The sequence below is a fragment of the Cibotium barometz genome, chromosome 27, assembly GCF_041138505.1.
Source record: "Cibotium barometz isolate CiBa-2024 chromosome 27, ASM4113850v1, whole genome shotgun sequence".
Classification (NCBI taxonomy): domain Eukaryota; kingdom Viridiplantae; phylum Streptophyta; class Polypodiopsida; order Cyatheales; family Cibotiaceae; genus Cibotium; species Cibotium barometz.
In genome coordinates, this window is record NC_141072.1 from 40,594,838 (window position 1) to 40,666,926 (window position 72,089).

At 43.4% G+C, this 72,089-nt stretch overlaps 1 protein-coding gene across 1 annotated transcript; it reads left to right on the forward strand.

The window, feature by feature from the left end:
• Window positions 1–4,005: 4,005 nt before the first annotated feature.
• Window positions 4,006–43,479, forward strand: VPS11 (vacuolar protein sorting 11). Its single transcript, XM_086821540.1, has 5 exons — window positions 4,006–4,401; window positions 39,249–39,416; window positions 39,520–39,846; window positions 39,939–41,774; window positions 42,938–43,479. Exons 1-5 carry the CDS (start codon window positions 4,177–4,179, stop codon window positions 43,271–43,273), a joined length of 2,892 nt encoding a protein of 963 aa, XP_086677666.1. The 5' UTR covers window positions 4,006–4,176; the 3' UTR covers window positions 43,274–43,479.
• The last annotated feature ends 28,610 nt before the right edge of the window (window positions 43,480–72,089 follow it).

Consider the following 72,089-nt stretch of genomic DNA (forward strand, 5'->3'; position numbering starts at 1 on the left):
TCATTGAGTTCCAAAAAAGAGGATTGCCTCATTCACACACGTTATTGATCTTGGATAGTGCCCATAAACCTAAGACTGTCCAAGACTATGACAGATTAGTATGTGCCGAATTGCCTGACAAGCAAATGTTTCCTGCTCTGCATGATGTCGTGTTGCATTGCAATATCCATGGGCCCTGTGGGCCATTCAATCCAAGTGCAATTTGTATGGATAAAGGGAAATGCACAAGGAACTATCCACGAGCTTTTGCACAAGAGACTACTGTGGATGAGAGTGGTTACCCCGTGTATATGCGTCGAAATGATGGAAGAACTGTGGCATTGAAAAAGTGTAATGTTGATAATAGATGGGTTGTGCCATATAACCCTTATCTTTCAGTCACATATAATGCTCATGTAAATGTGGAAATATGCTCAACAATAGCAGCAGTGAAATATCTTTACAAGTACATATACAAGGGGCATGACAGAGCAACAATAAGATTTAGCACTGTACAAGGTGGGGATGTTAATGCTGCTTGCGTAGTGATGAGATTCAGAGGTATTTGGATGCACGTTACGTCTCTGCATCAGAGGCATGTTGGAGACTCTTTGAGTATGATTTACACAATGAGAAGCCTGATGTGCAACGGTTGCAGGTACACTTAGATGGGGGTCATAATGTTATCTTCAGAGATGATGATAATATTGCAGATGTTTTTCAGAGGGAAAATGTAGGCAAGACTACTATGACTGAATGGTTTACCTGTAATCAACAACATCCTGAAGCAAACAATACATTGTATAGTGATTTCCCTCAACAATGGGTTTGGAACTCCAGGTTGAAGAAATGGACCAAAAGAAAGATTGGAAACACTATAGGGCACATGTACTTTGTAGCTCCTTTGGCAGGTGAGGCATACTATGTTCGCCTACTTCTTACAAATATGTAAAGGATCTAAGTCATTTGAAGATTTGCGTTCGCTCAATGGTCACATCTATCCTTCTTTCAAGGCAGCTTGCATTGCCAGAGGGATACTGGAAGATGATTCTGAATGGGTTGCATGTATGGAGGAAGCATCATCTATGCAAAATGCCTTGCAATTGAGATGTCTTTTTGGTACTATATTGCTATTTTGTGAGCCTTCCTGTCCAGGAATATTGTGGAAGAGATTTTGAGAAGAAATGATAGAAGATTTTCTATACCAGTTATCGAGAAGCAGGGATCAGTTTATTGGTATTGAACAATTAGCTGAAACTCATGCACTACTACATTTAGAAGAAATTCTTCGTGCTCAGAGACGGACATTGGCAGATTTTGAAGGAATGCCTGAACTAAACAGAACTGATTTGGAAGTCTTGGGTGAAAATACATTGCTTTTGGAAGAGAGATCTTTTGATACTGTGGAACAATATAACCTGTCAAGTGCTATGGAGTCAACATTAACAGATAGCCAGCGTGTTGCTTTCGATGCTGTAATGCATGCAATTGCGACAGATGCAGGTGACATTTTTTTACTGGATGGTCCGGGGGGATCGGGCAAGACCTATTTGTATAATTGCTTGCTTGCGCGAGTACGTGGACAAGGGTATGTTGCTTTGGCCACTGCATCGTCAGGTATTGCTTCTCTACTCTTGGCGAATGGACGTACTGCACATTCTAGATTCAAGATACCTCTGGAGCTAAACAATTCTTCAACTTGCAAAATCCCTGTACATGGACAACTTGCTGAGGTTTTGAGAGTTTGTAAGCTCATTATTTGGGATGAGGCTCCAATGATTCATTGTTATGCTTTTGAAGCATTGGATAGGAGCTTACAAGATGTATTATTCTCAGATAAGCCATTTGGTGGAAAGGTTGTATTAATGGGAGGAGATTTTAGACAAATCTTGCCTGTTATTATGAAGGGAAGATGTGAGGATATTGTTAATGCAGCATTGTGTCGTTCCTTTCTATGGAACTCTATCAAAGTTCTAAAGTTGCGTATTCAATCAAGCAATACTAATGGATGCAATGAGTTTAAACAGTGGGTCATGAATATTGGGAATGGAGTGGATTGTAGCGATGATAATACGATGGTGACACTACCAAGTAATATGGTCTTGCAAAGATCGAGTCTTAAAGACTTGGTACATTGGGTATACTCTGAATTGGCTATCACTACGACATATGCTTCATACTTTAGTGAGCGTGCTATTCTTGCTCCGATAAACAGTCAAGTGGATATTGTGAATAAGACAGCTTTGGATGCAATGCCTGGTGAGCCTAAGCAATATTTCAGTGTAGATTCAATTCTTGAAAATGATGAAAATTCATTCCTGTATTCCACAGAATTTTTGAACACAATCGACCTTCGGGGCGGATATCCACCTCACTGCTTGGTTTTAAAGTTAGAAGCTCCTGTTATTTTGCTTCGTAACTTGGATCCAAGACGTGGACTCTGTAATGGTACACGGATGATATGTAAGGCCTTTCACTCTAAAGTCTTGGAGACTGAAATCATCACTGGTACTAAAGTTGGTGAAAGAGTATTTCTTCCACGGATTACCTTTAGATGCAGCAAGGCCCAACTACCATTCACCATGAGGAGGAGACAGTTTCCCGTCCGGCTGGCATTTGGCATGTCAATAAACAAATCACAAGGCCAAACCCTAAATGTCTTGGGGTTGTATTTGGTGACTCCAGTGTTTACTCATGGACAACTGTATGTCGCGTTGTCACGAGCACAGTCTCCTCATGCTGTGAAGGTGTTACTTGAGGATAACGCTAATGTGGAGTGTTCATTTGATGATCTTCAAAGTTATACACCTACAACAAACAATATTGTTTATAAGGAGATCTTGATGACTTCAGAGTGACAAGTCAGGTTTCTTATTTAAGTTCTGTAATTTGATTAATTTTGTTGTGATTTCTTTTTTTATACATATTTGTCCATGGTAAAAGTACCTATTTTTGTTGTTTACAGACATGTCTAAGATTACCTTTACATTGGACATGCCTTTGTCGAGGATAGTACGTGAGTTTTTCTCTATATTTGCTTAACTTTTCTTGATTACAAAGTATGGAACATGACATTCTATACTAATGTCTATCTGTATACAGAGCCACCGCTATGGTCAGCTCCTATTACTGTCACGTAGCAGGGATTATGATGCTTATAGGGATGGGTAAGTATAAGTGTAATTGTTAGGCATTGTATGAATATTTTTTGAACCTATATATAAATAATTGTATAACCTATTTGTTATGCTTTGATTTTAGGATATTACATGACATTGATACGTTTATGGTAAGAGTTGTCGACGAAGGTATCGAGATGTACGGGATTGGTGTTCCTGATGAGGAGTGGGGTGTCTATTTGTTTTGGAGAGAGATGGACAGATGCTTTGCATCATTTGAGGGGTATTCAATACCCGATGAGTGGTTGTTTCTTACATCCATCATGGCCATTGGTATTCGTTATGCGTTTTATACTAGAGCTCCTCATGTACCATCCACTCAATGTTCTATTGTACGAGGTAATTTTGATTATGTTTTTCTATTATAAGATTTTTTTGAGATTTTATTTATCGATGTGTCGTTATGTGCAGATTTGATTTATCATTGTTTCGTTTGTGCAGGTCCTTTGCATTCATCGATAGTAGAGCATGTGCGGGATGGATCACCGCTTTACAATAGAGAGCGTATTGTGATGAGGAGACAATTGAATGATCCTTCTCACAAGAGAAGAATTCAATTTGTTGATTCTGACATTACTGACTGAGAATACGTATTTTGTGGTGCATTTTGAGAATATGTAATATTGGTCCTTTTTTGCATCTTCGTATGCTACATTACTATGATATTTTTGTTTTCGCCATAAATCTACGAGACATGGATGTTATTTTGAGATATGTATATATAAAGTCACTTGAAATAATGTATTGTGTTTACTTAAAACATGACCTAAATTGGAGAAACTGAGTTTATTTTTTCTAGAACTCTAGCTGTCGGCCGCAGCAACGCGCGGGTCCACTACTAGTAATTATTCAATATCTAACTATTTAGATATTGGGACTCCTGCCTGAGAGGCCGGACGGACGTCGCCGTGTGTAGGCAAGGCATCCCTGAGCACGCAGATGCGCTCTTCAACACAAATAACGACGACGACGACGACCACCACCACCACCACCACCACCGTCATCAGCATTCGTAATCATGTATCAGTGGCGGAAGTTCCAGTTTTTCGAAGAGAAGGCCACCGGAGGAACTTCTGCTGCGGAGGAGCTTCAAGGGGACATCGCCTGCAGCACCAGCGGGCGAGGCCAGATGCTTGTGGGCCAAGCAGAGGGCGGGCTTGTGCACGTGCTGGATCGCAGCCTCAAACTCAGCTACAGCTTCCAGGCTCACTCCAGCAATGTCCGCCACATCCAACAGCTTAAGGTATCATGCCCTTACCCTTATCTGCACCTAAATACGCTTGATCCAGTTAGCTATATTGCCAAATCTAGGTGTAAAAGAGAAGATGGCATACACATCAATGATTCTATTAGAACACATGGCCTTCATCATACACATGAATGATACGTATGAATGATCCAATCTCAAGCATGAACCTGTGAATGCTCACAGGCATAAGGTGGTAAATAATGACTGCAGTAGATTGGTTTACGGGTAGCCATTATAATGACCAAGTCACTCAGGGTGAAAGTTGGGACAGCAGATTTGGAGTAAAATCAGCATGGACAGGATTTGGGCAGGTTTTGCAAGGGTTTAGCAGTCCTAGGCAGGCCTAGAGCAACCCTAGCCTGGTGCCCAGGCCCCAAGATCTGCCTGGGAGCTGGGCCTGTGAAAAGGCCAGATTTGAGGATTTTCCCCCTTTGGAGGGTCCCTCAGGCTGACAGGTCAACCTGCTGTATGGGGGAAATCAGCCCCAGAAAAGACTGCAAACGCTCCAGATTGCGGAGGCAAGTTATAGCCAGTTGCAGTCTTGGAGGAGAAGACAGTAAATCTGCTCTGTTTCTGGCGTGTGAGAGCACAAAGAGAAAAGCGTTTCTAGTAGATTTCAGTCATTCAACATTTTCATGTCGGTGAAGGAAATACTCTGCAAGGGAAGTGGTGTTTTGGCTGCTTGTGTTGTGCGATTGCCTTTTTATCTGTTTATTCTGTTATGACTTTCCTTAGATCACAATGCTTCCTTTAGAGCATGCAACAATGATATCAGAGCAAGGTTCAGAAAGCATTTGTTCAGCCCTAAAACTTTTCTTTTGGTAGAGGGATATTTTAAGTTTATGGTTGTTGTGTTTGAGTCGACATGGCCGCTGCCAATTTTGAAGGCCAAACTGTTCATCACAACAAGGAGTAGCAGATTTCAGAAGGGGATTTGGCAGACCAGATGATGCTTCCGATGATGTCAGCTAATAGAGCTTGGCTTGGATGAAGAAAGACAGGCCCACATCACAAGATCACATGCCAGTGCCAATGAGCTGGCATAACAGAAGGGTCAGATGGTATGACAGAACACCATGTTGGAATGCCAGTTAACGGAGAGACCCCCCTGAAAAGATTCACGTGGACTCATTTTGGGAGTTTGTCACTTGGGCAACCATACTGTGGGTGAAGGCACTTTTTGAGCACATTTGTGGCCTGTTTGCAACACTTTTCACTGCCCAAACTGCTGTTGATTTTTCTTGTTCAAAGCCTAATGTTCCATAATTTGCTCTTTTGTTCTTGTACTACGCTTCCTTGTAGGGCTTTGCCTGTGGGCACTGAAATCTCCCATGATAGGTATGCACGCAAAATGAGTGTCCGGTGAACCTTGCAGAAGCGGTTTACTTATTAATATGTTAACTTGTTCCATGGTTTTCCATCACATGAGTCTTATGTTTGGCATGGGTGCATCACGCATGTGCATACATAATGCATGGTTTATCAAATATTGACTTGGACAGGCAGGCCCATGGAGCAGGCCTCCTCGTGGAGTTTGGCTACATAGGCCATGGTAAGATCATTCTTGGGCTTACATTCCATAACAGCCTTCATGAGCTAGGTTGCATCTATTTGAATTCGGAATTCAAATTAATGTTTTATTCGAGTGAATTGAATTAATTTTTAAAAATTCGAGCGAATACTTCGGGCACACTTTGACATTTTAGGAAAATTCGTTTTTGACGAAATATGAATTCTATGGTATGATATAAATTTATTGTGTGGAAGATATTTTTTGGTTTTAAAAAAAAAATAAAAAAATAATTATTTTATCGTACGAAAGATTTATTTGATTTTTTTTTCTCGAGCAGTGATACCTCTTTGGTATCACCTTCTGTGATTGCATCTCCTTGTGAGGGCAAAAGGACGAAAGGACCAGATGTATGAGAGATCAGAGAAAATCAACACAGCATGAAATGGATGAATGAGTGTATGTATGATGGTGGATGTAATCCTATACAAGAGGCCCTCAGATGTGAGGAGACTTTGAGTAGTAGATCGGTGAAGAAGCAAAGACAAGGTCGGAGCTGAAACACAGTTAGTGACGAAGGCTCGCGTCGGTTGATGCGGAGGCACTCCAAGGTGGTAGATGTCTGTAGTGGGCAGCGGAAGGTGTAGTGATGCAGGCTCTGGTGACAAGGGTACTACGGTACCTGAGGGGTGCAGACTTCGGTGACGAGGGTGTTGCAGGTACCTGGAGGGGTGCAAGGCTGGAGCTCTCTGAAGGTGAGGTGATGGAGACAAACACAAACCTGCAGATGAGTGGCTTGCAAGAGAACAAAGATCTGAGGAGTAGAGAGGGCCGGGCAGATGGTGTGCTTCCATCACGAGGTAGGTGGTGAAGAGTAGAGAGGGCTGCTGTCCCAAGTTGATGGAGAATGATGAGCAGAGAGGGCTGTTGTCCCAAGTCGATGGAGAATGATGAGCAGAGAATGGGCTGCTGTCCCGAGGTGTGCTGCAGGAGAAAAATGCAGATGTGATGGATGCAGAGAGGGCTGCTGTCCCGAGGTGTGCTACAAGAGAAAACGCAGATGTGATGAAGATCTAGGCTGTTGCAGAGGTAGGCCGCCAGTATGATGTGGTATTATTTCCAGATTTATGAGATGTTGTTTATATTTGTGGTTGTGCTGCTGGTCGGCCCAGAGAGGGCTGTTGGCCAGCAGCAGAAGACAAAAAATCCAATAAAAAACCCCTATTAGGGCTGGTTGTAACTTGTCATACACCCCCTCTCAGGCCAAAAGGGGAGTGTGAAAGAAGATGAGTGCATCACAAAGGATGCTTGGGTCCCACAAGAGCACACTGGCAGAAGGCATGTATCCCCCTCTGGAAGCAAAGTCTAATAAGCTCGGAGAAGAAGGTCAAGATGCCAAAGGTGTAGAGGGTGTAGATAGACCGGTCATCTCCCAATGTAAGACCTCGAACGGGGCTCTCCAATGAGTAAGAAGTCCTATCCTCGGTGTGGTCCAAATCTAGATCTGAGTGAGGAGAATCAACATCTAGAGACAAAGGCTGGTGATGGTGACAAGGGTGCTGCGGTTCGTGAGGGGTGTAGACTCTGGTGACGAGGGTGCTGCAGCACGTGGAGGGGTGCAGGGCTGGATGTTGAAGGGACGTGTCGATGTGAGGCGATGGCTCTCCGAAGGTGAGGTGGTGTAAACAAATGCAAACCTGCAGATGAGTGACCTGCAGGAGAAACTCAGATCTGAGGAGTATAGAGGGCTGTTGTCCCGGGCAGATGGTGTGTTGCCGTCACGAGGTAGGTGGTGAAGAGCAGAGAGGGCTGCTGGCCCAAGGCGCTGGAGAATGATGAGCAGAGAGGGCTGTTGTCCCGATCGATGGAGAACGATGAGCAGAGAGGGTTGCTTTCCCAAGTCGATGGAGAATGATGAGCAGAGAGGGCTGCTGTCTCAAGTCAATAGAGAATGATGAGCAGAGAATGGGCTGCTGTCCCGAGGTGTGCTGCAGGAGAGAAACGCAGATGTGATGGATGCAGTGAAGGCTGCTGTCTCGAGGTGTGCTGTAGGAGAAAAATGCAGATGTGATGAAGATCCAGGTTGCTGTAGAGGTAGGCCGGCAGCAGCAGATAATGCTCTCTCTTTCGAAGGTCTATGGCAAAATAACCTTCTCTTGCAAGGCTACAACATACTATTCTTTCTTTAAAAGAAAAGCTATGAAGTTTTGGTCTCTTCCTCCGAAAGACCGCAGCAATCTAACCTTCTCTTCTAAGAGATTAGATAAGAATGAAGGGATATATACATCTTAAGCTTTGGGATTACCTTGAGGCTACTTGTTGCCTTCTTACAGTTTTCCCTGTGTAGAGACCTTGACAGAATCAGCAAATTGTTTTGGCCATAACTCTTTGATAAAAACTCAGAATATGGTCGTATAACCAGTCAAAAGAACCGAAAGGTATCTGTTCTACAAGCTATCGCGGGTAGAATAGGCAAAAACGTCTGTTTATAGCCGCAAACGCGCCATCTTTAGAAATGCTTTGCTTTTTCACATTTTTAGTATGCATGGACTCTAATATGTTAAAGTACTCTAAATACGACCTCCTATCACCTAAATTCGAATTTCTATTTTTGGAGATACTTATCTCTTAATAGAATTATTCTTGTCTTCTTATTTCTTTTAGGATTTAATTTTTGGAGCTAATATTTTTATTCTAACACTTTCCTAATGTTTCTAGTCTTATTGTCTCACTCTTCTCTAAGTGCACTCTCTTTCCTTTTTGAAATCTATATTAAAAGAGACACATACATGGCTTGGGAGGAACCTTACAATCTTCCCCACTTAAAAGATTCGAGATGTCCTCATCTCTCGAGCTGGGGTAGTATCTAAGTAAATCCTCCAGTCTCATTCAAAGTGGTGTTCCCACTAGGTAGAAATCTTCTTTTATCTAAACATTGTTCCTAAAGAGTCTCTTATTTCATGTGGTTGGCCTGTTTTGTTGTGCCCCCAAAAGGTCTTTATTATTCTAAAGTTAATTGGCCTTATTATCCTAAGTTCATGCATTCATATACCTCTCATACGATATGAACCTAATAAAAAAAAAATAAAAAATCATAATTCTTCCTTACGAATTCCTTATTCTATACTCCTATGTAATATGGTACTTAACAAATTGTCATGGAAAAACGTAAGGGAATCAATCCTTTACGCAATCTAACCTATGATAGCAATTTCATAATCTTATTATTGTCTTGTAGAATACCTCTATTTATCATGCACATTACTTCACAATGCACATGGATCTTGCACCAATCCTCTTTTATTTACTCATAGAAATACTTGTTGAATTTGATTATCTTTAACCTTGCTATCCCTATTTCTTGACCTAATTTTGCTCTAGCTCATGATTCCTTGTAGCCAAGGGTGGGCTTGACGTTCCTCTTGAATTAGGGGACCTCTTCTTGATTAACATAGAAGGACTCATGTCCTTCTCGACACTTTCTATATAAAAAAACTTTATCATAGTCTCTGGCTATAATTATGGCTTCTGAAATAGAGGATGGTTTTGCATCCTTGACGAGGTTATTCAATGGTAGATTAAGCTTCCAAATGAATCGATGGAGAAGAGTTACCTCATCCATCTCTAGAGCAAATCGGAGAAGTTTAATAAAAGTTTGGTGGTATTCTTTTAGGGTCTTCCTTTCTTGGGTTAGCTCCGAAAATTCATTCATTTTATCCTCTCGAAATCTTGGAGGACAAAATCTTTCACGAAGGTGTACTTTCATGGCATCCCATAACTGATTCTGGTTCTAGTGGTTAAATTGACAACAGTACTTCCAACTAATTCGGCATTTCTTATGATTTTTAGACGAGCAAGGATGAACTTACTTCTTTCATTGTATCTATGAAAAGTTCAAAACTATCAAATACTTATCATAGCACTACATCTAAAGGCACTCAGGATTAATACATCTGAGATCTTTATTTTTTGAGAATTACACATCTGGTGCCTTGGGATTGACACATCCAAAGATTATCAGGATTAACACGTCTGAGATGATTAGTTTTCTAAAAATTACACATCTAGTATCCTGGGATTAACACATCTAAAGCATGATCCTCTGGGAATTACACATCCGAAGTTAGATCCATGTTTGTCTGAGATGGGTTCAAGATCTTGGATGATAGTGTAAAGCATCCAATGATAGTCCTAGTGTAAAGCATCCAATGGATGGCATTCACACATCAACTATTCAAATCTTAATGGAGTTATAATCTTAATAATTTAGAATATGCAAATTAATGAGATATATCTTGAAAATTTCTCTAAACAAAGTTTCGGTCTATCCTTCTATTCAGTCTCTCACTAGTTTCTTAATTTGATCACCCTATGTTTTTCCTCAAAAGATTTCATCCCCAATCTTATTTCTCAAATTTATTGTACAAATATCTTGCGTGTGCACCCCCAAGATACAAGCACAATTTCATAGGATGATTGTCTCAACATGTGAGGATATTCAAATCACTTCTATGGCCAGTAGACATGATAGATTCGTCCTCATATGATAAACAATCACTTGTTTTAGTCCCTTAACAGTTAACCTTTGAAAAACAAATCCTAGGAACTAAGATCGGCTCTGATATCACTTGTAAGGTTCTCCCCTTCCAAAATAGGGGAAACACTTAAGATAGTCCACTAAGTCTTATCTTGGAGAAAATTTCCTACTCATCAACACCTTGACCATGCAGAGATTCAAGGATACGATTCATAGGTAAGACCTAGTCCTATCCCACAGGAAGAGTGTGGTCTTCTAAAAATCAAATCACCCATAGGGTAATTGATTATAATTTGGGCAACTACTAGTCTTGATTCCTAGAGACAACGCTTTTTTTCTCATCCATGCAAGGCACAGCCGCTGGCCTAGTCTTCTAGAATAGAATTGCCCGAGAACCTATTTATCTAGCGTAGGGCTTTCACTTAATCTGTTGGAAAGCCACCCGACTAATCGGGTCCACCCGTCCGTAGGATGGTGCCGTCGGGGCATTCCATCCTCCCACTTTTCATTCTACTCACGCGTCAATTTGTTTTCTAATTAATCCTATCACACTGTTTGACATAAATAAACATGTTCCTTAATTAAGGCCCTTTTCACAAGGTTTGTTAAAACAGTCTTTTTCCACAGTACAATAATGCCAAAGACGAGATTTATAAAAAAAGTTTATACATGAATCAATTTCATACAAGCCAAACCGGCTCTCTTATTCTTTTCCTTTATACTGCCGATGATCTAGAATTTGGTCTTCCAGCCTCTACATGCTGGGCAAAACCCTACGGGACCATACACCTCATCGTCGGCCTGCTGGCGAGAACTCAAGCTGGCCTGTCGTCCTCTCAGGCTCCGTCGCTCGATCCTCCTGTCCCTCAGAGGGATGTCTACACACCAGGGTGGGCTAATTCACCGCACTAGCCTAGGCCCTGTAGGCATATGCTCACTTATGGTAGTGCTATGTGTGAACAGGGCTTAACCAAGGGCACTTTTTTCCATGTGGTTTTTTCCCTTGGACATCAAGTGTGAAAGGACACTCTAACATATAATATTTTGTACTTCTATATTATATGGATGTGGCACACATGCAAGGGTTGACTTGCATTTTGGGGATACCACACTTTTGGCTCTCCCTCTCTCTCTCTCTCTCTCTCTCTCTCTCATTTTTGTGTGTGAGCTATTCTACCCTGCACCTAACCCTAATGTGCAGGTTTGTGTGTGTGAGTCCAACACCCAACAATTGGTATCAGAGCTGGGACCTGGGAGCTAGCCCTGAAAATCTCCTGCTGGAAGAAAGCCTGCGAATTTTCGTCGACTGCGAATTTCCGTCGCCGGACTGTCTGCTTCCGTCTGTCGGTTCCGTCGTCGTTGCTCCACCGTCCGGCCACCAGAAGCCGGCGGCACTAGTAGGGAGCCCACGGGCGGCACATCCCTCTCCAGCCGGCGGCGATAGTGTGCCTAGGCCCGCCTCCGCCCTGCAGTGTGTCCCCTCCGGCGCTGCTCTGTTCCGACCGCCAGAGCCGCCGTCGCTGTTCCGGCTACCCAGACACGCCTCCGTCAGCGCTCTGTATCGGCCGCCCCGAGCCGTTTTGTTCTGGCTACCCTCACTGTTCCGTTACGGCGGCTGCCCAGACTCGCCGGTGTCACAGGTCCGTTCAGGCCGCCCCACCGTCGCTTCTCTGTTTAGGACGCCGTAGCTGCTCCGTTTAGGACGCCGTAGCTGCTCCGCACGTGCCCAGCTTGCCGACTCCAGCCCGTTTCGGCCCACCTGCGACCTCTACTCGCGCTGCGCCTGCGCCCCTCAGTGCTCGCCCTGCGCCTTCCGCCTCCGTTCACTTCTCCTCGTCAACTATTCAGCTGTCAACGGTGCATCTCCGGCAGCTTCGTCTAACGCCCACATTCACCTTCTGCACACTTCCGCCTGGCTGCTGCCCGTCGACAAAAGCGCCTACCTGCTGCTGCTTGAACGCCTCTACACGACCAGTACCTCCGTGGCCAGCAACGCCCGACTAGTGTCTCTCGTGGCCAGCAACGCCCCCAGCTGACCGTACTACAGGTAGAAATATGCAAAATTTACGCAAAATTCTGCAGTGCAGGTTAGATACAAATTTGCAGACACTACAGTGCATGTAGTGAAGGGTTCAGGCGATTTGGGGGATTTCTCAATTGCAGGACAAATTGAAAAAATTGGGCATGTTGCTTTGCTTGCAATTTGGGGGTTTTCAAAATCGAGGTCAAAATCAGCAAATTGAACCTCTTTCAGTTGCAGAAATTTGGGGCTTTTGTGAAAATTGGCCAATTAGATGCACATTGAAGCAATTGGAGTGCATAAAAATTGGGGATTTTCAGATTGGAGCATGTAATTGGGCATTATAGCTGGGATTTGTCGCGTATGTATACACATTGTGTGTAATTGGACAATTTGGTGCAGGTTTACACTTGCTTTGGTTTGCAGGCATACATTTGCACAGGACATTTGGTTGCCTGGTAGTGCACATTGGTGCTTGGTTTGCTTGCAGTTATATTTTGTTGACATGGCACAGAATGCTACAGATGTATTTGGTGTGCTCACCCAGGAGGACAAGCTGGATGGATCTAACTACTCCCTCTGGAGTTTCATGATCCGTAATTTGCTGGTAGCCAAAGGGCTTTGGGGCATCGTGTGTGGTGATGACACACGCCCACTTACCATACAGCCAGCCACGCCTCAAAGGAGAGGTGCTCAAAGAGCTCCTGATGTAGAACCTGCTCCCACACAAGAGCAGAAGAGATGGGACTCTAGAGATGCACAGGCCATGTCATTGATAGCCCTTTCAGTGAAAAGGACTATTATTCCGCACATTCGTTCTTGCAAGACATCGAAGCTTGCATGGGACACATTGGAAGCAATGTATCAGGTACGCAACGAGGCAAGAGTTACCTACTTGAAGAGGCAATTGGATCTTCTTTGTATGGATGAGGGTGACTCCATGGCAGATCCATCTCACCAAAGTGAAAGATTTGCAGGAACAATTGCTCAACATTGATGAGGTTATCTAGACAGACAGATGGTCACCAACACTCTTCATTCTTTACTGCATTCCTACTTGGGCTTTCACACCTCTCTCAACCTCTCAATGAGAGGAGGTGGTGATCCCGTCACTTTTGAAGAGCTCGTGGGTTTACTCTTGCAGGAAGAGCAAACAAGAGCAAACTTATCGAGCAACCGTGGTGGAGACAAGGCATTTACAGCCGAGCATAAGGGTAAAGCAAAGAGCTTTAAGCATGGGGGACAATAGTCTAGCAAGGCTAGTCATGGACAGCCCTCTTCTGGTGGTGAAAAGTCCGACAAAGGGGATGCAAACAAGCCCAAAAAGAAGGGCAAATGTCACTACTGCCATAAGCCTGGACACTACATCAGTGAATGTAGGAAGCGGATTGCAAAAGAGAAAAGGAAAGAAGCAGGCGATGACAAAGCACAGCAATCAGCTAATGTAATCCAGGAAGAGTACACTTTTTTGGTCACATGCACTAGTGGCACACCAAGTGCTTCAGACACTGATATGTCTTGCATTGCATCTGCCAGACATAATGCATCATGGTATTTTGATAGTGGTGCTTCGAGCCACATCACTTCATGCAAAGATGTATTTCAGCACTTGGTTTATGCTTCAAATGGCCGCACTGTATCATGTGCAGATCATACCACATATCCAGTAAAGGGAATTGGCAATGTCATACTTATTGCAGCCAATGGTGCCAATATTTGTATGAAAAATGTATTGTATGTTCCAGGGATAAAGAAAAATCTGCTCTCCGTCTCAGCGATAAACGACCAAGGTTTAAAGGTTGAATTTGAAGACGGAAAGTGTTTGGTAAAAGACCCATCAAAGGGTTATGAAATAGTCACTTCTGGAACACGATACAAAGGCTTGTATAAGCTGGACAGCTATGACAAGCGTACTTATGATGCAAATACAGTGGCTGCCCACACTCCTGCTATGCATGATGCAGAGCTATGGCATGCTCGTTTTGGGCATGTAAATTTTCAGAGTTTGATGCTTTTGCAGAAGCATCATATGGTTGATAATATGCCGCCTCTTGAGTCTCCACCAAGACATGTATGTGAGGGTTGTATTTTGGGAAAGATGCAACGAAAACCATTCCCCAAAGATGGAGCTGTTAGAGCTGAAAGTAAATTACAGCTCATACACAGTGATGTATGTGGTCCAATGCAGACACCATCCATAGGGGGGCATCTTTACTTCGTCACATTCATTGATGACTACTCCAGGTTTGCTTGGGCTTACCCCTTGAAAGCGAAAGCAGATGTGTTTACATGCTTTCGACACTTTGTAGCTATGGCTGAAAATATGTGTGGATGTAAAATCTAAACACTCCGCTCAGATAGAGGTGGAGAATACATGTCAAATGCATTCATGGATTATATGCTTCAAAAGGGCATCAAACACCAATGTACTGTGCCTTATACACCGCAGCAGAATGGTGTAGCTGAAAGGAAAAATAGATCTCTCATGGAGATGGCAAGATGCATGGTGAAAGCACAAAAGTTGCCTCACAAATTTTGGATGGAAGCTATAATGTGTGCAACTCATGTGTTGAACAGGTGTCCAACAGGTGTCCAACAAAAGCTTTGAGAACCATAACATCATTTGAGGCTTGGTATAGCCGAAAGCCAACAGTGGATTATATGCGTACATTTGGGTGTTTGGCATATGCACATGTGCCAGTACAACTCCGAACAAAGCTAGATGACAAAGCAATTAAATGCATTTTTGTGGGCTACAGCAATGAAAGCAAAGGATACCGTCTTTATAATCCAACTACATGAAGGATTTTTGTCAGTAGAGATGTGGTATTTGCTGAAAATTCAGAACAGCCCTGTACAGCTTGTATAAAAGCAATGATACAGCCATACAGGACATGTTTGATGGACTTTTACCCATTGCAATTAGGGGAGATTCAGATCAGCCCCAGCGCCTACACAAGAAAATCCTCATGTAGAACATGTGGAACAGCCAGCCATTCAGCCTCCTTCTGTGGAAGAAGTGGAAGATCTTGTCAGGGAAGAGCAAACAGCCATAGACACGGCCAAGTCAGTGCCAAGATGGTTGCTGAAAACTTTGCAAGAAAGCAAACTTGCAGCTCCACTCACAGGTAGAACAAGGGCTAGTTCCAGCCATGCTTTGAATATACATCGTGGAGAGTCTGCATTAGCAATGGGTGGTCTCTTTGATTCAGAAGAGCCTTCTTCTTATGAAGAAGCACATGAGAATGAGCATTGGTTGCAAGCTATGCAAGCTGAAATTTCTTCTATCATGAAGAACAATACATGGGATCTTGTGGAATTGCCTAAAGGCAAGCATGTTATTGGAACAAAGTGGGTGTACAAAGTCAAAAGAAAGTCTGATGGTACTATTGAGAGGTACAAGCAAGACTTGTGGCTAAAGGCTACTCCCAGAAAAAGGGAATAGATTATGAAGAGACTTTTGCTCCTACTTCCAGAATGACCACAATAAGATCAGTGATTGCATTGGCTGCACATAAAGGATGGATAGTGCATCAATTGGACATCAAAACTGCATTCTTAAATGGGGATTTACAGGAGGAAGTATATGTGAATCAGCCCATTGGTTTTGTAGTTCCTGGTGAGGAACATAAAGTATGTAGGTTACACAAAGCATTGTATGGGTTAAAGCAAGCTCCAAGAGCTTGGTATGATAAGATACATGCTCATCTAACCAGCCAAGGTTATGAGAATAGTCCAGCTGAAAGCACATTGTATGTGAAGAAAACCGATGCCGATATTCTCATAGTCATCTTGTATGTAGATGACATGCTCATTACAAGTACTAGCAAAGCACAAATTTCAGATTTCAAAGCTGATTTGAAAGCTGAATTTGATATGTCAGATTTGGGGCCTTTACACTACTATCTCGGCATACAGTTTATGCATACAGATGATGGCATTGTTATGCAGCAAACTAAGTATATAAAAAGTTTGCTAAAAAGGTTTCACATGGATGAATGTAAGCCCATTTCTACTCCGGTAGAACCAGGTGTACGGCTTACTATACATGATATTGGAGAACCTTTTGAGGCCGGCATTTACAGCCAGGCAGTGGGATGCCTCATTTACTTGTGTAACACAAGGCCAGACATATCTTTTGGGGTGTCTTTGTTGAGCAAATTCATGCACAGCCCAGGCACAAAGCATTGGCAAGCAGTCAAACGTATTTTTCGTTATCTTAAGGGTACCCTGGATCTTGGTTTGTTCTATCCCAGGGGGGACAGCTTGCAGCTTTATGCATTCAGTGATTCAGATTGGGCTGGTGATTATGATACCAGGCAATCCACCAGTGGGAATTGTTTTTTTCTTGGCAGTTCATGCATATCTTGGTTCAGTAAAAAGCAACCCACTGTTGCTACATCTACTTGTGAGGCTGAGTACAGGGCAGTTTTCACAGCTACAGTAGATTGTGTATGGTTGAGGAGACTATTGGTGGCTGATCTTCGTGAGTGTCAGCAGACACCCACCACCATTCTCACTGATAGCCAGAGTGCTATGGCCGTGGCACGAAATCCAGTATTTCATGCACGTACCAAGCACATTGAGATTCATTATCACACTGTCAGAGAGAGACTACATGCAGGGGAGATCAGTTTATCTTATTGCCCTACACAGGATAATGTTGCAGATCTATTCACAAAGGCTTTATCTCGAGAAAAGTTTGAAGCTTTCCGCAAAGCTTTGGGCTTACTCTCATACAGAGAGTGATCTGCTACCTTGTACAGGTTGACACTTCCACTACAGGGGGGATTTGTAGGCATATGCTCACTTATGGTAATGCTATGTGTGAACAGGGCTTAACCAAGGGCACCTTTTCCCATGTGGTTTTTTCCCTTGGACATCAAGTGTGAAAGGACACTCTAACATATAATATTTTGTACTTCTATATTATATGGATGTGGCACACATGCAAGGGTTGACTTGCATTTTGTGGATACCACACTTTTGGCTCTCCCTCCCTCTCTCTCTCTCATTTCTGTGTGTGAGCTATTCTACCCTGCACCTAATCCTAATGTGCAGGTTTGTGTGTGTGAGTGTGTGAGTCCAACACCCAACAGGCCCTCAGAACTAGGCAGCATCACAATTGCTCGCCTCAATCGGCGAACCTCATTCTCCCAATGGTATGAGGGATACCATGGGTGGACTCCGGGTCTTACTAACGACTCCGCCGTCCGGCTACACAAGCACAAGAACGGGGCAGCGTCAAGGCAGGGAGAAGTTGTACCTGTACCTTAATTTAACCAAGATAACAATCCATTATCTCAACTAAACCATATGACTAGAATCCATGTTACCTTCTTAAGAAAACAATCCTTTTCACAAAGATTTTAGCATTTCAACTTGAGATTGCGATAAGACATTCTTTATTAAGGCATATGTTGTTGTTTAAAAGAATACAAACTTTAACTAGTAAATCAATCAAATAGATCACTATTAACAATTAATAGAGAAGCCGGGGCCATACCTCAACCCCTAAGAATGATATATAATTGAAAAACAAAATATATATATACCTTTTAGAAATTTGTCATTTATCGTTGTCTTTGCTCGTTAATAAGAGTTTCAGAACTTGATATATGACAATAGAGAGTCTTCTAATACCTTCTCTTATGATTGAAATGTCAGAATACGCAGCGGAGATGATGACCAGATCTGGGAACACAAGAGCAAAAAACATGCAGAAAAATACAGCACAAGAGAGAGAGAGATATAGGCTTGTAACTTTGCTCTGATATACACAAAGATCTCGAGTATGATACAAGTGTGGTATGGGGGCTGGGGGCCTATTTATATGCCCCCACATCAGCAGTCGGCCTGCTGTAGACAGCCGACTGGCCCTGAGAACTCCACGACCAGCACACAACTCCAGTCGGCCAGATCATCAGCAGTCGGCCACCTCCCAGATGTAGTCGTGGACCAGTTCAGCAGTCGGCTAGCACATGGGCTGCCTCCCAAGCCACAGAAAAATGGGAAAAAATATGGGAAAAATACGGGGAGTGAGGAAAAATGATAAAACACCTGATAAGGGCGGACACACCCACAACAAAGGCCCTGGTGTATAAATCTAGACAGGAGATGACTTCTAACACCCCCTCTCAGCTCCTGGCTGTGAAACCAGCCACTGGGAGCTGGGGTGCCGCCTGAGCAAATCCTGAGAGAGCGACTTCGTGAAGAGGTCCACCGTACTGTCCTCCGTCGAACAGAACTCTAGCAAGATGTCATCAGCAACGATCTGTTCACGAACAAAGTGCCTCTGGATGACCATGGGTTCCTCCAGTGGAAGCCCAAACCTGCAATGCAACCTCTGCATCCTCACCACTTGTGAGCCTCGCTCACGGCTGTCATGGTTGGGTGGCAAATATGTATGCACCCAGATATGTTTCTTTCGCTTTGCCTTCTAGGGTTAGAGTTTGTTGCCTTGTCTTGCTTTTCATGGCTTGTATTGTAACTTTCACATCTTACATGCAATGGCATGGTATTTCCCATCAGTGTACTACCCCCTATACTCCTCAGCAAAATGGAGTTGCAGAGAGACGTAATCGTACACTTATGGAGATGGCACGTTGCATGCTCAAGAGCAAGGATCTGCCTAGTAAGTTTTGGCTTGAAGCGGTTATGTGTGCAAATTAAGTGCTTAACCGTTGCCCCATCAAAGCCTTGAAATCTATGACTACCTATGAGTCCAAGAAGCCAGTGGTGACTCATATGAGAGTCTTTGGGTGTTTGGCATCTGTGCATGTGCCCAAACAACAAAACATAAACTTGATGCAAAGGCAGTCAAATGCATTTTTGTTGGCTATAGCAGTGAGAGCAAGGGATACCGACTCTATGTGCCTCATACGGGCAAGATCATTGTATCTAGGGATGTTATTTTTGATGAGTATGCATCTCAGCCCCTTCTTTCATGCACAGAACAGCCATCAATTGGGCCCGAGGATGTGTTTGATACATTGTTGCCTTTATTCAATTCAAATGTGTGGATAATGTGGAGCCCATACAGGCTCATTTACAACCACCTATACTTGTTGAAAATCAGCAGCCAAATTTGCCCCAAATTGATCTTGAAATGCCTCAAATTGATTAGGATATGTTGGGAGATGTATTGGCAGAGGAAGATGGAGATACTAGGAAGTCAAAGACTATTCCTAGATGGCTGGTTGAGACTTTGCGTGATAGCAAACAGTCTTCTTTTATGCCAGGTCGTACATGTGCTGCCTCTCGCCATGCACATTTAGTACATGCAGCTTTTGTTGCCACCACGTGTAATGAGGAGCCTCTTTCTCATGTTGATGCATTGGAGGATGACAATTGGGTTGGTGGAGCCATGTACTCAAAGTTAGACTCCATTGATAGGAATGGTACATGGGAGTTATGTGACTTGCCTCGTGGCAAGCGTGCCATTGGCACAAAATGGGTCTTCAAGCTGAAGCGTAAGCCTGATGGTTCTGTTGATCGCCATAAGGCTAGATTGGTTGCCAAAGGGTATGCCCAGCATGAGGGCATTGACTACGAGGAAACTTTTGCTCCCACTTCACGTATGACCACCATATGTACAATTATAGCATTGGCTGCACAAAGAGGATGGCATGTACATCAATTGGATGTCAAAACCTCCTTCTTGAATGGTGATTTACAGGAGGAAGTGTTTGTATTTCAGCCTCCTGGCTTTGTTCAAAAGGGTGTAGCACACACGATATGCCGCTTACATAAAGCACTATATGGCTTGAAGCAGGCTTCTTGTGCTTGGTACTAAAAGATTCATGCATACTTGACTGCCAAAGGATTTCAGAACAGTTCAGCTGAGAGTACAGGTTATGTCCACCACACTGGGGACAATGTACTCGTCCTCATTCTTTATGTTGATGACATGCTCATTATTGGCCCTGAAGAGGGTGATATTTCAGCTTTCAAAGCTGATTTACAGCATGCATTTGATGTCATAGATATGGGGCATTTGCATTACTACTTGGGCATACAGTTTGTGTCAGTTGAGGGGGGTATTATGCTATCTAAAAAGAGAGATGCTGAGCAGCTCCTTGAGCGGTTTCAAATGTTAGATTGTAAGTCTGTTTCCACTCCTATGGAACCAGGTTTTAAAAGCTGTCACTTGAGCATGCTGGAGAGCCATTTGATGTTGCCACCTATCAACAGGCTGTGGGATGCCTCATTTACTTATGCTCTATTCGTTTGGATATTTAGTATGCTGTTCCCAGTTGAGCAGGTTCATGCATTGTCCAAGCGTTATGCATTGGCAAGCATGTAAACGTGTTTTCAGATATCTTAAAGGCACATCAAACTTTGCCTTATTCTATGGCATGTCCTTTACATTATGCTTGCAGGCATACACAGACATTGATTGGGCAGGATGCTATGACATAAGGGTGTCAATCAGTGGTAACTGTTTTCTTCTTGGTGACTCATGCATTTCATGGCTCAGTAAGAAGCAGCCTACAATGGCCACTTCTAGCTGTGAAGCTGAATATAGGGAAGCATTTACAGCTACTGTGGAATGTGTTTGGCTATGACGCCTATTAGCCGATCTTGGTGTTGGACAGCAGTCTCCTACCACCATTTATACTGACAGTCGTGCTTTGGTAGTTGCACGAAACCCAGTTTTTCATGCCCGCACAAAGCATATTGTGGTTCACTATCATTATGTTAGGGAAAGGCTCCATGCAAGAGAGATTGACTTGGCTTATGTGCCTACACATGCCAATGTAGTGGATGGGTTTACGAAGCCTCTTTCGAGGGAAAAGTTTGAAGCTTTCCGCAAAGCTTTGAGCTTACAGCCGCTACCAGGGTAGTCTGCTACGCCTTGTTTCCGTTCACATTGTTCACTTAAGGGGGGTTTGTTGACCATCTGGTCCTCCGGGAAGTTCTAGTGTGAACAGACCTACTCACGGGCATTTTTTCCGTATGGTTGGACATAGGTTTTTTCCCCGTGTGAATACACTTATGTGTTGGGTACTTAGTCCTAGGTTATATTGTACTTATACTTGCACATCTTATTATTATCAAGTATACATTTTCCAGCACCTCACACACTCTCCTGTGTTTCTATCTCGGTGTGTGTGCATTAGGGTTGTGCTGCAGGTATCCTCCCCGACCCAACAATATTTGACATGCTTGGACATACTGATAGACATCCCATCTCATCTTTGGCCAATCATCTCATCTTTGGCCAATAAAATGATCGCTCAAGTTTCTCCAGTGTATACTGTTGATACTACGATGCCCTCCAACGAGAGCATCATGAGCATCATGGAGAGGTGCCTGTCGCTTTTCCTTGAGAATGCATAGCCGGTTCTTGTAAAATAACCAGCCATCATGGATGGTGTAGTGACCCGGTTTTGACTGTAGGGCCATTCTAAATTGAGTCCGGAATTCTAGGTATTGTGCCTTTATATTGTCGAGATCTTTTCCCTGTATTTCAAGCATAGTGGACTCTTGCAAATTTTGAATTGTGCCTTTTCAACTGAGAGCATCGGCAACAGGGTTATTTGAGCCAGGGATGTATTCAATCATACCTCCAAATTGTTGGAAGATCTGACTCCATCTGGCTTGTCTGTCCCTCCATTGGGCACTAGGCATGGTCTGGAACCATTTCAGTGCATGGTGATCTGTCTTAACGGTAAACTCTCTCCCATGAAGGAAGTGTTTCCAATGTTTAAGTGTTGTCATCACCCCCAATAACTCCTTGTCATACGCATAATAATTCTTTTCTACATCATATAATTTCCGACTGTAATAAGCCACTGGGCACCCTTATTGCTGGAGGATAGCTCCTATGGCTAAACTGCTGGCATCGGTGATTACCTCGAAAGGATCATCCCATGACGCCAATTTGAGAACTGGAGACTCAGAGGCCACTTTTTTCATTGCATGAAATGCCTCTAGTGCTTTGCCCGTGTGACAGACACTTTTTGATGACGTATCTTCACGCCCTTGAGCAGATTGGTGAGAGGAGCTGCAAGGTCGAAAAATTTGTCCATATGGGTACTGTATGCCTGGGAGAGACCCACAAAAGAGTGGATCTCTTGCGCATTCTTGGGAACAGTCCATTCAAGAATTGCCCTTACCTTTTCAAGGTCTAGGCTAATCCCGTCAGAACTGATGATGTATCCCAGATAATGGGTTTCTTCTACTCCAAATTCGCTCTTTTTTGCATTGCTGTAGAGCGCATTGTCTCGCAAAAGTTGCAAGACCTTTTCGACATCTTGCACATGTTGGTCTGCAATGGCAGACAAAATGAGTATATCATCTAAAAAGATGAACTCACACTTTCCTATGAGCTTCACAAATATCCGAGACATCAACTTGTTAAACACCGCAGGTGCATTGGTGAGATCGAATGGCATCACCACAAACTCGTAATGGCCACGTTCAGTCCAGAAGGTTGTTTTTGGAATTTGAACTGGGTAGAAAAAATGAGCATATCATCTAAAAAGATGAACACGCACTTTCCTATGAGCTCCACAAATACCCGAGACATCATATTGTTAAACGTCGCAGGTGCATTGGTGAGTGTCTGTGAGACCGAATGGCATCACCACAAACTCGTAATGGCTACGTTGAGTCTTGAAGGTTGCTTTTGGAATGTCAGCCGTAAAGATCCAAACCTGATGATAGCCACTCTTGAGATCTATCTTTGAAAAGAACTTTGCACCATTGATGATAGCCACTCTTGATAGCCACTCTTGAGATCTATCTTTGAAAAGAACTTTGCACCATTGAGTCGCTTAAGGATATACTCAATTTTGGGCATTGGGAACCTATCCTTCATTGTGAGCTTGTTAAGAGCTGTGTAGTCCACGCATAATCGTGTGAACTTGTCTTTCTTCTGCACAAACAAGATAGGTGCAGCAAAGGGTGAGGATGACGGTCGGATTAATCCAGCGTGGAGTAGCTAGGAAAGCTAATGCTCTAGTTCGCTCTCTAGTGCCTTAGAAAGGCGATAGGGGAACTTACTCGGTGGTTTTGTCTCAGGGACCAACTCAATGTGATGATCCTCAAGACAACTAGGTGGGAGTTGTGGTGGAAGATCATCTTGTAGCATGATGTCCTGAAACTGTGCTAGGAGACCATCCAACTTTAGCGTTAATGGGGTTGTTGATTGAACATCGGACTGTTGTCTACGGACATAAATCAATGCACACTCCGCTCCTTTTCTAATAGCTCGTTGGGCCTGGATGTGAGAAATTAGGGGAATACCTGGAATGCTCCTATCCCTGCGAATTAGGACCGGCTCAAGAACACCATCAACAATTGTGAAAGTGTCCTACCTCCAATGCATACTCCTTGAACCATTGAATGCCGAGAATCATATCACACTCCAAAGGAGGTGAGACAATGAAGTCTCGCTGAAATGTGACCTTTTGAACCATCAATGAGAATTGTTGAGCCTTATGAGAGACGTGTGTGCAAAGACTAGGTGTGAAACCGTGTACGTCCAGATGATGGGGTACAAGAGTACAACTCATCTTTTTAGCCAACTGAGGAGAAATGGCATCCTCAGAGCTGCCCATATCAAAGAGAACAATGAATTGTTGTCCTTTTGCTGTGTCATAAGCACGAATGAGGGATTTCGTTTGCTCCTCAACCTTGCCCTCCTGCTTATTGTCAAATAGCATTGTGGGTACGACATTTAAGGCAGGCAAGAGTTGGATTGCATTGGTGGCCTATGCGGGGTGTAGATGTAGCTGTTGCAGTGGCTATTGTGGAGGCAGAGGCTTTGGCTGCTTGCACAGCTTGCCACTTGGTACAATCTTTCTTACCATGCTCCACGATGTGGTAGAAGAAACATATGTTCTCCCCCTTATACTGCGTTTGCTCTTTGGTTGGAGATATCCACCAGTAATGCTCTCCTTGGCCTTTTCGTCAGGTGTTTTCTTAGGTGCAAAGGTTTTATCCTTCTTACCTCCTGAAGTGCTCTGGGATTCTTTTTTTATTGTCGTTGCCATAGTTGCATCCGTACGTATGTACTTGATGACTGGAGGAACATCATTGTACTACTTGTTTGTCTCATAGGCCAATTTTGGCCTTTTGCAGACGTTAATATATCTTTTTTTTTTTTTTTCGTGAAATGGTGTTTTATATTATATGTAAAAAAATGTACATCAGCCACATGGCTCACACAGAACCTATGGCCCCAAAAAAACCCCCACAAAAGATCCTCTAAAGGATCATGACCATGCAAACCTGTACACTAATAAGAAAGCCTTCTCGCCAAATAAGCATCCCAGATAAAAGCATCAAAGATGAGCCAGCCGAGCCGCCGTAGACCATAATGAAATAACATCTGCATTCAGTAGTAGCTGAGCTGAGAGAAGAGAAGAAAACTGCACGTAGAATGTGCCATGTATTCCAGACAAGGAATCAAAGATGAACCCATTCCGTGTAGTCCAAATATGCCAAAGTCTTGTCCATCTAAGGAAATCGAATATCACAAGGTGACTGTCCGAAGCAATGACTTGAGGACAAATCCCAAATATCCACTGATGAGCCGAAACAGTAGACCTCTCTACTGCCTCCCAAACGCGAGAGACAAAAGACCAAATCTGACGGGCCACTGGACAACTCATGAACAGATGCATAACTGTTTCAGTGCATGTCATGCAGAAGAAGCAAGAGGCCAATGTAATTTTACGACGGCTGAGCTGATCCCGTGTAGGTAACCCTCCCACCAACATCCTCCAAATGAAAACCTTACCTTGGTAAGGGAGTTTAGACTGCCAACCACGCATAAGAGTTTTTTGCCACCATGATTTAGACTTGTGCAATCCCCACACCTTATTGGCCTTGGTTGAAACCATCTTTCTCTGATACGAGCTTATGATAGACCTGGTTAGCTGAAAGTGATATCAAGTCACCATATTTACATAGTGCCCAATCAAGCCAAGGCTGATCTGCAGATGGCCGAGGCAATGGAGTAAAAGGCTCAACTGCATGCATGATGTCAACCCATAGTGGCTGAAATGTCCGAGGAACCTCAAAGTGCTGCCGAACACGACGAAACGAATATGGCCTGTGATGACCAGGTATCACAGCATCTCGGATTCTAACCAAGCCTAACCTGACCATGCGGTTGAGTCGTATGCGTGAAGCATCTCTGTCTGGCCAAACAATGACACGCGACTCCACAAATGTTTCGAACTGCAAAGAGTTCAAAAGTAGTCTTTCATGACCATCTAATTTGGTGCTAATTTGGTGCATTTACTTGGCTCTGGCTCTATCACTTGGTGCTAATTTGGTGCATTTACTTGGCTCTGGCTCTATCACACGGATTATGCTCAATGGAGGACTTTCGGATGGTATTTCTCTCACCCGTTCTCTCCGGCAGGGCTGTCCTCTTAGCCCTCTTTTCTTTGCCATTGCCACTCATCCTATGTTATCTCGCCTAGATGCTATGGTATCGCATGGTGAAGTGGTTGGTTTGCATCTCCCTCATGGCAAGCAATTGGTTGCTCAAGCCCTTGCGGATGACACTTTTATGCTTCTCAGGGCCGAAAAAGCCAATATAGATCGAGCAATGGAAGCTTGGAATAATTTTGCATTGGCTTCTGGGCTGAAAATAAATTCAACAAAATCAGCCCTCATTGTATGCACGGAATTTGGTCTTGAGGCATTAGGGTGGCAAGGCCGTGTGGTGCATACAGGAGACATTGTTCGTCATCTTGGGTATCCAATGGGTGTGGATGTGGACCCCCAAGCGCTTCTTGCTTGGATTTTTGCTCGGATCTCGGATAAATTTGTGTATTGGAAAGCTCAAGGGTGGCCTATGCACGTGAGGGTTAAGGTAGCTCAGGTTATTATGCTTAGCATGATTTCCTATTTTTTGCCTTTGCTACTTGGACGCACAAATCTCTTCTCCGTTTGGTTGCTCCCATTCGGTTTATGCTATGGAAGAGAGCCATGGGCTTTGGTCCCACCACCGAGCCAATAGTAGAACTTCATGCCAAGAAAGGAGAATATGCGATAAAATTTGAGATGAGCGAATACGGACAGGATGAGCCGCATTCACAATGTCCCACCATGAAGCCTGCACACGTGTCCGTCCATGTGACAATCCCTCCAACTCAATCAAGTCACGAGCCATGAATACCCAAGGCTGCTCCTGCAAACACATATCCTGAAAAAGCGCCCACCTACGCGCCACCATATGCAAGCGGACATCCAGTAAAGCAGCCCCATCCATTCTTTTGGGCGTCGTAATGTGATTCCAAGCTATCCATGTTTGACCCATAATATTTCCTTGCGTCATTAACTGAGAAAGGGAAGACCAGCTGACATGATCAAAAGCTTTTTCAAGATCCAGCTGCACCATCACAATCTCTTGCTTCTTTGCCTTGGCATAATCCACTCCAATTTGAACATTAAGAATATTATGCAAAATATTCTTGCCATGCACAAATCCATATTGATATGGATGAATAAGAGTAGGAAGCACCTTCTGCAACAAGCGATTGGCAAAAATCTTTGTAAAGATTTTATACATAATACCCATAAGTGAGATCGGGCGCCATTGAGCCAAAGAAGTAGGCGAAGGGACTTTGGGCAACAAACGAAGTATGCCCAACTTCCAATCGGCAGGCATATATCCCTTATCCCAAACCCTTTGACAAATAAGCGTCAAAGGCTCTGCAAGCTGATCAGCATATTTTCGGAAAAACTCATTTGTCAAACCATCCCAACGAGGGCTCTTTCCCATGGGAAGTTTGGAGAGAACAGCTTCCACTTCCCCTTGAGTAACAGGAGCATCAAGCTGAACCGCCACATCAGGGTCAACTTGATATCGTACTTCAGCAAACAATGACTCCCTTGCAGCCAGGACAACCGGCGAGACATCCTCTCGAGGGGCAAGCAAATCTTCATAAAACCTGATGCAATGCTGAATAACCTTAGAAGGTTCAGTAACAAGGTTGCCTTGGACATCCATCAGCCTAACAATATTCTCACGCATATGTTTTTGATGCAACTTATCATAGAAGCGATGAGATTGACAGTTAGCATCCCGCAAAGCATCAAGACGTGCAAGTAGTTTAAAGCGAACATATTGTGCTTCCTGCACCCTAGATAGCTCCTTTTTCAGCCATTCTATGGCATCCACAACTTCAGCATCCATAGAGTCAGTAAACATGAACGCCTGCAAGCCCTTTAAAAGCGACTCAAGAAGAGCCACATGCGGTTTTTGTATAGAGGCATTAGCAAGACCATAATGCCGCGCTAATTTCCGAGTGTTCGTAAGGAACACTGGCCAAGCATGATAATCAGCCATGGACACTCTTGTGGAGAAATGTCGTATCAACTGACGCATATAAACATCAAAAACTTCATGCTCCAAAAAAATGTGATTTAAGCGCAAAGGCAAGCGTCCCAACAAGCCTTTATATGCATCCATAGGATGATAGACCATTTCAAACACAAGCGACCAATGATCCGAGAAAACCTGTTGTTGATCAACCATCATAGTAAGAACCTCTGGCAAAAAGAGATCTTGATGTAAAATATACATCCTATCCAATCTAGCATAAGTGCCCCGAAACTGTTGTGAGGCGTAAGTGTAACCCCTTTCATCTGGATGCAACCAAGACTACATGTCTTGTTTTAGCGACCTTGCTGCAAAAGCTTCCCACGCCATTCTCTCCGGGCCATCCATCACAGAATGAGGCGACGTGGCTTGCTCCCTGGAGACACACATATTAAAGTCTCCCATCACAAAGCCAGGATGAGAGATTGAAAGAGCACACAAGTCATTCCACAGCAAACGGTGTGCACGAGCATTATTTGGAGCATACACCCCTAACAACCATAAAGGCGTATCATCCCAAACAATCTGTATCACTAGAAATCTTCCATGAACATCTTGAATCACAAGAGAAGGCTGAAATTGCGAACAAACAGCAAACATAACACCTGACTGCGAAGCAGGATGTCCGCTGTAGAAAACATGAAACCCCTTATATACATAGGCTTTGCCAGCCAACTTATGCAGCTTATGTTCAACTGCACACAAAACATCCCAACCATGACAAAAAGTTGTACGCCAAAGCCTGAACTGCTTTTGGTGCGAAGAAATACCCTTTACATTCCATTGTACAATTTTCATAAGCCTTCCCAGAAAAGGAATCAACAAGGCCGTGTACTAGGCCCAGGACAATCTGCCAAATCACGAACCTTTTGAAGCATTGCATTTTTAGACATGGTATTTGTGATCTCAGACTGCCCTTGGAGTTCCCGAGCACGTGCCAAACGGTAATGACCATCCCATGGCGATATGACCTCACCCTTTGAACCAAACACAAGAGGCGATTGTTGTTGTGCTTCTTTTGTTAGGCGACTTCTAATAGGATAGCGTTCTACTCTATCCACCCCAAGAGCCCCTGTATCCTGAGAAAACGGCCTCTTAATCCTGGTCTGTTGCTGGGCACCTGAACCCAAAGGGCGACGAGCATATGTATGTAAGGGCCCCTGATGAGTACGCAAAGGCCCCCGCCAAACAGCATCTGAGAAATCCCCCATGCGGGGCAACAAATCGTGTCTTTTTACCACGTACTTCCACCCATGGCTGCCCAACCTCATTCTGAACATACACATGTACATCCATGTGCTGGGCATCATGTAAAGGAGCATCATGCTCATCTTCCACGGACAACTGCCCATCAACGATATCCTTGGTAGCAACAACTTGTTCTTTCTTAGGACATTCGGAGACAAAGTGTCCCATCTCACCACATTTGAAACAGTGGCCAGCAAATGTATCCCACCTCAATTCATACATTAAAGGTTGCAGCCCAGCCATATTGACACGCAAATGTGTCGGCCTAGGTCTCCCAGTATCCCACAACATGCATAGACGATATCGGTTTCTAGATTTCATTCGAGGCACCACCAAGACATCACCGATACCTCGCATGAGACTTGGTAAAACACGCCAAAACATTGGTGGGAATTGTTTCACTTCAACCCAAACTGGGCAAGCCTGGCGCACATATCTTGGTACCTTGCCATAGGCTTCCATGGAACCACATGAACCAACTGCCCATCCAAAAAGAGTGGCACCTGCTCAAAGACTGCCCTATGGGCTTCCGAAGTGCTAAAAAGTATTTCATAAAAGCCTCTCGGACCATCATAAATCTCCTCAAGTGCCTCAGGCGACACCAAGCGGCCCAACCATGCTCTAAGACGAGGCAACAACGGAATACGCCCAGTAAAGAAGAAGATAGCAGCACGATCATGAAAATCTGCTAGCTGTTGTAGCAACAAAGGAGTCTCCATGCATACATCAGCCACACCACCATTATCTACTACAGCCATTTGCACGCTATTTGCCTTCACATATTCTTGCAGAAGCTCAGCAGTGATCTGCAGCAAATGTGCAAACTCCGGAGAAGGTACCTGAGAACTTTCCTTTGCATTCTCTCCAACATTCACCGGAGTGTAGCTTGCATCAACATCAAGCCTTTGACGTTTTTGTTGCTCCGAGGCATCTGAAGCATAACCCACATCCTTCTCGATCATCTCCTCAATAAGATCCATGTTAAGGCTATTGGCAGCCACGCCTCCAACAGCAGCAGCCGGGTCATCCAAATCCATGTACAAAAGCAAAGAAAACCCGTTCTCTGAAACCCTAATTCAGCACCTTTATTGTTTGCACACAGACCCTCTCTCTCTCTCTCTCACACACACACACACACACTCAGAAGGGGATGTACAGAGAAGAGAAAGGAAAGGCAAAAATCAAAGGGTTGCAAGAAGTAGACGTGCAGAACAGAAGTCGCAGGTCTGAAGAAGAAGATGTGCAGGCCGAAAGAAGCAACTCGCAATATGTATAGGTCACAGGCGCAGGCGAGTAGTCGAGGAGGTCGCAGGTGAGCAGAATCGAGCAGGTCGCATGCAAGCAGTGTCGAGCAGGTCGCAAGCAAGCAGTCGAGCAGAGCAGTCGAGCAGGTCGCAGGCAGGCAGCTCAAGATTTCTCTCTCTCTTTCTCTCTCTCTCTCTCTCTCTCTCTCTCTCTCTCTCTCTCCCCCACAAGGCTCTCTCTGTTGCACCTCCCCGGATCCCTACTCTCTCTCTCTCTCTCTCTGCTGCAAGGAAAACCCTAAAACAGTAGCTTTGCTGTAGGCGAAACCCTAAAACAGCAGCTGTAAACCCCAGACAGCAACAAAACCTCTGTTCGAAACCCTAAAAAAACTGTTTTGCTGCAGGAAAAACCCTAAAACAGCACGTGTAAACCCTAAAACAGCAGCAAAATTTCTGATTGAAACTGTAAAATAGCATCTTTGTTGCAGACGAAAACCTAAAACAGCAGCTATGTTGCAGACGAAACCCTAAAGCAACAGCTCTGTTTACAGGCAAAACCCTAAAACAGCAGCTCTGTTACAGACGAAACCCTAAAACAGCAGTTCTGTTGCAGACGAAACCCTAAAACAGCAGCTCTGTTGTTGCAGACAAAACCCTAAAACAACAGCTCTGTTGGCAGATTCACCCTTGGCTTTGCCCTATCTTCATTTCTCTCTCTCTCTCTCTCTCTCTCTCTCTCTCTCTCTCTTCATCATGATTGGTCCCACATTGGCTAGATTATATGCATCTATTCTTGAGCAGGAGTTGAGTAGATGGGCAGAGAGAGAGGGCATACGTGCATAAGGGCAGGCAGGGTTTAGGAGAGGTTTCTCCACTCTTGACCATATCTTGACACTCAGAGCTATTATTGAGGAGGGCAGATTATATGGCAGGAGGATTTATTGTTGCTTTGTGGATTTCCGCAAAGCTTTTGACACAGTACCGAGAGCCGGACTGATGCGCAAACTACAGGAGATGGGAGTGCCCCACAGAGCTGATTTGGGGAATCATGGCTTTATACAGGACAGTTGTGGGGCAGGTACGTACTACTCAGGGTATATCTGAGATGGTTCACTCCACTATTTGGGTGAAACAGGGCGGCCCCCTTTCTCCCACCTTATTTGGGATGTATGTGGATGAGGTTTCGGACTATGTAGAGCAGGAGGGTGACAGAGGAGCACAGCTAGCAGGGACATGGATTCCGTTGTTATTGTATGCTGATGATATTGTGCTGATCTCAGATTCTCTAGAGGGGATGTAGCGTCATTTGGATGCATTGCACACGTTTGCACAGGACAGTGGATTGTCTGTCAACCTTGGTAAAACCAAGGTGATGGTGTTTAACACCACAGCACAGTGGGTTAGGAGGTCAGTACCCACCTTTACATATGGTCAGGAGACAACCTTTACATATGGTCAGGAGACAATGGAGTATACAGATGCATATACTTACCTTGGTGTGGTTTTTAGTGGCCCACTATTTTCCTTGAGGAGAGCAGCGGAGACCAGATTGATCAGAGCTTATGCAACATTGGGGAGACTAGAGAGGATGTGTTCGCAGGTTCAATTTCAGGAACCTCGAACAAAGCTCTGGGTCTTTGACACTTTGGTCGCTTCAGCCATGCTGTATGGAGTGGAGATATGGGGACCCTCAGTGGATCACCACAGCCGAGCTGGTAGCACTGATGGATGGAGACGTATGGAGAGGCCCTTGGTTTCTATGATTTCCCGGATGATTAGGGCCAAGGCCTCCGTACCACATGATATTATCCGTGCAGAGATGGCTGCCCCCCCATTGGTAGTAGAGGCACTCACTCGATCAGTCTCCTTTATACATAGCACTTGGGCTCTCCCTAGAGACAGATATGCTCGCTTAGCCTTGGAGTCTTCACGACAGCTGGCATCACAGGGAGACGGATCATGTTGGTATGCACAGATGACAGCTTGGTTCCAACTGCATGGCTTTAGTATGGACAGGCTACCTCCATTTCAGTACTCCTTGGATGCACCCTCCCTCTCTCTCACATGGGCAGAGATTACCAGACTTATCAGGCAGGACTTGACTCAGCTGGACACTAGGAGGACATGGATACAGCCGACACACGAGCTTGGTATGAAGATGGCTTTCTATAGAGATCATCTTCTCCAGCTCACGGAGGATGGGTTTGTGATTAGACCCAGCTACATGGATACTCATCTTTCTCATGGGGTACGGTGTGCTATTGATCAAATGCGCACATCCTCACACCAGCTAGAGATTGAGACTGGCAGATTCAGAGGAGTACCTGCTGAGGCCAGGATTTGTTAGCTGTGCCAGATGGAGCCAGAGACAGAGTTACATTACATATGTCACTGTCCAGTATATTATGAGATACGAGGCCGTTTTCACTGCCTGTTTAGAGAGGGTTTCGGACCACTTTCTAGAGTCATGAGATACCAGGATCAGAGATGCCTTGGATTATACTTGCTGGAGCTGCGTAGACATAGAGAGGGTCTCTTGAGAGGGAGGGGATCAGAGAGGGAGAGACACCTACAGAGGCAGATTACAGACTTCTTTCGACCAGAGATTGAGCAGTCAGGCCAGCAGGCATTCCAGCTAGCCCCAGAGTATAGCTGCACCAGAGGTACACTGATTGATCGGGCTATAGAGCTGGGGCGGTCCAGGCGCCCCTTTCTTACACAGACATTGTATCAGATCCACCAATTGTTGTAACCTTTTTGGTCTCATAGGTCATTTTGGCCTTCTGAAGACGTTAATATATCATTTCATTTCATTTCTTCTCTAGAAGTCTCTCTTCACAATGTAGTTTAGGTTCTATGTACATGAGTGGTCTCTCTCTCTCTCTCTCTCTCTCTCTCTCTACTATACAGGGAGGAGCTTCAACATGTGATACAGGTGGTCGGACGGGATGAGGCTGCACGGTTTTTGTGGGTGAGGATCCAGACAGAGGGGGCCCGAGACATCTACCTTGCAGTGTGCTACTTTGCACCCTCCAATTCTAAATATGCCACCCATGGAGAGTCCCCGTACTTGCCCCTTTATGGTGACATTATGAAGTTTTCCAGTCTACTACTAATGCAACCTAATACTAAGGCTGACACTACATGCACTATCTGATAAATTCTCCAAGTGGGTTAAGAGGATTGACACATGCAGACTCTTTATGGTTGTGGAGACTGACCTACATAGCTGTCCCAGACTGGGGTTCACAATGGGGCCACAACATACGACAATATTCCTAAAAAGGTAAATCCTACTGATGAATGGTGCACTGATGTAGAGCCAAGTGTCACATAGCACTCCAGTGCAGGGTGCATGTGACATATAGGCTCAGGCTAGTCACAGGAAACGGCCGTTTCAGCCTCTAGAAACGCGTTTCTCCGTTTCAAGATTCCATCCGTTTCCATGGCCGTTTCTCGTTTCCCAAGTGATGTTGTCACAAGAAACGACCGTTTCCACCCCTAAAAACTCGTTTCCCGTTTCCATTCCTCAAACGTTTCCATTCCCGTTTCTCGTTTCTGGTGACTATGGCTCAAGCAATTCACATGGATCCCATTACTATTCTTGGATTCTTTGTGGATGGATTACCAGATGAATATTAGCTCCAGATCAAGAATAATTGAAGCAAGGCATTGCATGATGCTATCTAATATGCTAAGATTTATGATGAGACCATGGCTAAGATACAACCAAAGGTACTCCAACAACCCTTTTCGATAGACTAGTCAGGATTCCAACATAAACGAAAGTTTAAGCATGGGAAGGATTCTCAGACTCCAACAGATATCCAAAGTCAACCTCAGACTTCGGGAGACCCCAATTCAAAGAAGGCGAAGAAAGTGGAGCAGACACTCTACATTAAGGAGGGTCGGTGGTTCACCTGCAGACAGTCAACAAGGGCTTATGAGGACGAACTGCCCACATGCCAAGGGCAAGTCAAAGTCGAAGGGAGCCCATTTGACGAAGATAAAGGAAGCTACGAGTGAGGATGCAGCTGAATGATTATGTGTATTTGGCATGTATCTCAATCACTATTATTATAGGTTGTCTTTTGTCTAGATAGTGTCCACAACATGTCAACACGACAAGTAATGTTAGCAAGGCAACAATCTTGAGCCCAAATTATCCCATAAGATCATATACGTGAGGAATCGCTAGCGTCCCCTACCACCATGATACCACCCATACATTTCTTACTAGTTTGGAACTCCCAATTATGCCGTCTAGGAAACATGAATAAAATCCTGCATAAAAGGAATGAGATGGCCTTATCCTAGACTTTCACATACTAAAACATGTCTCTATATACTTGAGACCACATTAAGGAATAACATGAATCGCTAGTGTCCCATACTACCATGATACCACCCATACATTTCTTACCAATTTGGAACTCCCAATTATGCCGTCTAGGAAACATGAATAAAATACTGCACATTGTGATTTTGTTGTTCCATCCATGATTTAGTAAACTCTGTTAAACTTTGTAACAAGATAATTATGAAGTGTGTTGTTCCATTTTATTCGATGCTAATTGGAAGGATTCAGTTAGCTATTTTGGCTTCAATTTGTGCTGTACTGCATGAATTTCAGGAAAGCCCCAAAAGTTGTATACAGTGTTGGCCGCCAATTTGTTCTGAATTGCATGAATTTTAGAGAAGCACCAAAAGTTATATATAGTATTGGCCCCAAATTTACCGAGTTGCATGAATTTCAGAAAAGCCCCAAAATTTGGACTGTGTTGTAGACCCTCAGCAGAAACTTGCACAGAGAGCAGTTGCTGGACGAACTGGAGGAAGGCTTGCTGGTCAGCAAGGGACGGCGACGTAAGCCCAAAAGTGCTCTCAATGAGAGTCAAGAAGAGGAAATGTTGCCATACAAAAAGCCATAAAAGAATGCCATGTGATGCCAGAAGTGCCATAAAACTATGCTTTACCATAAATGTTGTGTCCATCATAAAAGCCATCAAGCCATATACCTAGAAAGCATAATCTGAATCAAAAACTATGTTAGTGTCTTCTTTGGAAGAGGAGGCTTCTTCCACCATGTGAGCTTGCTCTTTCTCTTTATGAGCCTTGATCAAACACCTGTCTTCTTTGTGGCCTGGTTTGCCACAGAAACTGCAAGTGAAGATATTTTTGACATGGCTTCAAGTAACAACTCTTCATTTCATGGCCAACTTTACCACAATGGCTGCATTTGGGCTTTGTTGTTTTGCTGAAGAAGCACCATCATGTCCTGAGAAGGAGCCAACCTTCCTCTGTAACTTCTGTTCTTCATCGAGGATGGACACCTCAATGTCAGTGAGCTTGGGAGTAGGAAGATTTGTAACTGTCGTGACTAAGTGACCGTAGTCATCTGGAGGAAGACACTTAAAGAGAACCGCAATCTTCACATCTTCTTCAACTTCTTTCTTGATTCCTGCAAGCTGGGTCACCGAACTTTTCATATAATTCAAGTGAGAAGCAATAGAGTCTCCAGACTGCATACATAGCTCAAAAAATTTGATTAGTAGGCTGATTTTGGAAGATTTAGCCTGCGCTCCAAACAACTGCTCAAGTTGATCCCATGCAGCTTTCGAGCTTGCATACCCATCGATGTGATGGATATAGGAGTCACTTGGGTGAAGTGCAATGATTCCTAAAACTTTGACCTTAGTTTGTGAAATGATACCCCATCAAATTTATCTAACTTTCCCTCAGTTGCCATGAGATGAAAAAGGAGAGGTCTTACCAATTGGGAATAATTCCCAAGGCAGTGTCAAACTCCCTGTTTACAAGGATATGTTCTGGCTTAAAGACTCACTTGCAAGGGTCCCCAAATATGCCCTTGCCCATACAGATGCATGTCTTTTTGTCGAAATTTTGAGTATATAGACTTCTGTTTCTTTGTTTTTTTTTATTTTCTTAACTGGCTTGTAGGGGGATTTTTGGTTTGTAGACTCTTGCGTGGAGCAAGAATTCGACATGATGATTAAAAAGAAAGTATATCATAATGTCATCAATATAAACAATAATAATGACAACATACAACATGATGAGAAAGTAAGTATTGAAAAGAGAACCTTGTGTTTCATGGGAACAAGGCTTAAAATATTTTCAAAGAAAAGGCTTTGTTTGACCTTATAACAAAAGCACAGTGGCGATCGGTGGGCTGAAGCTCAATCATGAAGAGGAAGACGGCTGCTACCGACATACCGGTATCGACGACACACTAGTATTGGCAGCTGCTTAATGTTTGATCTCGCTGCTGATGTTCCTCGGGGGCACCCTGAACTGCGCTGAGAAGTCGAACTTCGAGAAACCTGACCTGCATGCTGATGTTGCTTCTGTGATGTTCGTGCTTTGCCTTCACACCATTTCTGCACTATCTCCTTGAAGGCTATGGCTTCTCCCCCTTTGATCACTGAGAGAGATGGGCGTGTGATACGAGCTCGGGTAGCTGCCGTCTAGCTAATGCCGCCGTTCATGGTGGTAGAGCTCTTGATCTATGATGCCTTGCTTAGATAGTTGGCGCTGATGTGATGACGCCCATGAAAATCAGCAAGTCCTCCCTCTTACACAGGACGACAGGATGTTGCCTGCTTTGATACCATAATGAAAATAGAGGAATATGATGAACACACTCGAACGAAAGTGCAAACACACAAGTGATATCTATTAAGAGAAAGGGCCTATTAAAATAGGCAAACACCAAAGCAGTTACATCAATCACTCCTCAATGAGTGAGGCTTAATCTACTCCTTGATTTGAGTAATCTATGACTACGAATCTAACCTTAGAAAAACCATTCATAAGTCATGAGAAGGACCATTTCCAACAAAGTGGGCTGAGCGCCCCCGCCGCTGGCTGGGTGACGGCGGCTCACCCCACACTAGTGCCGCCCAGTTGGCCGGCGGAAAGGGGTGGAGGCGATTCTTTGCGCACTAGCACTGCCAAGGGGGCTGAGCGGAGGTGTGGCAGGGCTGAAAACGGGAATCCACAGTCACACAGAGGTCGATGGCGTACACAACAGGTCGAAGGTGGACAATTGGATGGGCAGCTCCAGCAGAGACCAGCTCTGATATCCAATGTTGGAAAGCCACAGCCAGACACTTAGGGTTTCTGCTTACAGCCACAGAGAGATGGAGAAGACAGAGTACACAGATATTGAGAGTGAGAATTGGTGGAGGTGATAGAGTCAACCTTCCACATATATCCATCCATAATGATAATATGAAAGTACAAAGCAATAGATAGAGTGTCCTTTCACACTGGATTTCCAAGGGGAAAAACCACATGGGAAAAAGTGTCCTTGGTTAGGTCTTGTTCACACGTAGCACTACCATAAGTGTGCATTTGCCTTCAGCGTGGATAGCTGCACAAAGGAGGCAGAAGCGGGAGAGGGAAGGTGGAAACGAGGAGAAGGAAGATGGAAGCGGGAGATGGAAGGGGGCAGCCAGCAGTGAGAGATGGAGGGTGGAAGCGAGTGAAGGAAGGAAGGACAGAGGGGGGTGCAAGAGGGGGAGCTCCAGCCACAATCAGCAGTCTATTTTATATATCTTTGTCGACAGCCCATTGGCCAGGCCCACGTGTGAATAGGACACATAGGGGCTGCCCAACCTTATGGGCCCACACGTGTGAAAAGCTCATCATCACATATGATTTTGTCCTCTTTATGCTGTCGGCCAGTTTATATGCAGGTCAGCTAGCATATTCAACATTCCCACCCCTTTATAAGGGTCGCTCCAGCCCTTGGGCCAGCCGTCTGACATATCTACAAGTTGGTGAGGCTTGTACATAGCCAAACGCAAGGTAGAGGTCTTGATCCAGGGCGGCCAGTGGCGTTTCTAGAAATGCAGCAAGAAGAATTTCAGCAATAAAGCAAATACACCATTTGTGGTGGTGGCCCTTCAGAGGGTGTTTGGGACCCAACACTCCTCTCAATCTTGCTGGGGTTGCCGCTCGCAGTCTTCCCGGCTTGCACTCACGAACTGTCCGGTCTTCCTGGAGTGGCAGGCCAGGTGGCCAGGGACCCAGACTGTGAAGTCCCGTAAAAAAATGGAATTAAAAACCGCTTGGTTGAGCAGGTCGCCAAGCAGAAGGGGTTAAAATAGGCCTGTAAAAGGTCCCCCAGATCATCACATCCAGATCAGCCCCTGCTCAAGCAAAATGCAGCCCCTTAGGCTCCAAAAAGCGCCCAGAAACAGCCAGAAACACCGCAGTAAGTGATCACCTTCATTCAGCAGGTGGATGCAGACAGAGATTGATGGACAGAACTGGAGACAGTGTGACAGGCTGAAGGGTATTAATGTACAAGTGTGCATACTAAAGGTAAAACAGTGGAAATCAGCACCAGCTTTGTGCTTTTCATTCTCATACCAAGTAAAAGAAAGAGTCAGCAAGGCTGCTCATTGGGACCCAGGTGCTGTGTTACGTTGTGCATGCATAACTCAATTCCATTGTCCATGCAATCCAGTATACATATGTCTAATCGAGTTTAATTAGTCGCTTTGGCCAGACTCTCTGACAAGGGCTCATGCATAAAGCAACAAATGTTGTGGGCATGTCTTCATGATGGCCAAGTCTGCCCAAGGTAGAAGGTGATAGAAACTAAGCATGATGGCTTATGCATGAAGCCATGGATGCTTTTTGTTATGGTTTGTGAGGAACACTCCATCAGATTGCAGACATTGAGTCAATCTAAAGGACAGCACATCATATTTAAATTGTAAAAAAGCTGAAAGACTCAAATTAGCCATCTCCTATATCAACATACAGAGCTTAATTTGCTAGTGAGATTTTTCTTTGGATGATTATACAATGTTTAGGGCTGAATTCATAGATCTATACAGGTACCTACATTACCTGTTTGTCATAAACAAACTTGACTAGTTTTTCTTAACACTCTGCAGCAAAGAAATATGCTTGTGACAGTGGGTGAAGACGAGACCCTGCCTCTCTCCTCAGTTTACCTCAAGATTTTTGATTTGGATAAAGTTCAGTCAGAAGGCTCAAGCACGTCTGGTCCACTGTGCATCCGAACTTTGCAGGTCTTTACAGACAAATTTCCTGAGGCAAAGGTTTGTTTCTCTGCATGATGTTCGTCAGTATATTGTTTTCATCTTTAAGAATCTTTACTTGCTTGCAATGATGGTTCCCTCATCTTTTATTGTTGGGCTGCAGATCACTTCATTCTTGGTGTTTGAGGAGGCACCTCCTATGTTACTGATCTGCATGGGGCTAGAAACAGGAGTTGTTTACTGCATAAAGGGGGAGGTTGCTCGTGGTGGGATGGGACGTCTTAAACTAGTGGTCAGTCCTTCTGAAGATGGCAGCCCAGCATCAGCAATAACAGGACTTGGCTTTCGAGTTGATGGGCAAGCACGGCAGCTCTTTGTGGTGACCAAGCACTCTATCTCTCTGTTCAACATGCACGAACAGACTCCTCAGAGAATCATACTGGACCAAAGCGGCTGTGATGGGGGATGTGTGACAATGAATGACAATCAGGTTTGAACCCGTATGGGCCCACCCCCTCAGTCTTGAAATTCTCTTGCAACAAGGATGATTCATTTATTGTATGTGCTGATTTTCTTTGTCAGGATCTTGTGATTGGACTTCCTGAGGCAGTCTACTTTTATGATGCTGATGGACGTGGCCCCTGTTGGGCTTTTGAAGGAGAGAAGAGCTTCGTTGGGTGGTTCAGAGGGTATCTGTTGGTTGTCATAGCAGATCAAAGGCGACTGGACAGAAATGTTTTCAATATTTATGATTTGAAGAACAGGCTTATTGCCTACAGTTTTCCAATCGGAAAGGTTTCTCATGTTCTGTGCGAATGGGGTAACATCATCATCCTCACAGATGATCACAAGGTTTTGTGTTTAGGTGAAAAGGATATGGAGAGCAAACTAGAAATGCTCTTCCGCAAGAGTCTGTATACTGTTGCCATCAACTTAGTGCAAAGCCAGCAAGATGCTGCGGCAACAGCTGAAGTGTTGCGTAAGTATGGTGATCACTTGTATGGAAAGCAGGATTATGATGAAGCAATGGCTCAATACATTCGCACTATTGGGCAATTAGAACCCTCATATGTCATTCAGAAGTTCTTAGATGCACAGAGAATCCATAATCTAACAAACTACTTGGAAAAGCTCCATGAGAAGGGCTTGGCTACCCCTGATCATACAACTCTTTTGATAAACTGCTTCACAAAGCTTAAAGCTGTGGCAAAACTGGATGACTTTATCAAAGGTGAAGAGGGGGTTGAGGGAGAGCTGCGATTTGATGTGGAGACAGCAGTCAAGGTTTGTCGTGCAGCAGGTTACCACCAACATGCCATGTATGTTGCAAAGAAAGCTGGGGAACATGAGTGGTACTTGAAGATTTTGCTCGAGGATTTGGGTGGGTATGACGAAGCCTTACAATATATCTCTAGCCTGTCGCTTTATGAGGCTGCAGTAAGGTTGAAACAGTATGGGAAAATTCTTGTGTGTCACAAGCCAGCTGAGACAATTGATGTGCTCATGGGGATTTGTGTTGGGGATTCTGGAGGATTAGCAAATGGTCTACATGCAAATGGCATGCCAGAAATCCTCCCATCTCCTGTGGACTTTGTACACATATTTGTGGACCAGCCGAAATGGCTAATGTTTTTCTTGGAGCAGTATATTAATAAGGTTAAGGACTCTCTAGCCCATGTAGAGATACACAATACCCTTTTGGAACTCTATCTCTCTGAGGATCTCTGTGCACCTGGTTTTTCTCAACCACCTGAGAAAAGAGAGGAGACAAATCATGCTGGTTTGAACAGAGCTAGAAGTTTGAATGTCAAGTTGTCTTCACGAAGTGGGTATTCCTCTACAGACCAGTCTGTTTCTAGAAGAACTAGCAAAGGTAAAGGGGAAATAGCCATTGGAGAGTCAATCAAGGAGTCAAAGGAAGAGAGGACAGAACGACTCATGAAAGGGCTTGCTCTGCTCAAGAGTGGATGGCCTCCTCATGAACAACAACCTCGATATGATGAGGATCTGGCTGTTGTGCTATGTGAGATGCATGGGTTCAGAGATGGCCTTCTATTTTTATATGAGAAGATGAAGCTTTTCAAAGAAGTAATGGCTTGTTATAAGCAAGATAAGGACTATCAAGGGTTGATTGCTTGCTGCAAGAGGTTAGCTGATTCAAGCAGAGGTGGAGATTCTTCTCTCTGGGCTGATGTGCTGCAGTACTTTGGGGAGAGGGGGGAGGATTGCTCAAAAGAAGTGAAAGAGGTTCTTGTGTACGTGGAAAAGGATAATCTTCTTCCTCCTCTTATTGTGTTGCAAACACTTGCCAAAAACCCTACTCTGACACTATCAGTTGTGAAAGATTATATTGCTCGCCAATTCCAACACATATCACAGCTTATTGAAGAGGATCAGAAAACTATTGACAAGTATCAGGTATGGATAACGGCTGCTTATGTTGGCCAATTCTCTCTCTCTCTCTCTCTCTCTCTCTCTCTCTCTCTCTCTCTCTCACGTGCGCACGTGGTGTGTGAGCAGGGTGCATGTGCATATTTTATTGAATTTGCGGGATTTTTCTGAAAAAGTGGCGCCTTATGTCTATGTGTTTCGGTTTAGAACAATTTTCAGGGTTAGCTATTGCAATGCATGATTGTGTATAACAACTGAACCTGTGCTACATACCCAGCTCTTTGACAACCTACTGCAACTGAATTGGTCTTGATTTAATGAGGTTTGCTGTCATGTAGTTAAGCATCTGTTCTAGAAAATGCCATTATCTGTTTCGTGTTGACTCAAGAAACACACCCATTTCCTGGTGGAAAGGGCAAAACATGTTCTAGTTTCATGTCCTTGTGACCACTTTCAAAAGACGAAGTTCGCAAACCTGATTATTAAAGAGGCACACTATACATAGTATTCTTGTGGCATAGCCAGACATAAGATAGCAACTGACAGGTAGAGTCGGACAGCGCAGGTGACACGTGGCACTGCCACATGGCAATGGTGACACGATGGCTGTCCGAGAGGTAGAGGAGGTTACTATGAGAATATTAAGCAGGAAAAAGATTAGGATCATTAGCAGATACCGCCACATGAACAGGCTGTCCCATATATTGAGGTGGTACCTGAGTTGCAAAAGGTGGGTGTACTTGAGTTTGTTGCGGCTGGTTATGAAAATCTCCTCCCTGCATCATGGGTTGAGTTGAAACTTTGTCCATGACTTCCAGCATGACTTGCTGCACCCACTGTTCGTCCATTGTGTCCACAGCCATAGCTGTCCCAACACTACATGGTACAGACTGTTTATTCTACATGATAAAGGAAAACAAACCAACAGCCACTTGATGTGTTGTAAGAGTGTAGTAATACTCACGGTTTTGTAACACTTGGATTTGGTTCAGACCCATAGTGAGGTATCAGTTCCCAGGATTAGGCATGAGTTTCAAATCAAGTGAAACCACAGAAATTAAAGTTAGTGAAGGGGTGGTCTTTATGAAGCGTGGGTCTCTTAGTTCCTGTTCTTGTCTTGCTTTTATTGCATGGCTTTTATCTCTTTCATTTCATGAAATGAGAGCACCTTTTTGGAATGTTTTTTGCAGAAAGAAACCATCACCATGCGCAAGGAGGTCCAAGACCTTCGAACAAATGCAAGGATTTTCCAGCTAAGCAAATGCTCTGCATGCACCTCTTCATTGGATCTTCCCGCAGTCCATTTCTTATGTATGCATTCTTTTCATCAGCGTTGCCTTGGGGACAATGAGAAAGAATGCCCAGTTTGTGCTCCTGGAAACCGCACATTACTGGACATGAAGCGCAATTTGGAGCAGAATGCTAGTGATCATGACAGGTTTTTCCAGCTGCTAAGAAATTCAGATGATGGGTTCTCAGTCATAGCTGAGTACTTTGGTCGGGGGATACTCAACAAACATCAATAAGCATGTATGATCCCTTGTTTATGCTCGTCGTTCAGCATCAAGGCATATTTAATTCGTAACAGAAAGCATATAGCAAAACTCAAGAAGCTGATGGTGTGGATGCTAATAATCAGTGTGTACATCACACATGTTTGTAGAGCCATTGAAACCATGTGTGTATTTGCCTTGTTTTTTTAAACCTCAAATCCATGCCAGTATTTTTGCCATTGAAACCCTCATTTACTTGTGTATTTGCCTTGTTTTTTAAACGTCAAATCCAAGCCAGTATTTTTGCATTAAAGTGCATGGGACTCTGAGTTATAGTGAGGAAGCACACCATGAAAAACGAAACGTAATGACAAAGCCAGGAATCTTCAAGAAAAACCAGAGTCTGTGGTAACCTTGAGACAGATGGGATTGCTCAATTGCTGAAGGATTGACAAAAGGTACTGAGAAGCAACAAGCTTTGATAGGATTGATGAGAGAGTAAAAAACTCGTTCTCGAAGGGTTTTCAAACCCCTTCAACATTAGTCTGCATATGAGGGAATTTTGGACCATAGTGATGGAGGGGAAGGAGTGATGATGACGCTAAGATAAGATTGGAATGTTTGTGTACGGCCTGCTTGGATGAATCGTGTTAATGCAAGTTTGTGATGAGTATATGACATCCGTGTAGGGATCATGTGACCTTAAGTCTCTGTGAAAAGCTAGACGTAATGAACTAAGAGAGATAAATGGGATCGTTCAATTTCTCGAGGACTGATCAGCACTTGAGAAACAGCAGGCTTTGATAGGATTAACGAGAGAAAAATTTAATTCTTGCTACAAAGGGCATTCAAAACCACTTTGATGATAGCCTTGGCCAAAATCCAACTGATACATACGAGTGTTTATGGAAATGTAGTAAGCAAGGGGAAGAAATGGAATGATGAAGCAGCTAAGATAATATTTTCTTTCGATGGCCTAATGCAAATAAAACCTTATGCTAACTAGACAGAGCCCTACCTTAAGAGACTCTAAATTTACTTTTTGTCAAAATACTAGACTCCAAGTCCAGGGTTATATTTTTTTGCAACCAACACAGTTTGACAGTAGCTTTATTAATTTGACCGATGGAAAAATGGAGTTGCAAATTCTCTTCTCCTCAAAATTAAAACATTGATTCTGGATTTTATTAACTTAAAAGACATGGGTCTCTTCAAAACATATTTCTAGGGTTCTTCAATGCTTTGAGAAATTCAAAGCCTTTTGTTTGAATTGTAATTGGACGTAAGATTAAGACATGCTAAATAATATCTCTCGTGTTGCTCTGATATTTTTGTTCTTAACGTTGTGTAAGTATACACTTCATCAAAATTGACATTATGGAGTGGAAAAACATAGCTGATGCGAGTATTCTGAATAATGTGTTATTATCTTACTCATTCTAGGGAAAGCATCGTTTCTCTTATATAGAAGGAACACTTACCAAATCATTGTTCCATTTCATTATAAAAAATAACTACCTAGGTAAAAAGCTGGTTACATCAATGGAAGTGCTTGAGTGTATTCTAATTATTTGTGTGGCAATAAGAGAAAAGAAAAAAGCTGAATTCCAAGCCTACCTTCACTAGGTATTTCTCGTGTTTAGAAGTCTTTTGATGCTTGAATCACATAATTAGAGGAGTATTGGAATCCAGAGATGTTAGCTTTGATTAGTTAGCATCATGAGGGGGAGGATACTAGTTGTTACAAACAGCCACCAATATTTCCATGGATCAAACTTGTTTTGGCAATTATAGTTTTTCCAAAAAAGCCTATCTAGCCTTCAAATATTCCAACAAGCTCAAAGATTTCATTGCCACTGTCATTGCCACCATAATGTCATCTCCCACAAGCTTTAGGGAGTAATACCAATCCTTGTGACTTCATGCCGAGAAGCTCCATTGCCAATGATCCAAGAATCATCATGTGTTATAACATTAACTATCTCACTACACACTTCTTCCATGGCAACAAACAACTCTATTTTTGCAGTATGACTAGATTCTTCCTTGTTCTTTATAGTGCCATTCTTGGCATATGCTTGCATTCTTTGGCTATGTGCCCTTTCTTGTTACAGTAAAAGTATTTAACCTTTTCTTTTTCTTGCATTCTTTGGCTATGTATCTTTTCTTGTTACAGTAAAAAACCTTTTTGTTCTAATTTAAAGAGTTAGAATCCTTATCCTTCTTCTTTGTTTTAGTGGAGAAAGCCTAGTCGCCACCATTACAACTCTTGCATCCTCATCTCTTCATCCCAACTTAATGAGCTAAACTCCTTAAATGTGAGGACTAAGCCTGAAACCAACATTCAAAGATGTAACAAAACTGTCACACTTCTGTGGCAATACCCTTAAAACATTGACAAGAGAGATCAGGGGACAACACTCTCATGCAAATTGTAGCCACTTGGTCATGGAGATCTTTGATTCTGGAAAGAAACACCATTTCACCTTCATTCAACTTCTCTTGTTGTAAAGTTCATTTTTGAGATTTGGAATCCTTGAGGTATTTGGGGTCTTGTACTAGCTTTGCAACAAGGCCCATGCTTCTACAGTTGTGGGAATATGTTGAACCATGGTTAGCACACTATCTTCCATGCTCGTGAACGATGGCACATAGAGCATCTGAATCCCTTCCTCTCTCCAAACTTGGACAAGGTCGGCATTTGGCGGTATAGGGTTGCCGTCTACATCTCTTTTTAGTGGCGATGGGTGAACATCAACACCAATGATGATGCTTCCGCCCTTCCCCCTTTTCCCCTCCCCGCTCTGCTTTTTCGTGCAGCTTGGCTCTTGCAGGATCCTCCGTTTTTCGCTTCGCCCTCGACTCAGCTTTAGACTCTGATGGAGGTTCCTCCTGCCCCACCTTAGAGGGACTCTTCCGCAGCCCCCTCGCCCGCCCCTGAGGATACCCCCATCAGGCTTTCTCTTTCGCCATAAGAGGAAGCGAGCCTCGCCGCATGGAACGCCTCTAGGCACACTCCACCATCTGCTGTATAGTTGGCACTCGCCCCAGCAGAGGGAAGATCCGGGATCTTCTCAAGGCCCGCCTTGCAGATGTGGGCAAGATCCTGGATGTTCAGTTATTGGGCTGCGGACACTACCAGATTGAGTTCGAGACAGCCCAGAGCGTGGCCCAGGTCCTAGCAATGAGTCCCCTTGACATCAGGGGCGCTCGGGCCTTCTTCAGACATTGGCAGCATGGATTTGACCCAGCAGCGAGCGACGGCCGAGCAGGGAGAGCGCCTATTCCATGTCACAGTTTGCTTTCCTGGACTTCGCCGCGAGTACCTTCCGCTCCTTTCTAGGATAGGATCATTGGTGGGCTCGGTGCTTGAGATTGGCCCCACAGCAGCTTCAGTGGTGGCTAGAGCAGTTGGCCTGCCGCCGTCGGTTAGAGTTTTGGTTCCTGACCTCTCCTCCCTTCCGAAGGTCATGCAGTTACCTAGGATAGGGGGGATGGATCGATTAGGGAGTGGAGTTTTCGGGGCTCCCGAACCAGTGTTTTATATGCAGGCAGGTCGGCCACCTGGCCAAGGCTTGCCCTCGCAGGAGACCCCACCCTCACCGCAACAGCAGACCTCCGATGGCCCGCCCGCAGATGCGGCTCGGCAGCACCTGCTCAGCCCACAGAGACCTCGGATTGGCAACCTGGACAGGGGCACTGTAGAGGGAGACAGCCACAGCAACATGCCCAACGACCGACGCAGAGCAGACACAGCCTCACAGCACCATTGGGTTCCAGTTAGGAACAGCTTTGCTCCCCTCCAACAGGAGACCCCAGCGCAGATTGAGGATCAGGAGATGCCAGCTCCCCCCCCCCACCCCCCACCCCCCCTCCCCCGTCCCCCCCTCCAGCCTCGCTTCCACCTTCGCCTCCTCCCGTTCCCGCTCCCGCATTTTTAGCGGCTCCTTCCCCACCCCCTTCTCCCCCCCTCCTCCCCCTCCGCTCGCCTCAGCTCCCCGAGAGGCAGTGGCAGTACCCTGTCGCTCACCTGCAGTCCGGCTGGCACTGAGCATTGACCTTGCTCGTGCACTGCAGAGGAGACCAACTATGCCGATTCGTGCTTCACGGATATCCTCTATCCGCAGTCGGCTGAGTAGTCTCGACACTAGACAGCGCTTGGAGGCTTTCGACTACTCCTTTACACGCCTCTTTGGAGCGGAGGGCCCCCATGAGCCAGCACCCATCAAAGTTCATGTGGTGATACCTCCAGCCCGAGGGGAGGAGGCACTTGATTCAGCGGTGGCCTTCTCCTTCCCTCTTTGCGGCACTAGCGACCGGGAGTGGACTCTGGATCTCACTCTTAGTATTTTGAAGACTCAGGCAGTTGAGTTTTCTCACCATGTGAGCGATTTGGAGATGATAGATGTGATAGGCCGACTCTGGGAGTTGGCACATTTCTTTGATACCGGGAGTGCGGATGCCTCTGGGAATCGACATTTGGTGGTTCGCATAGTGGCCGACCTAGCATGAGACCCTAGCTATGTATGCATACATGAGGTTTCTCTCTCCGAGCGGGAGGCAGTCGCTATGGGACACAGCCACTGGCGCCTGGTCCGAGACTCTTGCAGCACACCAGGTAGGCAAATTCGTAGCCGCTCGGATGGGGATTACTCTCCATCCAAGCCGCTTGCGAAGGCCCACCGTATGGCTGAGACAGCCTCCACCTCAGCAGGTCATGCATGAGGATCATCTCATGGAATGTACAGTGGCTGGTCCGAGACTCTTGCAGCACACCAGGTAGGCAAATTCGTAGCCGCTCGGATGGGGATTACTCTCCATCCAAGCCGCCTGCGAAGGCCCACCGTATGGCTGAGACAGCCTCCACCTCAGCAGGTCATGCATGAGGATCATCTCATGGAATGTACAGGGCCTTGGCGGCGCACACTATGTACGCTATCGTGGTTGCTTGAGGCAGGAGCTTCAGAGATGTGTGGTTGGGGGCAGTATTGATATTCTGATGATGCAGGAGCACCATTTGAGTGAGAGCAGGATTCGGAGATATGGTTCGGTGATGCCTGGTAGATGGGACACATTTTGGTTTGCAGGTTTTGGCCCCTTGGGTGGGCAGGGAGGAGTATGTATTGCGGATGTATGGTGGCAGGCCATTGTGGATCGCGGGGTCATTGTGCCTGGTAGAGCGCAATATGTTATTCTGAGGATGCACGATGATCACTTTGGTGTGCTCAATGTTTATGTGCCCAACCATGCTAGTGCCAGAGCAGTTCTGGACCCTTGTTACAGATGCATTGCCCGAGGCCGCACATTGGTGTGTCGGGGGAGACTTCAACATGCTTGAGGACCCGGCCGATAGGGTGGGAGGCAGTCATGTTACAGTGCACGGCACAGAGCTTGCAGCTTGGGAGCGATTTTGTATGACACTGCGGATCACTGATGCATGGCAGCCCCCAACCAATCAATTGGTTAAGTATGTTGATGGAGCCCTTAATGGGGATTGAAGAAAGAGGGAAGCTCCACTATCACGGATCGATCGCTTCTATGTGGGCGACAGGTTCGGGGAACGTGGTGGCTCTGTTGGCATTCTCGTTGGCACCTCTTTTTCAGACCATGCGCCAGTTATTTTGACACTTGAGGAGAGGACACGGGAGACCAGCTTGCAGTTGAGGATCCGAGAAAGGATTCTTACAGACCCCAGTCTTTTTGAGGACATTGAGAGGATATGGCATGATAGCCAGAGCTCTGACTTGGATGCAGCAGGCCAGTGTGCCCAGGGACTCATCGAGCTCAGCTCTTTTTTGCACGCTACAGCCTTGACACGGCTGGGAGAGACACGAGAGTGGGAGCATCGCTTGAGATGTAGCCTTGCTTCGCTCCAGCGTCTTCAGGAGCAGCTGCCTACATATGTGAGTGGGTGGCGTCCCAGCTGAGCCAGGCACGCCAGGAGGTTAGAGAGGCAGAGGAGCAGAGACACGAGTTCTAGTATCATCGCCAGGCCTCTCAGTGGACGCAGCTTGGTGATAGAGTGACTGGGGAGTTTTTTGAGATCACCGAACCCCGCCATGCTCGAGCAGGAGTACGCCAGCTCAGGAGGCAGGACGGATCGTTAGCCCCACTGAGCCCGGGGAGATTAGAGCTATTGCCACTGAGTTCTATAGAGACCTTCTTTCAGCAGAGCCAGCCACGGAGGCACGTGATGCTTGCAGACAGACTGTGTGGGCCCATGTGCAGAGGAGGGTCACAGATCGTATGCGCACAGTTTTGGGTGAGCCCCTTTCAGAGGATGAGCTTGTTGAGGCTTTGAGGGTCCTTCCGTGTCATAGTTGCCCTGGGGAGGACGGATTGACGCCTGCCTTTTTTATGCGCTATTGGGACCTTTTGGGGCCTGGCATCCGCAGGGGCTTTCAGTATGTTTTGGACACTGGGGTGATGCCACAGAGTTTTTCAGAGGGCTTGATCTTTCTTATCCCCAAGAGGGAGGGAGTGCCAGATGATATTCGATATAGGAGGCCTATTACGATCCTCAATACTACCTACAAGGTCCTAGCAAAGGTCTTGAGTTTGAGGATCCTACCCTTCCTTGGGGAGTTGATTCATGCTACCCAGACAAATTCGTCAAGGAGCGCAGTATCCTTGACAACATTTTCACCTTCTGGGAGGCGACGGCCCGAGCTAGATTTCTCGGTGAGGACTTGGTCGTTATGCTTCTCGGTTTTGAGAAGGCATATGATAGAGTCGATTGGGTTTTTCTAGAGGGCACTATGCTTCGCCTGGGTTTTGAGTCAGACTAGATTCGAGGAGTGGCGGCTCTATATTCCATAGCTCGTAGCCAGGTGTTGATGGCAGGAGGACGGGGGCCGAGTTTTGAGTTGACCAGATCAGTCCGTCAGGGATGCCCTCTCGCCCCGTTCCTTTTTCTTTTCTTTGCAGAGGCTATGAGCATGTATTTGATAGCAGAGGAGGTTGGTTTGAGAGGACTCCAGCTTCCAGTTCTCCAGGGTGAGGACTTGCTCGATTCTGAGTTTGCTGATGACATGGGATTGTTTCTGCATGGCCAGGAGGCCAATCTACAGAGGGCAGAGCAGTCGCTACAGGTTTTTGGTGTGGCTTCGGGAGCATTGATCAATTGGCGCAAGACAGTGGCTTTTTGCATCAGTAGCGCTCCCGCTCCGGCATGGAGCCCACACCCGGGTTTTAGATGGATTCCTCCTAGCACAGCAATGCGGTATCTGGGATGCCATATTGGACTTGATTTGTCACGTGAGCAGCAGATCGCCCCGCTTCTTCTGAGCATTCGGAAGAAGCTTTTATATTGGAGTACAGCTCGGCTATCCTTGGCTGGGAGGGTGGTGGTGACAAATCAAGTGCTTTTAGCGACTATGTGGTACATCACGTCGTTTTGCTGGATCTTCTCAAGCTCTTGCATCAGCCAGGTACAGAGGCTGATCAGGAACTTTCTTTGGTCTGGGCAGGATGGTCAGCCAGCCCGGACTAAGGTTGCTTGGGAAGTTATTACTCTTCCGCTGGCCCAGGGGGACTTGGGCATTATAAATCCAACTGATCAGAGTAGAGCCTTGTTGGGGAAGCTTATTGTCAAGGGGCTGCTTCCAGGCACTGAGCCTTGGAAGGAGCTTCTTTTTCAACTGGGGGAGCTAGAGCGCATCTTTCAGAGGATACGGGTAGTGGCCGCCGCTTCTCGGAAGTGGCATATTGATCCAGACCCTGCAGATGTGGACTCTGATTGGTGCATATGGGCATATGCTGCGGGCCCCTTGTTGGCCCGGCTCCAATGGGACCTTGGCGAGTACGAGTGGCATGATCCTTATGCGTCCCTTGAGGCCACAGAGATCACCTTTTTCCAGTACACTGTTCGGTTGGGGAGGCATATTTTGATTGCGAGGAGGATGGTCTCTCCAGCTACATCGGAGCATTGGTGTGGCTACAGGGACTCTCACAGGAGTTCCTGGAGGATTTTTGGACCAGGCTCTGGGCTAGCCGACAGGCACGCAGGATCTCGGCTTTTCAGTGGCTAGTTGCCCACAGGGGCTCTGCAGTTGGCACCTCGCTTGTCTACAGTGGCCTTTCGCCGGCCTGCGTCCGCCGATGCGGCCACCCATTGGAGACACAGAGACATTGCCTATGGGACTGTCCTCAGGCGCAACAGATTTGGCTGAGGATGCTGTGCATTTTGGCCCCCCTCTCTCCAAAGGGCATGTATACGTGGGGAGCCGCTGTTTGGTCGACTTCGTCGTCAGGGCCAGCTCTGGGATATGAGACGGAGCAGGACAGCCAGGCCATCAGATTCATTAGGGGCTAGCCTCGCCTTGTTCCTTCATCGGATTTCTCGATAGCCGGCTGGACACAGGAGAGGAATTTACGATGGGAGCTCCTCAGCAGCCTCACCATATGGTTCACTCGGAGAGCCCGTTGTTTCAGGGCCTTTGAGGGGAGATTGGAGCCACCAGCAGAGACTATTCGGGCTATATGGTAGGAGTTGATCCACACCCTGTGAGGACAGTATGACCGCATCCGCCGGGGTGACTCGGACCGGGCGATCTTGCAGCGCCAGGCCTTCCACACCACTTGGCGCAGCGGCCCTTTCTATACTCTACACGCGGGTACCCCCCGCTGGCACTACAGGCCACCTGTTTGGATTTCCCCCCCTCCTATTGTATGATATAGCCTCTCAGTTATTTGTACTTTATTTGTACTTTTTCGCACCTAGGGAGAGTCTCCCTAGCAGCCTTGATTGGATCTCTGCTGTGCCTTCTTATGAGCAGGAGAGGGTTTTGTAGCCCAGTAGGAGTTGTTTTTTATAACTAATGAAAGGATCTTGGAAAAAAAAAAGTTTAAAACTAAACTTGTACAATAGTAGAGATGAATAGAGTATTACTAAAGTGATACAATAGATGAATATAGTATTACTGAGGTGATACAATAGATGGTAAGTCCCCACACACTGGAGTGCTCTTGTGTGATGAAGGGAGGTTTGATGGTGGTTGCTTTGGAATTGCTAAGATGAAGGCTCTATGCTACTAGAATCTAGGGAGTAAACTCACAATGACTGAACTGTGTGGAGAAGGAGCTAGTCGTGTATCTTTATAGGCCTATATATACGCGGCGCGCAACCATGACATGACCATGTAGGTCCGTGGTCATAGTCGGTGCTATTGTTTTTGCGCAGCAGTTATCCCACCTCCCATGGCCATTTTGGCTCATCTGCGAGCCCGACAATGTCAGGATAGGATGTCCAAGGGTAAAGTCTACTTACTCCATGTGTGGATTGTAATGAGATAACGACCACTATAACATGTAGCTTATTTGGTAGTGTGCCAAATCTAATCCAAGCCATCTTTAGACCATCTAGTCTCATAGGCCACCTTCTCGTGTGAATTCGGGGATGTTGGGCACACTCGGGCTACTCAACCATGGCTACTCCTCTCATAATGGGGGCTATACAAACATGAGCTAGCCGATGCCTAGACAATACAATATGAGGGTGGAGCATTGATATCCAATAATCATGTCACCTATTATCACTCTACTAGTGCGTCACATGCACCATCATCAAAGCCATTTCATGCTTCAAAAATGATGAGTGCTTTCTCAAGTATACCACTTGCAAATAATGAGTGCTTTCTTAAGTATACCACTTGCAAATAATGAGTGTTTTCTCAAGTATATGAATATACCACTTGCAAATGTTGATATAGAGTTCCAATGATGATTGTAAAGCACAAATATTTTGAAACCATGGCCCGTACCCATTATTTCTCTTCTAGGTAGCTAAAGTGTGCACAAAAAACCTATTTAACCGGTAACTTACTCATATGTACGTATTTTGGGTCTAGTTGTCTTGGTGATTTTTAGCATCTATATTAAATGTTTAAAAGTGGAAAATACTTGGAGGGCATAAAATATCAATTTTGGTGACAAATGGAGGGATTTTAGGGATGCCAATTTTTGGTCAATTTAGGAGTTTTTATGCTTGTTTTGTGCTATAATTTGTAAGTGATTTCTATTCCATACATAACCATGTTAGATAATGTATAAGAGGGTCATAGTAGGAAGTTTAGACTAAAGGAACTCGCTTGGGGGTTTACACAGTAAAAATAGCCGCAATGGGTGCCCAAAATAGGGCCCGGATACCAAATTGACCCTTAATTTTCAGTAACGGCTCTGTATGAGAGGGTAGATAACTTTATTTGTCAAAGAGAAGTATTGAAGAAAGTTAGATCATCACAAGGGAAACAAAGTCCGTGTTCCGACCTTTTGGATATTCCGCACGGTTTGGCCGGTATTCGCGAAATGAATCCGACACCACTTTCCAGTGTTGGTTAAAGATAGTCTCTATTTTGGTTAAAGATCATGTTTTTAGAAAAGCTTGCTATCTTTATCGTTTTCGTGCATGGTTATCTAACTAATTCTCATGTGTTGTGTTTTGGGCTATGCTGTCAGAGCCTTGAGGTGATTTTGTGCAGGAAGAGAGAGTTTTTTTTGAGATTCGGGTTGACCGATACTGTTTACCCACCCGATAGAGACTAAGATTAAAGTCCTCTTGGAGCCACCATGTGGTAGAGCCCAGAGAGGACAAGATCGAGAAGGAGGCATACTCGGGATAGCCGCGACGTCTAGTATGGAGGTTGGGTGGACGCGCGTCGGAGAAAAGCCCTGGCTAGATTTTCTGTTGGTGATTATCTCTCTGATTTTGAGTATTTGTATTGACGATTATTATATGTTTTGGATTGTTTGAATTAGAAAACGATTATTGTTATTTGAAATCTCTTCTCTCTTCTCGATGTGTGACATAATTCTTCTAAAAAATTGAGAAATATGGTGAATATTTGTGATTATTTAAATAGAATAGAATATGGGGTACGTTACATTTGGTATCAGAGCATAGGTTGGACAGCCCACACTTAATTGCGGGTGTTGCAAGTCTTGGGTGACTAATATTATTTTTTATTTTTGTGATACAGCTAGGAGTTTCTTTTCTTCAAAAAAAATCTTTTGCAATTTTGTTGTACAGTCACAAGATGGCCGTACATCAAAAAAATTGAGTAGTCAACCCATGACAAGAAAAGGAGCTTTTACAGGGATTATTGCGTGTGGGTGTAACTCCAAAAGAAGTTATAAGTCTTATTGACAAAAATCAAGAATTGGAGGAAAGAATGAGAGCCATGCGCGCTCAAGTTTCCTTGAAATTGAATGAAGAAGACAGGGTTGACGGAGAGGATGGAGAGATGCAAGGTTGTCTAAATTTTGATGATAGACAGGGTCAACGAGAAGGGCAAGGAGCAAGAAATTCTGATGATGTGAGCGGCCGCAAGAAGAACCTGGGGAAGTTCCCATAAGCCCACAACCAAGAGTTGCTGCACAGGTGGGGTTCGATCTTTCAATACATTGAACTATTGAGGAGTTACATGATAGAGTCTAGGCCATGAAAACTGCAATGGGCACATGACTTAAATCTAGTCATGTACATAGATGATTTTGCCCTAAAACAAGGTACAAAGAAAAGGTCATTACCAACCTTTAATGGAAAAAGGAAGAGGGAGTGAAGAAGTGGCATGGATTAAGCAGCTTGAAGATTATTTTCGAACTTGCAACTTCAGTGATGAAGCTAAGGCAAAGACGACAGTACTTCATTTTGAAGGTTCTACAAAATTATGGTGGAAGTCTATTATGCGCAGCAGGGACTTGCGGAATGAGGATATCATGTGGCCTCTAGTCAAAAGGCAGATGATTTAGCATTACTGTCCACCAGAATATCACATGGAAAAAATGAATGAATTTTTAAACTTGGAACAGAGGGCACTTACTATTGTAGAATATCATGATAAGTTTTGGGACTTGTAGAAATATTCACCCTCTTTAAGAGAAGGAAAGAGCTTCTCGATTTGTGAACGATTTAAATAGGAAAATCAAATTTTTGATTAAGGGTAACAAGCCAACTACAGTCCAAGATGCTATGCTGCGTGTCATGACATATAAACAGATGGGAAAGAATGAAGAAAGAAGAATGGTAACCAGACTTTCCCATATTTTTCCCAAGAGATGGTAGAAAAGGCGCGGTGTGAAGACCTATGTTTCTGTTGTTTACAAAAGAATCATAGAACTTTTGAGTACAAAAACAAGCCAGCATCATGTAACGTATGTGAGGGATTAACTACAGGAGATCAGAAAACAAGGCAAAGTACACAAGAGAATGTACGTGGATTTTCACGGAATGACAACGCTTGTGGAACAAGAGGAAATGTTGTTGCAACTGTGGCCAAGGAGATTGAAGAATATACACGTCAATGCTACTGTTCATGCAGGTAAGGCCAAAAGTTGAGCTTCAATTATTAAAATGCCTATCAAGATTGCAAATAATATATTTCATGTGTTCATTGACTCGAGAAGCATGCATAGTTTTCTGTCACCCCACGTGGTAAAACAGTTAGAAATAATTGAATTTTATCAAAGGAAACTTATGGTAGAGCTTGCTTCAAGAAAGCAACAGACATGTAAGGAGTATGTCGAGAATATGCCTTTCGTCATAGGTGACCTCAAGTCAAAAGCGGATTTCCATGTGTTGCCTTTGGGAAGGTATGATGCCATTTGAGGGATGGATTGTTTAATGCCCAGAAAGGCTAGAATATTGTGCATGAGAAACGAGATTGCATGATTGGAGATGATGCTAAATATTATTGCTTACAGGGTCAAAGATGTGATGTAGAATTTAGGATGATTTCTGCTATGTAACTTGTTAAAGTAGCAAGAAAAGGTTATTATGTATGTGCCATGGAATTGTTGACAAAAAGTGTTAAAGATCAAAAAAAGGGTGATGATCATTCTTTCCTTTAGGAAAAGATAAGAAAAAGGGTGATGATCATTCTTTCCTTTAGGAATTTTAAATTTTTTTTCCTGGTGATTTGACTGAACTGCCTCCTCATAGATTTATAGATCATGAAATAGAGCTCATACTTGGTGCAGAACCTGTATGTAGAGCTCCTTATCATTTATCTGTAGAGGAAAGTGTAGAGCTGAAAATACAATTGCAGAAATTGCTTGAGCAGGGATTTATTAGGCCTACTGTGTTGCCATGGGGTGCTCCTGTTCTCTTTGTAAAGAAGAAGGATGGGACTATACGGCTATGTGTTGATTATAGGGGGCTCAATAAGTTAACGATCAAGAATAAATATCCATTGCTAAGAATGGGGGAGATTTTTGACCAGCTTGCAGGGAGTTGACCAGCTTGTAGGGAGTTGCATATTTTCTAAGATTGATCACCTGCAATCTGGTTATTATCAGATTCTCATCAAAGACAATGATATGGCAAAGACTCCGTTTAGAACTCGTTTTGGGAATTATGAATTTGTTGTGATGCCATTTGGATTGACGAATGCCCATGCTACTTTTTAGTGTGTGATGAATCACATTTTTAAGGAGAATTTGGATGACTTTGTGCTTGTGTTTTTGGATGATATATTAGTATTTTCCAAAAGCAAAGAAGAGCATGAAGAACACTTGCGGAAAGTGTTTCACATATTGCTAGAACATAAGTTGTATGCAAAGAGGTCCAAATGTGAGTTCTTTAAAGCCAGGGTGGAGTACTTAGGACACATTATATCCAAAGAAGGTATTCCTATGGATCCCAAGAAGATTTTAGCCATTGTGGAATGGCCAACTCCCATTTCTATTAGAGAAGTTCGTGAATTACTGGGACTTGCAGGCTTTTATAGAATCTTCATTTTTGAGTTTGTCACAAAGCAAGTCCTATGATGGACCTTTTGAGAAAGGGTAGAATATTCATATGGATTATACAATGTGAGTAGAGTTGTCAGATTTTGAAGCATGCATTGACTACAACCCCTGTGCTTAAATTGCGTGAACTTGGAAAAACCTTCTTGGTTGTAACGGATGTTAGTGTTATAGCGCTTGGTGGGGTCTTAATGCAAGATGGTCATCTTGTCACATTCGTCGAGTCATCTAAGTTGAAACCTCATAAGAGGAATTATTCAGCATATAATTTGGAATTACTAGCTATTGTGCATGCATTGTGTATATGGAGGCATTATCTTCTTGGAGTTAAGTTTCAGTTGCAAATTATTCAATGTGCTTTGAGACATTTATTTAGCCAAGCAAAATTGAATGCAAAGCAAAGAAGGTGGATAGAAATTTTGTAGGAATATGATTTTGAATCACTTATAGACTAGGAAGAGAAAACAAAGTGGCCGATGCATTTCGCAAAAAACCACAAGTTGCTGTGATCACTGTCGTACATAATAGTTTGAGAGAACGTGTCAAGAATGAAATCCCAAGAGATTCTTTTTAAAAACAAAATTTGAGAGTTTGACAAAGAAATACATGTCACAAGAGGAAATAGATGCATTCGCAAAGTATGAAGTAATTGATGGAATATTATATTATGAGAAAAGGTTATGCATACCTGATGTTGTGGAGATCAAGAGCAAGTTGATGCATGACCTTCATGATATTTCCACCATAGTAGGACATCGAGGATTTCAGAAGATATACAGTAAGGCCAGAAAGAGTTTCTTTTGGCCAGGTATGAAAGCTTATATAAGGGGTTATGTGGTGAAATGTCTAAAGTGTTAACAGGTGAAAGCTGAGGATGTAAAGAAACCGGGATCTATGTTACCATTAGATGTGCCAGAGATGAAGTGGAAATGTATATTAATGGACTTTATTACTGGGCTACCAAAGAGTAGAGGAGGTTATGATAGCATTTTTGTGGTGGTAGATAGGCTTACAAAATATGCTCATTTCTTGCCTATCAAGAGAACATATACCAGTATGGATGTGGCAAATGTGTTTGTGAAGAATATCTTCAAGAAGTTACATGGTATGCCTAAAAGAATAGTATCTAATCGAGCTTCTCGATTCACTTCAAATTTTTCCCCAGGCATTCTTTAAAGCTGTTGGGACATCACTTGATCGGAGTACAACATATCATCTTCAAAGTGGTGGGCAAACAGAAAGAGTGAATTAGATTTTGGAGGACATGCTAAGAATGTATTGCATGGATAAACGTGGAAAGTGGGATGAATACTTGCATATGGTGGAATATGTATACAATAGTAGTCCACAATCTACTATTGGAATGTCGCCATTCAAAGCATGATATCGTCAAGTTTGTCACCTGTGTTATGGTATGATCATGTTAGAAAGGTAGAGATAAGTAAACAGATATTAGATGAAATGGAGATGCATTATATGGTCAAGTTTGTCACCTGTGTTATGGTATGATCATGTTAGAAAGGTAGAGATAAGTAAACAGATATTAGATGAAATGGAGATGCAGACAATAGACATAAGAGAATGCATAAGAGTTGCTCAAAGTCGTCAAAAGAGTTATGCAGACAAGAAAACAAAGCCAAGAGAATTCAATGAGGGTAAAATGGTATTCTTAAAGGTGAAGCCAAAGAAGAGTTCTGTAAGACTTGGAAAGTTTAAGAAATTGGCACCTAGATATGTTGGACCTTTCAAGATACTTTAGAAGGTGGGAAAACAAGCTTATCACCTATAGCTTCCAGAAGAAGTTAAAGCACATGATGTATTTCACATTAGTTTATTGAAGAAGTATGTGGTTGATCCAAATCACATACTTGGTGATAGTACAAGAGTAGAGGAAGTGGAAAATTTGACTTATCCGACTGAAGATGCCACTTGGTTGTTTGAGGATCATGTGAGGAGTCAATATCCTCAGTTCATGCGCGGAGGACATCACTCTTTTTTTTAACCCGGGGAGAATGTGACGTACTCATATGTACGTACGTATTTATGGGTCCAGTTGACTTAGTGATTTTTAGCATCTATATTAAATGTTTAAAAGTGGAAAATACTTGGAGGGCATAAAAGATTAATTTTGTTCACAAATTGAGTGATTTTAGGGATGTCGATTTTTGGTCAATTTTGGAGTTTTATGTCTATTTTGTGCTATCATTTGTAAGTGATTTACATAACCATGTTAGATAATTTATAAGAGGGTCATAGAGGGAAGTTTAGACTAAAGGAAACTCGCTTGGGGATTTACATAGTAAAAATAGCCGCAACGGGTGCCCAAAACAGGGCCTAGACACTGAATTGAACCTTAATTTTTAGCAATGGCTCCGCATGAGGGGGTAGATAACTTTATTTGTCAGAGAGATGTATTAGAGAAAGTTAGATCATCACAAGAGGAACAAAGTCCGTGTTCGAACCATTTGGAGCTTCTGCATAGTTTTTCTAGTATTCACGAAACGAATCTGACACCACTTTCCAGTGTTGGTTAAAGATCATCTTTATTTTGGTTAAAGATCATGTTTTTAGAAAAGCTTGCTATCTTTATCGTTTTCGCGCATGGTTATCTAACCAATGCTTGTGTGGTGTTTTTGGGGTTATGCTTTCAAAGCCTTGAGGTGATTTTGTGTCGAAAGATATATATATATATATATATATATATATATATGAGATTTAGGCCGATCGGTAATGTTTACCCACTAGATAGAGAACGAGATTAAAGCCCTCTGGGAGCCACGTGGTAGATACCAGAGAGGACGAGATCGAGAAGAAGGCATACCCGGGATAGCCGTGATGTCCAGTGTGGAGGTTGGGTGGACAAGCGTCGGAGAAAAGCCCTAGACTAGCTAGGGCTTTTCTATTGGTGATTATCTCTCTGATTTTGAGTATTTGTATTGGTGATTATTATATGTTTTAGATTGTCTAAATTAGAAAACAATTATGGTTATTTGAAATATCTTCTCTCTTCTTGATGTGTGATGTGATTCTTCTAAACAATTGAGAAATATGGTGAATATTTGTAATCATTTAAATGGAATAGAATATGGGGTATGTTACATAAGCATTCAGAGGAAGAAATAAGTAGGGATATTCCATGAACAAGTTACTTGAAAAAGGTTATGATTGATTGTTCCCAAGTGCAAAATGATACTCCCCTAACTCAACCATTGTTCAAAATGGTCATGAAGGGAAAGGAGCACTACATAGCCAACCTGTCTAGGATAAAAAATTGTGAACTAGCCATAGGAGTGGATGATGAGGCACATTATTCACTATACGAGGCACCAGTATTTCTATGAGGCACCTTATTCACTATGAGAAAAGAGAGCTTGGAAGATTCACCATTATACAAAGTGGTTTGTGTGCTAAACTGAGTAGAGCACCATATTCGGAAATTTGGGAGAATCCATGAAATCGCATTGCATGGCCAACTTTTCTAGGATCAGAACTTCTGAACTAGCCATATGAGCGGATGTTGATTCACTAAGAAAAAAGAGCTACAAAGATTCACCATTTCAAAAAGTGGTTTGTGTGCTAGAATGAGTAGAACACCATATTAGGAAATTTGGGACTCTCATAATGAAATTTGGGAGTCTCTAAATATTAAACCACAAAGATTAGTGACCTTACCCAATGGAAAGTAGTTGATACAAGGCTTGGCATGGTGGGTGAGACTTTACCAACTTGTATGTTAAGATGTCAAGCTTAACACAAGCTCACACTCATGACGTGCCTGGGTGACCGTTCCACCTTTATACCACTCTGGCACATTCTCTAGCTGACATCATAGATGTTCGCCAATGATTCTACAGCTCAACTACACCTACCTAGTCTAACCGAGTTATGGCATACTTATCTTGCCAGCTCACCTCCTTATTGTGTTCACATTATGGACTTCTTGTACATAGTACTCTAAAACTTATGTTGGTTTTCACTTATCTTTCATAGACCTCTTTTGAGATAAACAAGGAGAAGAAGATTTTAGCCTTGAACCATCTTTGCATGTCTTATCCATTGTTGTGTGAGTGTGTGTGTGCTTGCAAGCTCAAGCTTTCTCTCCTCCCCCAATCCTTTCATGGTGTCAGAGCCTGGTTCAAGCTAAGGAGCTGCTCAGTGGTGGTAAGCAAAGAAAGCTATGAAGGTAAAGGAAGTGGTACACAGGTAAGAGCATCATCATCTCTTCCCCTTCTTGTTTTTGTATGCCAGCCCCTAGGTAGCTCTAGGAGCTACAAGTCTCTGATTGAGAAGCTTTCTTCGCAAGTGCAGAGGTACCTGTTTGTGCTCAATACTTACATTAGTGCTTTGTACTCATGTGTTTGGAGCCAAGTTTACGTTTCGGCTTTTGTTTGGCCCACTGCAAGGTGTTTTTAGGCACTTTTGGGAAGTTTTGGTTTGGAACTATCTCTATTCAAACTCTGGTTATTGCAGTGCAATAGTGCATTTTGGGTGTGGAGATACGGATTGCACATGTATTGCTGATTGTGGGTGTAGGTACGTGTACTCTGGTCATGTGTTGTGACATACATATTGTGTAGAAGTACCACTACAGGATTTACAACAGATACTGATGTGTTGTAGGTTGCATATAGAAATTATATGTATGCAGATTTCTAGTTGTTGCAAGAAAAGATTTCTGACATCAACCAAATTGTCAATGAGAAGCTTGATAAGAATAACTTCCATGTGTGTAAGTTCAAAATAACTAATTTCTTGATGGAAAAATAATTTTGTGACTATGTTGAAGGAGATAATGAGGAGCCTTTGGAATTGCCTAAAGAGAATTCTACTCCAATAGAGATAAAGGCATTCAAAAACTAGAACCAAGGTGTAAGGAAAGTCATGTATTGGCTTTCAATTAGTGTGATAGACACTATGATAGGACATACATAGGATGCCAACACTCCAGCGCAGCAAAAGTCGACCACCACATAGAAGGTAGGCATTTGTATCTTCCCTTATTTGTAATCTATATGCATAATATTGCCGTTGAGTTACAATCTTTGTCTCCTTGAACCTTGTCTATTCCTCCGATGGAGTGGAATTCTAACATGCCAACAATCCTCTCCTTCAGGAAATAGAAGAACGTATAATAGAGGCATATATGAATAAATTGGATGAATCCTAAGCTTGGCTCTGATACCATGTTAAAATGCAAGCAAGATGATGAGCTATGGTGGATCAAATGCAAGAATCAACATAATTAGCAAGTGATTAGATGATGATTAAGATGAGATTAGTGAGCAATTAATCTAATAGCTTAATGTAGGCATGGATACTTAAAAACTAGCAAATACTCATTAGGCCAATGCCTGGTTTACATCCACAAGATGCCAAGCATCTAATCCTTCTCCTTGATTTGTGCCACCTCCCCTTGGGGCACCTTTTCCTAGAATCTTTCCACACCCCTATATTCACTCATGCTACCCTTGATTCTCTCATCAGTAGGATACCTCTCACCTTTTCACTGGCTACCCACTCAATTACATACTCCCTTTTGCAATCTCTTGCTAAGGGCTTGTTCCCGCACACACACCCATTCACTTGCATATTTCAACAACAAATACAATTAAATTTACACAAATAAGTGATAAAATCTTTCCATCTCTCACCTTGCTTTGCTAACATAGGCATTTCTCTCCACACACAGAGAGAGAGAGAGAGAGAGAGAGAGAGAGAGAGAGAGAGAGAGAGAGAGAGAGAGAGAGAGAGAGAGAAACCTAGAACTATAGAACATGTTTATAGAAATAAAGACTTCGAGAAAATAGAAAATTCATTAATATCACTCATAGTCAAAGCATGAAAGTTGAATACAAAACATCATACTCTCGCAAAATCTCTAGGCAACTACCCTACTGTCCAACATAGGACTCATCTTCTTCATAATAGCATTCAGTCGATTAACGGTTATCTTTAGAGTCAGTACCTCCCTCCGAGCCTAATGCCTGTACTTGCTCTTTAAAAGAATCGGCTTGTTCTTTACATTCCCTATTCTAGTACATCCACCTAGACGCTCCCCAATTTCAACATGAAAATTTTTCATAAATGAAATTATGTTTCGTTGGTTGGCCTCCATGTGAGCACTGCTATTGAAAACACGATGAAGATGATGTGTCAAATCATCTCTCATCATATATCCTATTTGAGTGCCACTTCTATGGACCTCATCCTAAATGGCATCTAAGAACTCTTTGGAAGCAACCTAATTTTTCTGAGTGCGCTCGCATATGCCCACAATAGGGTATAGGTGTTTAGCGCTTGGCTCTCCTGATGGAGACCTTGATCGAGCAAGGTGTTTCGTAGCATGGACATTCATCAACTCCGGCGACTCCGGCGAGGTAGACAATGCTACATTGGAATTGGAAGGCCCATACGCGTCACTACGGCATTTGAACCATTGTTATCATTCATGGTCTCCATTAGCTGCCTGAAATACAAAATGAAAATCTTAAGGCTCTATAAAATCTATTTATATCTTAGTCAACATGTTTTATAACCCTTTATACCAGCACTATAAACATGTATATTTCCTGGTTGCAAAGAGGAAACAATGTGTTCTCCCTATAATTTCATCTCTAAAAGCCTAATATTAGCAACCATAAAGTAGTTCTTTACTTCTCAAGCACATTTCTCTAATTTTGAAAGAATAATATAGTCAAAGCACTGAAATAATTTAACGTATGTATATTCTCTAGGGTCATATATTCTCGCTACTCTAGAACTCTTTCTACAATCAAACGCAATAGTCTAATAATTGAAAAGTTTATAGCCTAGCTAGCCTTGCTACTAAGGTATTAAACACTATTTTATGTGTACACTATGGTATTAAACACACAAAAAACATTATAACATTCACATTTACCATTCTAATTATCAATTATTAAGTATCTTATTGTGTGTTGTGTTCTCTCTCTCTCTCTCTCTCTCTCTCTCACAGCTAACTAAACACATCAACATAAACAAACCTCTTGATCTATGCATCACACAAATAGATTGAGAAAAAAGGGCAACAATAAAACCTACCTCAAGTTGAAGAGAGAAAAATATTCGACACCACCAAGTTTGCTGGCTATTAGATAGCGACCTTGTGCCTTGCCTCTACACAATCACACACAAAGCTAAACAACAAAAAACTTATGGTCTATCTCTTTCTCTCCTTCTCTCTTGATTTCTCAAAGGCAAGAGTAACTATTTGTGTGTTGCTTGTGTTTGAGTGTGTGTGTGTAAGAGAGAAAACATAGAGAAGATAGACATCCATTAATAACCTCAAAGATTATTACATCATTATAGCCACCAATTTCCTTCTTGAAATGAACTTTAATATTTCCCTAAAAATGATGCACTTTTCCTTAGGGCTCCTACATCTACTACCCCCACAATATATAACCCATCTAGTAATCCCAATGCCTCTTTGATCAAGAGGAGTTTGAAATTGTCATCTAATCTACAGGGGTCTAACACTATATAAATATACCAAGGATTGTCATCATCCCATCCATCAAATCCATACACTTTCCATTTTGGGCTGGGTTATTGTACATGGTATCTAGAAAAACCCAATTGTGGAACCTCTTCAAAGAAGAGCATATCTGATAATTTATTATTTTCATACACCAACTTTAATATGTCTAATGACATCTCTGCATAAAACACAAACAAACTTTATATTAAATCATAATCATGATTTTTTTTTAGTGAGAAAAAGAGGGAGAGTAAAAGAAAAGGATTTATAAAAAATTAAAACACTTGAAGAAACCTTATGATCACAAAAGAAAAAACATACCAATGTTTAATATTTTACTCATTTGTGCTTTGGAATACATTTATCAAAAACTTGTTGTGTTTGATCTTTATCACAAAAGACCATATAGTCTATTTTGTAGAGATCTATCAAGCCTAGATTTTCTTTTATATACATGAGGGCTATATTTTCCTCAACTTTTCTGGACATAAACATATAATAATCTTAAAAATATCATTCCATCCAACTAATTCAACCTGCCATGGCCCATCCCATCCCTTGTCAAACCAGCGATGCTTGAACTGTATAGCTAGATTCACCCTTTCCTCAAAGGAAAGGGTGCTCCTCATGTGCTCAAAAAAATGCATGTCACCTCTTTCATCTGATCAGCCATACATACATACATATATAGAAAGATGTAATACATAGGTATATGGATGTATAACATATACGTAGATGTGATATATAAATAAACACGTCATTACAAAAAAAAACATGAAATTACAAAGCATATATACAAAAAAGAAGGGTCCTCCTCTAACAATGAATGGTGTAACTTGAAAAGGACAGTTTTTTGATTTATCTATATGAGTATGTATGCACACACATACATACATACATGCACTCTTATAGATACAACACTCTCTCTCTTATAGATACATGCACTCTTATAGATACATACACACACACTCACACACATACGTATATACATAACCTCTTTCGGATAGTGGGAGTGAAAATAGTCTCATTACATGTCGCCCTTTCAAAAGGATCATAACATAAATATTCTCAACAAAGTTATGCTACTTCACACAACATGAAAACAAATTTATGAACTTGATTACTATGGTCATCTTTATTATTTCAAAACTAACCATCATTTTCTGGATCAAGATAGGCTACACTTGATTATTATGATCATCTTTATTGTTTCAACTAACCATCATTTATGTATCAAGATAGGGTTTGAGTTGTCAACTTTTTTTAAATGTGAGAGAGGGTATTGAATTGAATGTGCCACATGGGTAGATTCTCAAACCCTAGACCTCCCTTTAGAGAGGCCAGGGCACTACCGCTAAATTGAGCGTGCCAAAACGGGTAGATTCTCTCCCTTTAGAGAGGCCATGTACTACCATTGGGGGGGTTAAGCCCAAGAGGTTTGAGTTGTCTCTTCTAATAGGACACCTAATTTGTGTAAAATCTTGCTACCTACGTGACGTAAAAAATTTAGCCACCATTACTTGCCTTATTATTTGTAATAATACTAAAGATAGAGCCATGTTTCTTGCCTCAATTATTCCAATTAAGAACTTGCACATAGCTCCTTTTGGTAGAATCAAAGGCATGTACATGACTTTGTTTTAGTGATGTAGGTGTTGCCATATATATATAGGCAGTGATGTGTGTGAACACACTTAGGACCGCCGGGGCACTTTTTCCCTCTTTAGGAGGTTTTTTCGCCCGGCTTGTATATACGCCCATCCTTCTAGGGCTAACTGATCTTTTGTACATTGACACAATCTAATACATTGTGTGTTGTGTGCATTCTTGCTTCTTCTTCTCCAAGCTTTGTGTGCTTTCCTGCAACCCTAATTCCAACAATTGGTCTCAGAGCAGGCATCGGCTCCCAGGGCTACGCCGCCGACACCCTCCGACTCACGTTCTCCGATTGAGGTGAGCTTTCACGAGCGCTTGCAGGTCCCTATACTCTGCAAATAAGCCCATAGGGTCTTGCGTTCTCAGAATTTGTATCTGAGGTCGTTTCGGGCTCCGTTTTTGCATTTCAAGTTTTGCATAGGTGTTTTCGCGTCATTTTCTGCAGAAATTTCGACAGTGCAGTTTTCTGCAAAACAGGCATACGTATTCTATTGTGGACCGTGCTACATAGCACGAGTTGTTTTCTGTTCAGTCTTTGCTTCATTACAGGCAGCTTCTGCATCAGTTTCAGTCAGTGGCCATGGCTGATAACAACAATGATGTATCTTGCATGTTGTCCGCTGATGACAAATTGGATGGAGACAGCAACTACCCACTTTGGGCATACATGATGCAACATGTTTTGGTTGCAAAAGGAGTGTGGAACATTGTGCAGGGTATGGATGTACGTCCAAGTTCTGTGGATGTAGGATCTGTTGAGGATGTTGCAGGTTCTAGTAGCTCTACTGTTGCTGTTGTTTTACCCACTGCTGAACAAGCTCGTTGGGATGGTAAAGATGTGCAGGCTCATGCCTTGATTGCACTTTCTGTCAAACGTAACATCACCCCACATATTCGTTCAGCTAAAACAGCAAAACAGGCTTGGGATATTCTAGCTGGTTTGTATGCAGGTCGTAACGGGGTAAAAATCGCTTACCTGCGTAAAGAGCTAGAATTGAAGATTATGCAAGAAGATGATGACATGAATGTTTTTCTTGCTGAGATTAAAGATCTCAAAGAACAGTTGATTTCTGCAGGTGAGATTATTCCTAATCATTCTCTTGTGCAGACTGTTCTTAATGCTTTACCTGAGACATATCAGACTTTTGCTTCCACGTGGGGACTTCTTAATGAGGACAGACCTGATGCTGTCAAGTATGATACTTTAGTCAACAAGCTCTTGCAAGAAGCGCAGTCCAGGCAAAACAGGGCCAGGCAGCGTGCAGTTGATCAAGCATATATTGCTGCCCAGCAGCAGAGAAGAAGAAGTGGTAAGGCAGCCGCTTCCACTGTTTCTTCTCCTATTAGTAGGTCTGCAACTTCTTCTCCTTCCACAGGTAGCAACAATAAGTCTGAGAAGGCTCTTGATAAAGGCAAGAAAAAGACCAGGTGCAACTATTGTAAGGCAAATGATCATGTCATTAAGAATTGCCCTAAGCTAAAGGCTAAAGAGGCAAAGAAGAAAGAGTCAAATGCAGCCACAATAGCAGATGCTTCTACAAATGCAGATTTTGCAAATGTTGTGCAGGATACAGAATGGGCGTTTAGCGTGTATTGCCAGTATGACCCATCTGTACATGATGCATGTTTGGCAGTTTTTGTTGACTCTAATGTATGGTATTTTGACACTGGTGCTACAAAGCACATTACCTCGCATCCTGATATGTTCACTTGTCTTGAGGCTGTCTCTAATGGGAATACTGTCACATGTGCCAATAATGCTTCTTACCCAGTGAAGGGCGTTGGTAAAATTATGCTTACTGCTGCAAATGGCAGCGCTTTCACACTTTCAGATGCTTTGTATGTGCCAGGGATAAAGAAGAATCTATTGTCTGTCTCTGCGCTTGCTAGACTTGGATTTGTAGTCAAATTTGTGGATGACAGATGTACTGTTCATGATTTGACTTCTGGTGATACGATTATTGCATCTGGCACCTTGTTTCGTGTGCTGTATAGGCTCAATTCTTATGACAAGTGTGTGGAAGATTCAGCAAATGCAGTTTCTGATGAAAAGGCAGTTTCAGATGCAAAACTATGGCATGCTCGTTTTGGTCATCTAAACTTTGCTAGTTTGCTGCGTTTGCAGAAATTTGATATGGTTGCTTCATTGCCCCCTCTTGAGGCACCATTGAAACATGTTTGTGAAGGTTGTATTTTGGGCAAAATGCAGCGTTCTGTGTTTCCAAAGGATGGTTCTGTGCGGGCCACTCGCAAATTGCAACTTGTACATAGTGATGTATGTGGGCATATGCAAACTCCGTCAAACACTTGTACTTCGTGACTTTCATTGATGATTACTCAAGGCATGCATGGGTATATCCACTGAAGGCAAAGTCTGAAGTATTTTTGTGCTTCAAACACTTTTTTCTTATGGTTGAAAATGTATCCAATTGTACTGTGGGCACCCTCCGTTCTGATCGAGGGGGGGAGTACATGTCTAAAGAGTTTGATGCATTTCTGGCTAGTCGTGGGATAAAACACCAATGTACAGTGCCGTATACCCCTCAGTAAAATGGTGTTGCTGAGAGAAAAAACAGGTCACTTATGGAGATGGCACGATGTATGGTCAAGAGCCAAGCTTTGCCACATGCGTTTTGGCTTGAGGCTGTCATGTGTGCTGCATATGTACTTAACAGGTGTCCCACTAAGGCCTTGCAGTCTATTACTCCATATGAAGCTTGGCATGGCAGGAAGCCTTCTATTGGTCACTTGCGTGTCTTTGGTTGCTTGGCCTATGCTTTAGTGCCTGTGCAACAACGCAGAAAATTGGATGATAAGGCTGTCAAATGCATTTTTGTTGGTTACAGTGCTGAAAGCAAGGGTTATAGATTGTATCGTCCGCAGTCAAAGCGTATCTTGATTAGTCGAGATGTTGTTTTTGTGGAAGATGCTGTGCAGCCCTTGTTACCATGTACCAAAGAGAGAGGTGTGAGCTCACGGGATGTATTTGATACGTTGTTGCCTCTCTTTACAGGTGGGAATTCAAATGTAAGTCCTAATGAGGCAAATATTCAGCCTATGCAGATTTCAAACGACATCATAGATCATCCTATTTCTGATGCAGATTTACAGGATGTAATTCATGAGGATAGGGCTGAAAATGAGCAGGCTAGAGGTATGCCTAAATGGCTGGTGCAAACCTTGCGTGATAGTAAGATTGATGCACCTATGACTAGTCGTACTCGTTCAGGTTTTCAGCATGCCTCTTACGCATCAGATTGTTATGCTTTGGCTATGTCTAGTATGTGTGAAGAGGAAGAACCTCTTTCATTTGATGAGGCACAAAATTCAGAAAATTGGTTGGCTGCAATGCAAAGTGAATATGATGCTATAATGAAGAATGGTACATGGTCTTTGTGTGATTTGCCTATTGGTAAAAAGGCCATTGGATGTAAGTGGGTTTTTAAGTTGAAACGAAAGCCAGATGGCAGTGTTGATCGCTATAAGGCTAGACTTGTTGCAAAGGGTTATGCTCAAGAAAAGGGCATTGATTTTGATGAGACCTTTGCTCCCACTTGTCGTATGACCTATTCGTAGCATTTGTGCATTGGCAGCTCATAATGGTTGGAATGTACATCAGTTGGACATAAAGACTGCATTCTTGAATGGAGATTTGCATGAGGAGGTGTATGTATCGCAGCCTCGTGGTTTTGTTCAAAGAGGGCAAGAAAACAAAGTGTGCAGCTTGAAAAAGGCTTTATATGGTTTAAAGCAAGCTCCACGAGCTTGGTATGAAAAGATACATGCATATTTGACTGCACATGGGTTTCAGAATAGTCCAACAGAAAGCACTTTGTATGTTAAACGTGTGGATGGTGTACATCTAATCATTGCTCTCTATGTCGATGACATGCTGCTCACAGGACCAAATGAGAGTCATATTGCTGATTTTAAGGCTGATTTGAATGCCTCTTTTGAGATGTCAGATTTGGGGCATTTGCATCATTATTTGGGGATACAATTTAAGCAGTGTGATGGAGGTATTGCTTTGTGTCAGACAAAGTATATTGAGACATTGTTGCGGAGATTTGGCCTTGAAGACTGCAAGCCTATTGCTACTCCAATGGAGACAGGTTTGAAGTTAAGTCTTCATGATGCTGGAGATCACTTTGATGTCACACTCTATCAGACAGCTGTTGGTTGCCTCATTTATGTATGCATTACGAGGCAGAACATTCAGTTTGCAGTCTCACAGGTGAGCAGGTTTATGCATAGCCCAGGGTCTCAGCATTGGAAGGCAGTTAAACGCATCTTTTGCTACTTGAGTGGCACCATACATCTTGGGTTGTTTTATCCCAAGGGGGGATCGTTGCTGCCAGATTTACATGCTTTTTCGGACTCAGATTGGGCTGGATGCTATGACACAAGAGTGTCCACAAGTGGTTTTTGTTTCATGCTCGTCGGTAGCTCATGCATATCTTGGTTGAGCAAGAAGCAACCTACTGTGGCCACTTCTAGTTGTGAAGCTGAGTACAGGGCAGCTTTCACAGCTACGGTTGAGTGTGTGTGGCTCAGACGGCTTATGGCTGACTTGGGTGTTGGACAGGAGTCTGCCACCTCTATCTTCACTGACAGTCAGAGTGCATTGGCAGTTGCGAGAAACCCAGTTTTTCATGCTCGCACAAAGTACATTGAGGTGCATTATCACTATGTCAGGAAGAGACTCTCAGTAGGAGAGATCAGCTTGGCCTATGTGCCAACACAGGACAACCTCGCCGATCTTTTCACAAAGGCGCTTCCTCGTGAGAAGTTTGAAGCTTTCTGCAAAGCTTTGGGCTTGCTCCCCTTTGTGGACTGATCTACTTCGGGCATGGCACTCCCCTATACATGAGTGCCAGCTCTCGTTCACACCATCACTCCCAGGGGGGATTTGTTGCCATATATATATATAGGCAGTGATGTGTGTGAACACACTTAGGATTGTCGGGGCACTTTTTCCGTCTTTAGGAGGTTTTTTCCCCTAGCTTGTATATACGCCCATCCTTCTAGGGCTAACTGATCTTTTGTACATTGACACAATCTAATACATTGTGTGTTGTGTGCATTCTTGCTTCTTCTTCTCCAAGCTTTGTGTGCTTTCTTGCAATCCTAATTCCAATAGTAGGGAAGCATTTAAAAAGCACAAATGATAGTGATTCCCCATCTTCAAGCCCTGCCTCTTCGTATGGCCTCTTATATCTACCTCCCCCACCCTAAGCCCTCTTAATGCAAGACATCTACATCATTGTTGCCAATTTTTAACTACATGGGATCCCTTTTTTTTCAATTTCAATATATTCCACATATTTTACTCATCATTACAGATAACTTCAAAAGCATGCACACCTATCGTGACACAACTAATCATCCACCCCCTCCCCAACAACATTAATTACAACCATTCCAAACCCCGATATATTCTTATCAAGCCTTTCTTTGAGCAAAACATATTTCCCTCATCATGCAGAAAAAAATCAAGTCCATTTTTGATAACAAAAGCTAAAAAGATCATAAAATGGATCGTGTAGATAAGCAAGAAAACCCGAAAGTATTTAAACACCCTAGATTCCTTTAATGGTTGATGCTAGAACCTTAAATTCCTAAAAAATAAAGAGAATGCGGGGGAGAGAGAGAGAGCTTGAGTTCCTTGCAAGCAAGCGCGCGCGCGCGCGCACACACACACACACACACACACACACACACACACACACACACACACACAAACAAGAGAGTGCAAGACACAAGAGAGATGGATGGCTGAATTTTCTTCTATCTTTTTCTCTTCTCTACAACCATTTAACTAAAAGATAAGAGTACATAAATAAAGGGAAAGTAATTTCCTACAACAACATACAAAGTGGCCGGTCTATAGTGTGAACTCGACTATATAAGCTGGCACTATAACTATGCCGCCATAACTCTAGTACTCCA

Bases quoted from the DNA above. Each gene is read 5' to 3' on its own strand.
- VPS11 (XM_086821540.1), top strand. From the start codon at position 4,177: ATGTATCAGTGGCGGAAGTTCCAGTTTTTCGAAGAGAAGGCCACCGGA. The intron at 4,402-39,248 runs GTATCATGCCCT...AACACTCTGCAG, and splicing joins GCCACATCCAACAGCTTAAG to CAAAGAAATATGCTTGTGAC. The intron at 39,847-39,938 runs GTTTGAACCCGT...TTTCTTTGTCAG, and splicing joins TGACAATGAATGACAATCAG to GATCTTGTGATTGGACTTCC.